We start from the raw sequence: 72,089 nt of genomic DNA on the forward strand, positions 1-72,089 counted from the left end.
ACCAAGTTATTATCAAGGGTATTAAGACTCCAATGAACAAGCTAATGTGATCTTCCCAAATAAGAAAAGACGGTATGATCCCTACTCCAACACTTACAATCCGGGATGGAGATATCACCCCAATTTTAGCTATGCGAATAAGCAAGAAGCGGTTCAACAACCTAAATTCAACCATACGAGTGGATTTCAACCTCAACAACAACAATTCCAGCCGCGTCAACATTTTCATCAACCACAACAACAACAACCTCAAAATCAGGGGTCAAGTATGTAAGAGTTGCTGAAATATTTTATGCAAAGGACGGAGAGCACGGTTAAGGAGTTGCAAACTCAAGTTGGTTCTATGACTATTGAATTGAATCAATTAAAGGCACAAAATAGTGGGAAACCCCCTTCTTAACCTATTAACCCAAAAGGGGATGTGACTGCTATTACGTTGAGAAGTGGTACACAACTTGTGCAACCCGAAGTTACTGATTCAGGAAAGGTGGAAACACCAAAGGAACATGTTTTAGAGGAGAAAAATGTGGAGTCTCCCCAAACTTCCGAGGTACCTATTTCTAACTCTAAAACTCCGGTTTCTACTTATGTTCCTCCTTTACCTTCCCCTCGCAGATTCGCAAAGTCCAAGATGGAGAAACTAGAAAAGGAGATTTTAGACGTTCTAAGAAAGATTCATGTGAACATACCGCTCGTAGATGCTATAAAGCAGATGCCAAAGTATGCAAAGGTGTTGAAGGACTTGTGTACCAACAAGAAAAGGCTCAAAGACAATGAAGTGCTAAGTGTGGGGGAGAATGTTTTGGCAATCTTACAACACAAACTCCCACTGAAATGCAAGGATCCGGGTAGGTTTGACATTCCCGTCGCAATTGGTAACACTACATTTAACAAAGCTATGTTGGATTTAGGTGCATCCGTTAATGTTATGCATGCGTCCATGTATAATTCACTCGAGTTAGATCCTCTTAAAAAGTCTGGAATTGTGTTGCAATTAGCCGATCGCTCTAATGTTTACCTAATTGGTATTGTTGAGGATGTTCTTGTGCAGGTTAATCAACTTGTATTTCCAGCTGACTTTTGCGTGTTAGAGATGAATGAACGTTCGCCAGACTCGTCTCTTCCATTGCTACTTGGGCGTCCCTTCATGAAAACGGCAAAAACCGTTATTGATGTGGATAAGGGAACTCTAACTATGGAGTTTGATGGAGAAATAATACGTTTCAACATTTTTGAGACGATGAGATACCCTAGTGATGTCCACTCTTGTTTCTCCATTGATTTTATGGGTACATTAGCACAACAAGTGTTTGAATTGAATGGCGGCGATGCTTTGGAAACCGTTTTAACTACATCCATGGATAATGGTGTAGAGTGTGGTAATGAAGTCAAGGAAGCCCTTGGTGATCGTAATTCACTAAAAGGATGCCCGGAAACTCATAATATCTCTTTTATTTCTTTACCATGCAGCGATGAAAAACTTTTACCATTTATTGTTAAATCTTCAAAATTAGAATTGAAACCTCTCCCAAGTTACTTAAAGTAATTGTACTTGGGTGACAAGGAAGAGTTACCTGTGATTGTTTCTAACGAGCTTAGTGAATTACAGGAGCAAAAACTTCTACGGCTGCTAAGTAAGTACAAGACGGCCATTGGATGGACAATCGCTGATATCAAGGGTATAAGCCCTGCCATTTGTATGCATAAGATTTGTTTGGAGGACGATGCAAAGCCTACAAGGGAAGCGCAATGTCGTTTGAATCCTCCCATGATGGAAGTTGTGAAAAAGGAGATACTCAAGCTTTTGGAAGTGGGTGTTATATAACCCATATCCGATAGCAAGTGGGTAAGCCCGGTGCAAGTGGTACCAAAGAAATCAGGTGTGACGGCTTTGGAGAATGATAAGAATGAACTTGTCCCAACTCGTGTGCAAACCGGTTGGAGGGTTTGTATTGATTATAGAAATTGAATGCCACCACTAGAAAAGATCATTTTTCATTAACTTTTATTGATCAAATGCTTGAACGTTTAGCTGAAAACTCTTACTATTGCTTCCTTGATGGCTATTCAGGTTATAATCAGATTGTGATAGCACCGGAGGACTAATAGAAAACCACTTTCACTTGTCCTTTTGGTATTTTTTCTTATACAAAATGCCTTTTGGCTTGTGCAATGCTCCAGCTACCTTTCAAAGGTGTATGGTAAGTATATTTTCAGAATATGTTGAAAACATAATCGAAGTGTTCATGGATGACTTTAGTGTCTTTGGTGATTCATTCGACCTTTGCTTGAACAACTTATCTTTAATCCTTGAACATTGTGTTGAAACAAACCTTGTGCTGAATTGGGAGAAGTGCCATTTTATGGTAACTCATGGCATAGTTTTAGGCCATATAATATCTTCTAAAGGCTTGGAAGTTGATAAATCTAAGATTGACCTTATTCGTGCTCTAACCCCTCCCACTACGGTGAGGGAGATACGTTTTTTTCTTGGACACACAGGTTTTTATCGTAGGTTTATCAAGGACTTTTCCAAGATAGCGTCACCACTTTGTAATTTATTGTGAAAAGATGTGTTTTTTAACTTTGATGAAAAGTGTGTGGAGGCATTCAATCGCTTGAAAAAGCTTTTGATTTCAGCCCCTATCATTAAACCATCGGATTGGAGCAAGCCTTTTGAGCTTATGTGTGATGCTAGTGATTATGCGGTTGGTGCGGTGCTTGGGAAACGTGTGGGGAAGATCCCTCATGCTATTTATTATGCTTCTAGAACGTTAAATGAGGCCCAACAAAACTACACAACCACTGAAAAAGAGTTGTCAGCCATTGTTTTTGCTTTGGAAAAGTTTCGCTCTTATCTAATTGGTACAAAAGTTGTTGTCTTTTCTGATCATGCAGCACTTAGGTACTTGCTAATGAAGAAAGAAGCGAAACCGAGGCTCATACGATGGATTTTACTCTTGCAAGAGTTTGATCTTGAAATCAAAGACAAGAAAGGAATTGAGAACACCGTTGTGGATCACTTGAGCCGTCTTGCTGTGGACAAGGAAGTTATCCTATTGCGTGAAAGCTTCCCGGATGAGCAACTATTCTCAATTGCCTTTGGAGAACCATGGTATGTTGATATTGTCAATTACTTGGTGTCTAAAAAAATTACAAAGAACTTGTCTCGTGCTGAGAGGGAAAAACTTAAGAAGTTGGGAAACCAATACATATGGGATGATCCATACTTGTGGAAACATTGCAGCGACCAAGTAATAAGAAGGTACGTTCCCGAATGTGAATTTAATTATATATTGTCTTTTTGTCACTCTTATGCTTGCGGAGGACATTTTGGGAGTAAGAGAACCGCTCACAAGGTGCTTGAAAGCGGTTTCTATTGGCCAACCTTGTTTAAGGATGCATATATATTTTTTACAACTTGTGATAGGTGCCAAAGAACATGCAATCTAGGTGCTTGAAATCAAATGCCACAAACTTTTATTCAATTTATTGAAGTTTTCGATGTATAGGGTATTCATTTTATGGGTCATTTTGTCAACTCCCATGGGAATTTTTATATCTTACTTGTTGTTGATTATGTCTCTAAATGGGTGGAAGCTAAGGCCACCCCAACTAATGATTCTAAAGTGGTTTCAGATTTTGTGCAAGATAATATTTTTGCAAGGTTTGGAATTCCAAGAGCCATAATTAGCGATGGGGGTTCTCACTTCAAAAACAGGTTCTTACAAAACTTGTTGAAGAAGTACAATGTGTCGCACAAGATTGCAACACCTTATCATCCCCAAACAAATGGACAATCCGAGGTTTCCAACCGAGAGGTGAAATCCATACTTGAGAAGACGGTGAATCCAACAAGGAAGGATTGGAGCATGCGACTTAATGATGCTTTGTGGGCTTATAGAACTGCATACAAGACACCTATTAGGATGTCTCCTTTTAGGCTTGTGTATGGTAAACCTTGTCACTTACCCGTGGAGATTGAGCATAAGGCGTTTTGGGCTATTAATCAATGCAATATGGAGATGGATGGTGCTGGAAAGCAAAGGAAGTTACAACTCCAAGAGCTAGAGGAGCTTCGCAATGATGCATTTGAAAGCTCACGCATTTACAAGGAGAAAACGAAGGCATTTCATGATACTATGATTTCTAGAAAACAATTTTGTGTGGGAAGAAAGTGCTTTTGTTTAATTCTCGCTTGCAATTATTTCCGGGTAAATTAAGGTCCCGTTGGATTGGACCTTTCATTGTTACTAATGTGTTTTCTCATATGGCAGTCGAAATTCGTAGCATAGCTACAAGCAAAGAATTTAAATTTAATGGGCACCGGTTGAAACCATACTATGAGAACTTCTCTTCCGAAGTGGTGGAAGGAGTTAATTTTGTGGATGCAATCCCTCTGGAAGAGTCATAGAAAGCAAGGAGATAGTCGGGCTGATGACTTTAAACCAAGCGCTAAGTGGGAGGCAACCCACCGGTTTTGTATCTTTACCTTTATCTTTTTATTTTTTAAGTATTTTATCTTTGTTTTTGCATATTATTTGCGTAATTTCCCACCTTGAACTTCACTTTGGATGAGTTAATTTACATTGAGGACAATGTAAAGTTTAAGTGTGGGGGAGCATTTATATGTTTTTAGAGTTTGATGCTTTTTAATAAAAATAAAAATAAAACAAAAAAACTGAAAAATGAAAAAAAAAACAAAAATAATACTCCAAAGCATAGAAATATGTGCCTTTGGGATGACACTACCAATTTATGTGGATGAAACCGTTTTGGTTGCGGGAGTTGAGGAACCCATTAACTACAAGGGACAAAATTATTCAAGTGTTAGAAATAATATGAAAGTTGTTATCATAGCTCGGAATATCACCATATCACTTTATGTTTTTACTTTTGCAACCTTTATGTTATATCTATGTGATTTGGTGGGTCATTAACATCGACTTGTTATTGCTGTTAGGATGAAATAGTGTGATTGAGTTACTACAAAAAGAGAAAAAAAAAAGAGACCGACCAATTGACCAAACGGAATAAATTTGACACTTGGATAAAGCAATATGTGTGTGTTCTCCCTGTCTCCGTCGCCTAAGCAAGCGTGGAGTGCAGGATCTAAGGGAACTATCATGTAATCTGCTAACAAGAAACATGCGCTTGGATCCACAAGATCCAATCATGATGTCAAAAAAAAAATGTTATGGTGCAATAAAATCGACTCATGGTTCCCTTGTATATGCCAGTGAGTCGATCCAGATTTAAGTTTATTGACTGCTGGTTCCCTTGTATATGCCAGTGTGTTGATATTAGAATTCAGACCAGTAGCTCAATCCAATAGGAGTCATAGGTTCATCATTGGTAGCGACCTTCAGACAGATATGGGAAACATCGATCACTTTAGTAAACATCGCAACCATCTATATCTATTTCCATCTTCTTTATCTATTCATTTGTAATTGTGGTTTGTTAGTTTCCGAGATTGTGGCTTGTTCAACTTTCTTAACAGAGCTTAATTTATATATATTAATTTGGATTCATAAAAAGGTACCTCCTTTTGCAACCATTTTGGATTCATTCATGGATTTTTCACAGGTAGATGGAGTTTGAAAAATAGGTTTTGCAGGGAAACCTCTTGTAAACCTTCATGAGACTATAACTCGTCTACTAGGGACACCTAGGGGTTTAAAGGCTTGTTATTCATGCTAAGAGTAACCGTAGCCTCGACGAGACGGAGTTGTATGTATTTTTTATAATTATTTTGTTTGATTTGCTCGAGGACTAGCAAAGTCTAAGTGTGGGGGAATTTGATATGTGTCTAAAACACCTTAATATTTATCTATTGTTTATGCTTTCTTTGCTAAGTTTTCTTGTAAATTATGTATCTTATGTTCGTTTTTGAGTATTTAGGTACTTTGGAGTCATTTGGAATAAAATCATGTCGGCTTTAGTGATGCAATTATTGTCTGAAAAGCATGAAAATTCTAGTGATGAAAAGACATTGAAGAGCAGAAGTGAACCTGAGAAATAAGAGACGGATGTTGTTGGTGAAAGAATTCAAAGAAGAGCAAAAGCGTCATTTCTGGAACAAATGCTATCGGGAGTTCGGCCAAAGATAAAAGGGCTACTATGGAGTCACTAAATGTTGTCATTTTGGTGGCCTGTATTTTTTGGGTGCCTATAGCACTTCGTATCATTACTACACCCTAGAACTCAGATGAGCATTCATTTCTCAATCATTTGGGTTCTAACACACAGAGAAGAGATGGCGACACTAGTGATATGAGAGGAAGAGAAATCGAGAGAATTCAAGGAGAGATTGAGAAAATGAAGAACTGAATTTGATGTTGTTCAATGATGGAGAACCAAAAGGGGTTTGTTGTTAATTACAGATTCAGTGAAGAACACAAAGAAATGGGATCTGAAGCAGAGTTAGTGTTTCTAAAGCTCAAATTAATGAGATGGAATCGAGAATGGGTTTGTTTCTGCGATTCAGATGAAGCTGAGCAGTTAATTAAGAGAATGGTGATTTGGGTTAGCTCCAAAGATGAATTTACAAAAGAAGGAAGTTAGGGAATTGTTGTATTGAAATTCAGGGGAAATTGAAGAAAATCTGGTGAGATTGTTGTTGAGTTTCAGATGAAGAAATTGGTAAATGGGTCTGGAGGTAATGGTAGCAGTGGCAGTGAAGTTACAGGGATTGGTGCTGCTATTGTGTACAACATGAAGAGATATTTGGACAGAATGGAACTGTGGTATGCATAGCCATGATGGATGGATTGCACTTGTGAAGCGTAATGATGGTGCAACACAATCTCAAGACAGTGCAAATGGCTCAGGCCTAGGCCAAGACCATTCAGCCCAGTTAGCCGAGTCAGTAGCTGGCTCTGACATTGACTCGGTCTGACTTTCTGAGTTAGTCAAGTTGACCCGAGTCGACTCAGTTGACTTGACTGAGTTGAGTTTTGACCGGTGACCGTGTGGATTTTGCCGGTCACCTGAGCTGTTTTCCGATCACTTTGCCGGCCAATTTCCGGCGCTGGTACCAGCTTTCCGGTGACATGTTTTTGGCAGAATTTCTACATGAGTTTTTCTCACATATTGGCTTGGTGAATATTTATCTAATGGACTTTGAAGACTAAACCTAATTTTGGGAAGCAAAGGATTATAAAAGAAATACTTCTACAACTTGGATATCACGTATTATTTTCTACTTGGAGCTTTGGAGAGAACTTCTTCTAGGGTTTGCTTTCGTTTGTTTTCATCTTCTTTATTTTATTGATTATGATTATGATGAACTCCATTGTTATGAGTAACTAAATACTACTATTGGTTATGGGATAAAAGTTGATTTCTCAAATATGTTATTTGAATCTATGGATTAGTTTTGTCTCAATATTTTATTGTTTATGGTCCATGGTCTATATTGTTATAGGATTTGATTGTTTGATTGGTTGAGTCCGGAATCAATCCGATTTGCATTCATATCTAAAGCTATACTAGGGTTTTCAATACGAAAAAGTTGTTTCTCCCTGATTTTAAGTAGCATAATTGTGGGTAGTGCTTGTAGCGATATATCCTACTAGTCACATATGAATCATAAGCTTGGTTAAATCGAATTAGTGATTTTACACGTTTGATTGCTTTGATTAGGCTTATTCCATAAATCTTAAAGCTTTTAGAGAGTTAAACTTAATTGTGCTTTTACACTTTGGGTTACTTTCTAAGAAGAATTCGCATATGCATCTTTTAATGCGGTTCTGATGAAATTAGGGAATTAGCGGGATATTCTTGCGATCAAGGTATCCTAGGGCTTTTAATAGATGAGAGATTAAAATATCAATTCTAGTCATTGATGAAAATACATGTTTGTGAATGATACTATCCCGTGACGAATATGTTCTCCTTATTGATTATTCCAACTATTTGCTTTGCTTTACTTTATTTTATTTGCTAAAACAAAAATCCCCCTTGGTTATCTTAGAAACTGAAAATTACATAACAAAAGCCTCTATGTGGATACGAACTCTTTCCTACCACTTACTATATTATTGTAGTTAAGTAAGAAAGTGAAATTATATTCGACGGTTGATAACCGATCACCCCGCCCCAATTCATGTGGGTAACAGGGCGGGTATGGGTATTTTTTTTTTTACGAACGGGGCCCTAACTGGGATAGGCATACCCGCCCAATGACCATCCCTACATACCTTCCATATTCCTTAACGCTCAGAAACCCTACAATGTCTTTCCATTTCCTCTTCAACAATATAAGGTATTCCCAATGCAATTACTCCCATTCGAGAGTAAATTCTTGGCGACTTTACATAAGTAAAACGCTGATTCTCTCTATAAAATATCTCATCCCATTCGAGAACAACATCCGATCCACCTGTTGAACATGTAAGTTTCATCTCTTTTCTTGCTTCCTTCTTTGTTTTTTCTACTTATTTTGTTGATTACTTCATTAGCATTCTACATTGTGGACTCAATTCTTATTTTGTATTTGTTTTAGCAAATTTAGTTAAATTTTCAATTAAGTATAATAGTTTAGCACATTGATCCAGTTAGATCGAAATCTGAAATCTGGGCTTTGTTAATTACGTGATTTTGATTGTGGGTTTGTTTGATTCAAGACAGCGCCCCGACTGCAAGGAGAGGAGTTTGGCTATCAGCATTTCGTGCCTCTTATATCTTACAAATTGAATTGCCAATTTTCCAGCAGATTCGTTTACATGCTAATGGGTAGATATATTGGATATCAGCATAGTCCTTCATGTTAGAAAATTTAATTCATTAGAAATGTGTTCTCTGCTGCTCCTGCTTGAAGCCTTGAACCCATTCTATGCCTCTGTAGCATATGGTTATCAACTTATCATGTATGCCCATTCCATGATTGAGAATATATAACCCGTCGTTCTTTGTTAATGATTTGATGGAAGACAAAATAAAACTCAATAGGCTTTGAACAAGGTATGTTTCTATAAGAATTAATGCTACTGTATTATGTGTTTAATTTGATTGTTATTTTCAATGTGGATGTTAATGGAGTTTCATTAGGCAATCTTGGGTTTGGATAGAAAGAATATGAGAATCAGGTTAGAATCAAACGGTAATAGTGGGGTAATACCATATTATGTCGTGGAGCTTTTTTGTCAATCCTATTTTGTTTTTTCCTGTTCTGTTTATTAATTTGTTAGAATGGATCCGTTTATTTTTTGCCTCTTGAATTTGCAGTCTTTAGTAAAGCCACAGTTTCCGAAACTTCTCACAACAAATTGAAAAATCTGTATACACATAGGACCACAACTAATATGGATATCGTGTGTAGTCTTAAGAATAGTATGGTGATCCATTCCCCGTATTTTTTCCCTTTGCTCATTTTGTAGGACAATGTAGTTGTATACTAAATCACTACCTTTTAATTTGAATAAGTAGATTCTGTTTTGATTTACATATATGCTTATGCCTACGTTATTGTCGTTTATAGGTGGTGGCAGAATCTTGGAGTTGTGACTGAAAGGAACTTTGCTAGAGACAACCCGGATTGGATCTTTTTATGCAGCTTGGGGATTTTTGTATTAGTACCGAACTATAACGATGCAGAGAATGGCTTTAAATACTCGCGGTATATTGTTCATAGTTCGTTAGAAGAACTTGATGTCAGTAAAGGTAATTATTGATAACCTGGGTAATTATAAAAAGTCTTAATAGCTAAGCCAGTAAAAGGTACGTTTTGGAGGACTGAAAGTAGTTGTTTAGTCAACTTATAACTCAAATTTGAACTAGGTTATTCATGTGCCTAAATGTAATTTCAGTTTACATTATAGGCGGAATACAAAGTTTAGAAAGCTATCGTATTATATGAAGATATGTTTATTACCAGTTTACAATACAACTAATTAATGAAATTTTTACCTTTAGATATTAATTTGGTTGCTTTATAGATTTTTTTCTTTTAGCTTTTACCTGAGGCGGTATATTGCAAATGAAGTCAATCATTTCTAATGAGTCTATACGTAATGGAGATCTGGAAATGTATTACATGTGCTTACTTAAATTCAAGGTTTGTGTGAGAATCCGTCATTGATCCTGTATGTCTGCCATCCTGGTGGAATAGCTGAATATTTGGATCATGTTATATATGGTGTTCTTTCATTAAAGGTGTGATTGCAGGCTTATACTGTTTGACAGTTTTAACTATACTTGCCATCATTCCACCCGTGGTCCTGCTCTAACTCGCGCCACAACATTTGCGCTAGAGGTGGCTTCTTTCCGTATTATCTACAGTTCCACGTATACTAATAAGTTGCCTATGAGAAAATAATTCATTCACTTGCATACTCTGCGACAACTGCCACATGATGTGCACGGTGAGAAGGGAATGACTAGGTCGCGGTAGGTAGTTGTGTGTCCAATATTTGTAGTTGTGCATCTAATCTTTTTTGCAACTTTATAATCTTTTCTTTTTAGTTGTGAGTTTTTTTCTTTTTCCATTGTTTATATATGTTTCTTACTTTTAATAAATGGTCCTCTTTTGTATGTTTTCATTTCTTTCAAGCACTAAGTTTCAATTGTGGTGTTCTTTGTCTCCTGGAGTAGAATTGAACAAGCTAAAGGTATATTGTACTATTGTTGTTTGTGATATAAATATGCTAATCCTATAACACATTTGTATTGCACTTCATGCAGACCTGGGTAATTGGTACGCAGAAGAGGTTTTCACTGAGTCATCTTTATGCTGTTATGAGCATGGGTGGTTGATGATGGCGGCGATGGGGAGGTTAAGAGAGTAAGATCCATTTCAAATTTAAAATCAAAGTTGATGGCAGCGGCATGCAATATTAGTTTGCAAACACAAGACTGAAGACCTATTGTGGTGTTCTTTGTTGTCCGTTAGAGTACTGTTAATTGTGGTGTTCTTTGTTGCATGGGGTAGAATTGACCAAGCAAAGATATGTTGGTCCTTTAGAGAACTATTTGTTGTTTGTATACCCTAGACAGAACTCTTCCTCCATCAAATCTCTCATCAGTGGAGTGGGGGCGATCAATAAGCACATTAATGGGTTTCCGCCTGATTTGAGCTGCCAGTAATGGAACAATAAGCACATTAATGGGTTTGATCAATTTTTCTCATGAGGTTTATGTATTACTCTTGTTTCAAAAGCGTAGATGGCCTGCATCGTTTTACTGATCATGTTTCGATGTAGCTTTTAATCTAGAAGATGTAAATATGAACGTCATAAAGTGAGACGATTTCGCTGTCAACTTCTATCGATTGTTGAAGTAATACTGCATTTTTTGTGACCTACTTTGACCTTTACTAACACATGGATCTAATAAGAACTTTAATTTCAGTTTCAATTTGTTGAAACTATAAAAGTTTTGTACTTAATATTCATTTTACCTTTGTTTATTACCATCGTAATCACCCCTTCATGTACCCGAAACCGAGAATCTTTAGATATAGTCAGGATGCACGCAACGTCTTCTCTTCAAATATTTTATTGTCCGTGTAATAATTTAGAACATCAAAATTAGGTTCTAGCAATGGCAAAACACGTATACATGTACAATTTGAAAATTTACAAATGACCAAAGATTGGATCATTTCATTTTCTCCATAGCTTCATACCACTACTACACTCGAATATTGAATTCTCTCCATATGATTCATACCACTAATGCAGGAATCAAATTCAAGATTATAACCAATCAAAATATATCTTCTGATGCCTTCTGCCGGACTCGGCTGAAAAACCGTATCTCCGAATTAGTGTTTAGAGAATATTTGATGTCCCAGCTAACACTCACTGTGAAGTATGCTTATATCCAAATATGGTACATTATCAACTCTATATTCAAATCATTGAAACATTTTTCAGTAATGATAATAACCGTTTTCACACACTATTAGCATCAAAGCAATTTTCAAGTTATTGAAATGTCAACATGACTTTCGTCACGAGTAAAGATGAATATGGCTAAAGTGAAAGCTTGCCAACACATATTCCGAGAAATATGTAAGCGAGATATCCTCAGCTCGAATCTCAAATGTGTATAGTAGAAAACTATATCGTAAAACGACTTATGTCTCAATATAGGAGATATAGAAGAAATAGACTTTCCAAGTGATAGATGAGTTTAAGTCTCCACATAGCTTTTTTCGATGAAGTTCCACAAGCTCTCCTTAGTAGTTCTTCGTCTTCAAGTGATAAACGCCGTGAAGTCTAAGCTCAACTACACTATCTATGTCCTAGTCCGAGACATCTATAAATAGGCTAGAAATCAAGACTTATATTTTTTATCACTAAAATTGACAAACATGCTTGATATAGAAACGCATGCGAGTTCGACCGATCAATGCTCTAACAATCTCCCCCTTTGTCAATTTTAGCGACAAAACTATCAATAATATGGAATATAAAATAAATAAAATTGTAGCTTCTCATCCACATGCTTGATCTCCTTGGCATCTTCAACATGACTCGAAATCTTCGTCACTTCCAAGTACTCCAATAATTCCAAAGGTTGTAAGTTTAGCACCATCGTTAGTTGAAGATCCGTAGCTATAACAACGAGAAAACAAATGCTCTCAATCATTGTTATACAGTGTCATAGTATTATTACACAACATCAAAGTTCAATTGTATCACAACTTTGACAATAACACTATGGTGATATGTATCACTCCCTCTTAGTCAATGCTACATCTCAACATGAAAACCATTTCCCCTTACATAATGATCTGTAAACCATATGTATTTGTAGTGTGAACTACACATTAATTCTCCCCCTTTTTGTCAATAAAATTGGTAAAGGTACGAAAATTAGTGGGATCCTAATGAAATTTCCACGGAGATACTTCATGACCAAAGGTGCATTAACATACCAACAAATTTAGATGCCATCATAAAGCCGAAGATAAATGCATTCATCAAGGAATTTGTAAAGATACAGGATAACCCATATAATATTCCACATCCGCACTATCCACAAAGATATGGAAATTAAGCACAATCTCAAAAGAACTCTCCCCCATAAAATGTCATTCCCGAAAGAACAACAAAGGCGACCTTCCTTTCACAAAAAAAGAAGGATTTCTTTGGATATAACCAAATCACATGAGAACATGAATTTGTATCCAAAATATTCAATTGAATTATCCACAAGAGAACCCATGATTAATTCAATCGAAATATACAACCAAATTGACCACAAGAAACTGATCAATTCAATTGGTCATGCTCGTCATAAGAGAACTTACGGAGCAACAACTAAATTAACCACAAGAGAATGATCAATTCAGTTATTTATGCTCAAACATAAGAAACCTTACTGAGCAACACAGTATATGCACAAAAATGTGGATCGGATATCGACCAATACTTCGGAATAGACAAGGATTCATTATATTCTTCATCACTATTTGCACAATGACATATAATAGACTTAATCCTTGTAAACAAAAGTTTTATCCTTTCTTTTTATTAATATAATGACATAAAACGCTTTAACTTTTTTAATGTCAAAAGTTCTTTCTATCTTTTATCAACAAATTCATATTGACATAATAGAGATAACTTTTGAACAAGTATGGGACAGTGAAGGTTCACGGACGTAAACTACATATCCCATAACAATTTGTAATATACCAAATCATAAATATTAAAATTGCAAACATCATCTTCCAAAATACTTTAGAATTTAACCAAATAAATCTAAAAACATGAAGATGAAAACGTTGGACATAGCTATGTGTACTCACAATAATGGCTATTCCAAACCCTAGTTATTTTTCTAAAAACATGAAAAAAGAATATTTACTAGACATTGAATCAAAAACAACTCTAAAAACGAAGAGCAATCACAAGAAATAATCAGAGTTCCGGTACGGAAGCTTCACTGGTTCCAAGACCTTCAAGCTTGTGACTAACTGTATCAACTGCGTCTTCGGAGAAGATATCCTCATTGAGAAGATCCTTAACTTGTGACTTCATGAGAACAAGATCAGAGTCAACCTTTTTAAACTCAGCAAACAAGTTAAGATCCTTTACAGAGTTCCCGAGCTTCAGTTGAGTCTTCCCAAGATCAGTGAGAAAACCATGAATTACTTCAGCAGAGACCATCTCAGCATTTTCTCGATCTTGGTGAGAAAACATATAGTAGCATGAGGCACATGATTCGAGTTCGTCAGATTTGAAAAGGGTTCTTTTCTTCTTCAAAAAAAACTCCAAATAAACCAAATCATCAATTGAACCGGCTGGTAAATCCCAAGAACTTGGAGTAGACCCCATCCTCAAAAGAGCACAACAAAGGTTTGCGTACTCTGTAAAAGGTTTGGTATTTATAGGTTTCACAAGAACCAGTAATTTAGGGTTTTCAAGATTGGTTCGTGACAATGTGAAGAGGTACACACACGTACACACAGCTGCCGTTATACCAAAAAGGTTGTGAAGAATCTTTAACTATTATTTGCTTGGTGAGTAAATAAAAACTCAGCTCTTAAATAAATTGTGTTCTCACAAGAGAAAAATTTAGAGCACGACAATTTGACACTCTTTTGACAAAGTAAAAACAACATAATTGAATACATATAAAATACTCATGCAACAACAAATGTTTGTAAGTGATAAACCTACTAAAAACGATAAGAACATAGTTGGAGAATCAAAATCGTTTGTCATAGACCTGATTATATCTCACTCAGCAAGGATTTTTGTGAGTGAGAATTCAACCTTGTGATTAATTAACACAAGTATGATCCTTGAGATCAATAAATGAACGTTAATTATGGTTAAGCCTCCTTTTCATGATCTTTGAAGGAAAACCATTATGATGTGAAAATTTATCATAAAACTTACTATCATCAAAATATGACGCATAATGAAAATTCTTACCTGGAGAATTTTGGCAAGAGGGAGTTGTCAGCATGTTGATAATTTCTTTATATCCTTCAATTATCCTTTTTAGGTTGATTTCCTTTTTTTCATTGCTTCCTTCTTCTGGTATCTTTCTCACATGGTGAACAACGTAATCTCCCTTATTGACAGAAGAATTTCCACAATTTTTTCTTCGTCGAAATGGTTTAGGAAGACTGCTATGTGTTTGAACATTTGAGGAACAAATTGAACTGACTTTCCTGGTGGGGTACACATGGTGTTTTAGACATACGAATGTCAGTTACACCTTTTAGAATTAAATATAAGGTGTGTTGAAGACGAATAATAGAATTGTCATTCAACCTAGGATTCCTATTTTGTTTACATGGCTCTTTTGAATCACAAAAGAGACACACTTTCTGATCACCTGAGTGATTAGACAGAACAGTCTTAACACCATTGTTGGAAGAATTCTTCCTTCTGTGTGATGTGGGTTTTCCTTGATTAGAAGGTAGAGACACATCTTTTTCAACATAAAGGGTTTTTGGTTTTTCGTCTGAACCAAAAAGTTTTCCAGTTAAATCAGAAGCAGTTGGTATGGCATACTCTTTTGAGCACTCTTGAACAGAGAGTTTATTTAGATGTTCAATTTTCAAAGCATTCTTTTTGAGATTTTTCTCTTGAAGAATCTTTAAACGAGAGTCGCGCTTACTTATCATACCAACTAGAACATTGACTTTGTGTTTCAACCGGTTGACATTATCATCCTGGATTCTAACAAGTTTTAGGATCATATCACTCTCTTTGGTTGCATTCCTTTCAACTTCAGAGACAAACTTGTCGGTAAGGTAGTCAGGAAAACACTTGTCAATGTACGTTTGTTTCCTTTGAAAATAAGGTTCTTCTATATTCGAGATTGACAAATCTTTCTCTTTAATAGACTTTAAGGAAACAAAACTTTTATTTCTGGTGATGCGTTTATCAGAGACAATATCATCCATCCTCTGATCGCTACAAACACAGACTTGTAAGGTCTTTAATGTGTTTGCCTGCTCTGATACCAATTGAAAATGTGGGGGGTCTAACAACCACACCCAACAATTCATTTGTCAATCTGAGAGGACTTACTCCAATACACTTTCTATAGAATCAACTAGATAGTCAGACTCAATATAGAATAAAGTATATCAAAGAGTTTTGATATCTCTGTTTCACAATGTAATCAACAAATCAAACAGATAGAAATCCGCGAGCATGATTATTATGTGAAACAACTTGAACGGTACCAAAGACCAATGTACAAGTGTCAATCAATGCAAATCAACAACCAAAGATTGGATATTCTAATTAATTGATCTTAACGCACAACCTGTGATATTTCAATTATATAACAAAATATAATGCGGAAAATAAATAACACAGACATCAGAATTTTGTTAACAAGAAAACCGTAAACGTAGAAAACCCCCGGGACCTAGTCCAGTTTGAACACCACACTGTATTAAGCCGCTACAGGCACTAGACTACTACAAATTAACTTCGGACTGGACTGTAGTTGAACCCTAATCAAATTCACACTGATTCAAGGTGCAGTTGCGCTTCTTACGTCTCTGATCCCAGCAGGATACTACATACTTGATTCCCTTAGCTGATCTCACCCACAACTAAGAGTTACTACGAACCAAAGTCGAAGACTTAATAAACAAATCTGTCTCACACAGAAAAGTCTATAGGATTGAATAAATCTGTCTCCCACATAAATACCCAAGAGTTTTTGTTCCGTCTTTTGATAAATCAAGGTGAACAAGAACCAATTGATAAACCGGACTTATATACCCGAAGAACAACCTAGTATTATCAATCACCTCACAATAAACTTAATCGACTAGCGAAACAAGTTATTGTGGAATCACAAACGATGAGATGAAGGTATTTGTGATTACTTTTCTATCTTGCCTATCATAGATATAAATATCAAGTAAATTATTTCAATTGTACTCAATACGATACAAACAACAAGATCAGATCACGCAACTACAAAGAGAAAAGTTGGGCCTGGCTTCACAATCCCAGTGAAGTCTGCAAGTCGTTAACCTACAGGGTCTCGAGAAGAAACCTAAGGTTAAAGGAGAATCAATTCTATTTACGCAACTAGTAGCACACATGAAGTGTGGGGATTATGTTTCCCAGTTGCTAGAGTTATCCCTTATATAATTTTCAAATCAGGGTTTGCAATCCAAGTTACCTTGGTAACAAAGCATTCAATAATCACCATTAGATTAAAAACCTGTTTCAACCAAGCTAATATCTTTCAACCGTTAGACCGAACTTAGCTTGTTACACGCAAATGAAATGTACCCTCATTTAGGTTTATGTAACCATACCTAAACGTGTACACCATGTAGGTTAGCCATATGATTACTCTCATATCATCCTTATTCATCTTAACCATAACTTGTTCAAATGACTTAGATGAAACTAGTTAACTAGTTGTTTAATTGTTATATCTCAAGAACACAATTGAAGCAAAATCGGTTTGATTCACTTGAATCAATCATGAACATTGTAGCCATGGTTTGCAAAGATTGCATTCCTTATGAATTAAATGTTTAAGTTCATGAACATACCGATTTGATAAAAATAACCAGCTTAAGTATGCGTACGGGTATGCGTACTTAAGTAACCGGATTTTGAGTTTGTTAAGTTTCCAAACTCAGCAGAAATTCTCGGTTCGAAAACTTCCGCCTGTATGCGCATGGGTATGCATACTCAAGGTGACTAGTTTAGGAGTTTGTAATTCCTAAACCCAACAGATATATTCGGTTCAAACTTCCGCCAGTATGCGTACGGGTACGCATACTTAAGGTCACTAGTTTAGGAGTTTGTAATTCCTAAACCCAACAGATATTTTCGATTCGAAAACCTTTACCAGTATGCGTATGTGTACGCACACTTATCTTGTCTCCTTCACCAAAATCGTATACACACATATGCATACACTTGGCTCCCGGTTTATGGATTTATACAATAATGTGCGAACACACTATATATATGCTTATATCCAAAGATGGTTACATTATCAACTCTACATTCCAATCATTGAAACATTCTTCTATAATGATAATAGCCGTTTTCACACATTATTAGCATTAAAGCAATTTTCAAGTTATTGAAATGTCAACATGACTTTCGTCACGAGTAAAGATGAATATGGTTAAAGCGAAAGCTTGCCAACACATATTCTGAGAAATATGTAAGCGAGATATACTCAGCTCGAAATCTCAAATGTGTATAATAGAAAACTATATTGTAAAACGACTTATGTCTCAATATAGGAGAAAGAGTTGAAATAGACTTTCCAAGTGATAAATGAGTTTAAGTCTCAACATACTTTTTGTCGATGAAGTTCCAAAAGCTATCCTTAGTAGTTCTTCGTCTTCAAGTGATAAACGCCGTGAAGTCTAAGTTCAACTACGCTATCTATGTCCTATTCCGAGACATATATAAATAGGCTAGAAATTAAGACTTATAGTTTTCATTACTAACATTGACAAACATGCTTGAGATAAAAATGAATGCGATTTCGACCGAGCAATGCTCTAACAATATGCATTTAATTGCTGGTAATTAAAGCATATAAAATTAACAACCTTAATTAAAAGATTCTTAATTTATTTCAGACCGGGATCTTCTTGAGTAATTAAGGAATATCTTTGAAAAATAAAAGAAAAGAGTTATTGTTCGTGTTCAAAGTATGTTGACATCTTTTGTAAATCCTCTTTCACATTTACAATCTTGCAATCGATTATACCAAACTTCCAAACAAATTTAGAATTGGTTCATCTGTATTCCAAGACAACTATGTGATTGATCAAATATCAAATCACAATCATGAGTTCAATTTGTTCTGCCAATCACTAGGATCGGTTCTACCTCAATATGGATTACTTGCGATCGAACACACAAGTTACTAGGACCGGTTACATCAGTTACCATGATCGGTTACGTCAATTACCAAGACCGGTTACCATATACTAATGGTATTGCTTGTGATCGGTTACACAAGTCACTAGGATAGGTTACACCAATCACCAGGATCGGTTACACCAATTACTAGGACCGGTTACACCAATTACAAGGATCGATTACACAATTCTTTTGTGATCGGTGACACCAATTACTAGGGTCGGTCACCCCATCACAAATATCAATCATACCATCTCAAGTGATTACTTAGGATCGGTTACACTAATTAATAAAAGCCAGTCATACCAAATCATAAGTCAGGCATTGTGATTAGTTATACCAAGATACATAACAAGTTATGAACGGTTCTACTAACTCACACATATTGGTAATCCAAATAAATGCAATGAATAACAATACCAATAAGCCTAGAGATTTCCCTTTCGATTCATAAAACAGGTTCATGAGTGTACTTCCTTTAAACAAATGTAAACATTGTTTCCTAGAATGAAATCTTCACCTTTACTCATACACATAATCACAATAGCATTCATATGATTATGTCAATGTCATATATACGAAGTTCAAAAGATAAGCGTTATACTTCATATCTTAATTCCTTAACACTATGATCATGTGATCATGTCTCACTACTAGAGTATAATCATTCACAACTTCACAATTATGTTTCCAATATAGCACGACTTGAAAGATACATTAGGAATGAAACATTTCAAGTCCATATTACTAACCTCAAGAGGAAGGATGATGTCGTCGTTTTAGCTTGTTACTTCTTCACATTCTTCAGGTCTTCAAGTAATACTTGTATGTCTCATAATCTTATACTTTCTAGTCTAATCTATACGAAGTTGTCTCTCGTACATAATCAAGCGACTCTTAGATGAGTTTTGATTCACTAAAATATGACAACCAAACTTAACATACCAGCGCTTAGTGGGCTCAACCGAACTATGCGCTAACAATCTCCCCCTTTGTAAATTTTAGTGACAAAACTCTTAATACATATGGATAAACGAATTACAAGAATTCATTAAGCATACGCTTGATTCCAAGTTTCAACAGCACAATAACCTGCATATATTCAATTAATAAATGTCGTTGTTGACATTTGAATAACAAAGCTTATACTCCCCCTAAAGGTAAGATAGGTAGATTTTCAATCCAAACATCTTTGTTATTCTCCTTTTGTAGTCCAAATAACTACAATAGCAATATGATATGTTGCCCCCCCCCCCCCCCCCCTCTTAGTCAATGCTTTACTCTTTCGTTAGATTTAACGTTTAAGCACAATTTTCTTTTCCTTAGTGATTATAAATCACTTGTTTACTCCATATATTTCTCCCTCTTTTGTCACAAAATGAAAAAGGTTCGATCAAATAAAGGTCAAACCGGAAGGATCTTACAAATCTAAAAGACTTGTACAACCTATAAGAGTTAAGCACGAAGGTTTCACATACCACTTTTGATAACCAATATCAAAACCGAAACTACAAGTAATTTGGTTTTACTATGTTATCAAGGAAACAATTTCTCGAAGCAATTTTCCCTAATGGTTTAACAAATTGACTAAGAAACTTAGTTCCCTTGCTAAACCGATTGTACACATACAATCGCTTATTTCGATAAGATCAAAATAAAGATCAGAATTAACTTTTTTTTCTCATCAGGTTATAATTATTTAAGACAATAACTTAGACCTTTCACTTTAGACAAGACAAGTACTAGGTTAGTTAACTAGTATTTCTTGTCAAGGCATTCGATTACACTTGAATAACCGAATCCTTCAATTTGATAAGTCTAACTAAGATCAGAATTAACTTAGTTTCTCTTATTTGGAATCAAATTTGACTAAACAAATGATCTCGTATTTCGTTAATCCATAAAAAATACATACAAACCAAATAAATTGACTTGCATAATTATTTCGCTTAATCGGGAGCAATTGAAACAAACATAGACATTATAGCACCGCAATTGCACCGAAATTTCGTTAAGCAAGAACACTTGATACCAAAAAGATATCAAACAATAAGAAAAATAAACTGACACAATTTTTCTTAACCGGAAACAATTGAATCACACACACACACACACATACACACATAATGTAATATATATCAATTGTACCAAAATTTTGTTAAGCAAAAGCAAAATATATGCAATATAAGCAGGCTTTTCTTAAACAGGAAAATGACCAACTAACAAATTCGTTACCTCAGATTCCGCATCCTCTTCTCCCCAGAAAGATATATCATTAAGCACGAACTTGAACTCTCCCCCATTATGTTGTCATCCTCTCGCAAGAACAAAAAAACAACAACAAGAACAACCTTTACCAGAGAAAGGTTGAAACGGTTTTAAATAATGCGTGCCAATAGAAAAAGTTGGAAACCCAAAATACATATGTTTACCGATCAAACGATTCAGTACCCACTTTTTCTCTTGATTTTTGTGTGCTTTTCTCATCCAGGGTTACAAGTACAAAAAGGATGAGTTAGCACAGTCTCCTTACAACTAGGTTGTAAAGGAGTAAGCCTTTTCTGGCTTATATTGAATATCAGAAACATAGTTCATGTTTTTCCTTGGGAGTTTCTGCCCAAAATATATTTTCCTGGAATGATTATTTCTAACTCTTGAGATGTGATCATATGAGAAGATGTACTGATGTGAGAATTTTCAGGGATAACTAAATCTCTCTTAATTCTATCAATAAGATTTTCATATGATTTTCTCATTCTAAGGACTTCCTTATGATCCACACCATTGTGATTATCTAAAAAAATTATCGGAAATTCTTGATTGTTTCTTTTGGCAGAGATTCTCTCATTCCCTTTCTTCTGGAGTTGTTCTTCATCAAAACAAGGATTGTTTCGATATGGGTGAGGAGGAACCTTTTTCCAGAAGCGATTATCAACTCTTTCCTCTGAATCTTTTGAGTTGATCTTATCGGGTAGTGGTATGATTTTTCTTTCTACTGAGGAATGGTCTTTCAATTTTTTAAAAGAAGAAACTCTTTTCAAAATTTTTACCACAGTATGTTGAAGAAGTATAATTTTCTTGTTAAGTGACTGAAGGTTGTATTTCTTAAGATCACGTTCACAGAATCGGTTCAAAGTTTCCTTTGGACAAGATTTCGTTTGATCATTAGTAAACTTAGAAGATGGTATCCTATCCTCTTCTGACTTGATGTAGTTAGGTAAACTACAATCATCTTGATCTATTTCAGATGTGACTAAACCGGTTTTATCAAAATCTGTAAAAGTCGAGCAAGGAATTTTATTTTCCTTAATATCAGAAGAAATCACAACAACATCATTAGTCAGAGTCATAGGACGTGTCTCTTTATCCAAAGTAAGAGATTTACCAAGAGCTTCTAGTTTGATGGTGAGATTTATATTCTCTTTGGCCAGACTATTCAGTTGAATGTCTTTATCTCCGATCTCCTGTTTAAGAAGATTTGACTCTGTCTTTAATATCAACATTTTAAAATACATGGATATTATAGGCTTTAGGAGTTTTATCAACTCTTTATCAGCATCTTCTCTTTCATCAGAGATAGACATAGATTTTTTTGCAACCCCTGGATCATGAGTCAACGAAGTAGTAACATCTTCAACTTTTGAGTATTTATACTCTTGCATAACGTTAACTGAAGAAGACATGGATTCAATTTCTTATAGGATGGATCGCACCAAACACAGATTGTTAGATCTTTTAGTGTTTTCCTGCTCTGATACCAATTGAAAAGACGAGGGTTCCCAAATATACCTCAAGTTAAAACTTTTCCACCTATAAATCCTTTCTCCGAAAGAGATTGTCTATGAACTTAGTCGAGACAATACTACAAATTGGTTCACACTTCGTGTGATCGTCTATGGATACGAGATCGAGACAATACAACAACGAAATATGTTTACTTGTTAAATGTTCGGTCTTAACCAAACACCATAGGATTACTATCAAGTATATAGGAATTAACGTTATTGTAGTTTACTTTAAATTATAATAACAATAATTATAATTGCGGAAGATAAAAGTAAAATACACGGAAAGATTTTGTTAACAAGGAAACTGCAAATGCAGAAAAACCTCGGTACCTTGTACAGAACTGAATACTCTCAGGATTAAGCCGCAATACAAAATCAAACCTAACTTCGTATAGTTGAGACCAAGCAACTAAACCTATAGTTCACCTAGTTCCGTCTGTATTCCCACGTAATTGTTAAGATTTTGCAATCAATACTTTTAATCACAAAGAATCATATTGATGCCAATCTACACAACTAATCAATCTAATCTACCACAAGGATAAACCGATTATAGTTGGATCCTTTTTTACCGAAACAAGTATTATGCACACCAAAGATTATAAACCCAAATCAGAAATCTTCAATGTCTTCTTTGTCTTCAAATCTTCTTAGATCTTTAATAAACACCTGCACACAACAACTTGAATCTCTTGTGATCAATCACACACAGAACGGAGTCTGTTAACAATGGATTATCACAAGACGTCTTTAGAACTAAAAACAGTCTAAAGATCCCTGTCGAAACTTCGATCTAGTTTGAGTGAATCTTATATCAGAAGATAAGATTCTCAAGCATAAACAAACTAGGTGCAATCAAAGTTTAACCACTGTTAGTCAATCAAATCAATCAAAAACAAAAGATAAACCGCAATTATATAGTTTCCCACCAACGGTACTAATAGAGCTTCTCAATCCCAAAGAAGTTTTTAAACTGAGCGGCCGTAAGATATTTCTCCTAATTAGGTTACTCTCCTCTCCGAATAGGCGGTTTTACCAGTAGCAACACAACGAGGAAGTTTGTTGTTACGAAGGATTAGTTTCCTCAAAATGCAAACTTCAAGTATTCATAGACAAGGAAGTTTGGAAACAAAGGAATTTCCAAAATAGAAAATATTCTCAAGATATGCAATATATTCCAAATTCGGTTTCCATAATTCCTGGAAATACTCTATCCAAATACTGACCGAAAATCTCTTAGAAAATCTCCAACTAGAAAATGCACATTACTAATTTTCATTTTCCATATATAAAATTAAGAACCTTAAATAAAAGATTCTTAATTTATTTATTTCGATCTAGGATTTTCTTCCTTTAGCTATTAATGAATAACTTTGAACAATTAAAGATAAGCGTACTGCACATGTTCAAAGTATGTATACATCCTTACTTAGTGAGTCCTCTTTCATACTTACCATTTGGAAACCGATTTGCCACACTTCCAAACAAGTTTAGAATTGGTTCACCTGACTTTCAAGAACTATGTGATTGATCAAGAACACACAATCACCAATCATGGGTTTCATGGTTCTACCAAAACAAGTTTCGGTTCTACCTCCATGTGAGTACTGTGCATAGTCACACTAGCTTTCCAAAATTCGGTTGACTAGGTACTAGGATCGGTTCCCCACATATATATGGTATCTAACTCGTACGTGTTGGACATGTCCATAGGATCGGTTCCCCTTCGCCTAAAAACGTGTTGCACATATCCATAGGACCGGTTCCCTTTTCTGCTATAAACTTGCTGCACCTCATACAAGGATCGATTCCCCTTTAGGATCGGTTCCCATTTACCAAGATCATACCATCTCAGGTGATTACTTAAGATCGGTTTCACTAATAAAATTCATACCAATACAAAAGTCGGGCCTTTGTGAATAGTTTTACCAAGAACATAAACAAGTCATGAGCGGTTATACTAATCACACATATTGGTTGTTCAAAAAATATGCAATGAATAACAATACCAATAATGCCTGGCGATTTCCTTTTCGATTCACAAAACAAGTTCATGAACTTACTTCCTTAAAACACATGTAAAACATTGTTTCCTAGGATGAAATCCTCACATCATACCCATACATAATCACAATATCATTCAAACGATTATGTCGATGTCTTATATACAAAGTTTAATGGTTAAGAAATAAACCTCGTATTGTATTCCTTAATACTATGTCTATCTAGAGTGTTCATGCTTTGCAGTTTTGTTTTCAATATGCACGACTTGAAAGATACGTTAAGGAATGAAACAGTTCAAGTCAAATATCACTAACCTCAAGTGGAAGGATGATATTGTCATTGTAGCTTCTTACTTCTTCACTTCTTCAAGTCTTCGCAATACTTGTAATGTCTCGTATCCTAATACTATCAAGCTAACCTATACGAAGTTGACTCTAATACATAATCAAGCGACTCTTAAATGATTTTTGGTTCACTAAAATATGACAACCAAACTTGACATACCAACGCTTGGTGGGTCCAACAAAGCTATGTTCTACACAAATGTAAACATTGTTTCCTAGGATGAAATCTTCACCTTTACCCATACACATAATCACAATAGCATTCGTAGGATTATGTCGACGTTATATATACGAAGTTCAAAAGATAAGCGTTATACTTCGTATCTTAATTCCTTAACACTGTGATCATGTCTCACTGCTAGAGTATAATCATTCACAGCCTCAAAGTTATGTTTTTAATATAACACGACTTGAAAGATACGTTAGGAATGAAACAATTCAAGTCAATATTACTAACCTCAAGAGGAAGGATGATGTCGTCGTTTTAGCTTGTTACTTCTTCTTATTCTTCAGGTCTTCGATTAATACTTGTATGTCTCATAATCCTAGACTTTCTAGTCTAACCTATACGAAGTTGTCTCTAATACATAATCAAGCGACTCTTAGATGAGTTTTAATTCACTAAAATATGAAAACAAAACTTGACATACCAACGCTTGGTGAGCTCAACCGAGCTGTGCTCTAACACCTTCTTTGTGCAAGGATTTAGTACTTTCAAAAACTATTCATTTTTTCCTAGTTGCAATAACCATAATAAAGAGTGTATCCGTTAGCAGAACATAGCAAAATATAAAAACTTTCAAAAAATCTTCATTTTCTCCCAGCTGCAATAACCATAATAAAGAGTATATCCATTAGCACAACATAGTAAAATATAAAAACCTATTTAAAAACACATAATGTACATGCATATATGTATACCTTCTTCTTTGTGATGAGATAGTCCAGGCCGACTAACGACAGATTTACAAGCTCGTCCGTTTCAGCTAGCCATGTTAGCTTCAGTTTGGTGGACTTAACCGAGCCGTCAAGGTTTAGAACTCCCGTCATGTGTGTGACAATCCCATCTTGGTCCTTTTCTACTTCTTTTATAATTGCATTCCCCCAATCCATCAGTGTGATTTCCCCACCTGCTGCAATAAGGGATGCATCAGCATTGTCCAGCCAATCTCTTTGCTACGTGATGGATTTCGTACCAGCACCTTCAAACTTTTTATGCCGGGGTAATACACAGACAAATAATTTGTCAGGTCCATCAATCAGGGTCCGCATCACCCAACGCTCCTTAAGGACAACAGTGTGTCTAGCAGAAACATGATCAATAATTTTCTTGTTAATAGTTCACAGTTTGTCCCACTCCATGAGATTGAGCTTTTTCGATGTTCCCTGCTCAACAATGAACTGCGTCAACGCCTCGATAGTCAAGCCTTGACATACTATTCCCTGCACAATAGGGATATGGGGATCGTCCCATCCGTCAACCTTACCATTCTCAACAAACCAAAGAAGTTTACGCTGCTTAGAAACATATACACCATATTCAACCTGCTAAACTCATAAATTTGAACCCGCCGTAGTCCCATGTCCTAAAGAACCCTCTCATAATGCGCATTGAGATCATGATACTTGCTGGAGCGGAGCGCGTGCATGACACCTTCCCTCGCATCAACAAACGGACATGCGAAATCAAAAGTTGGGTATACCTTATACTTGTCGCCAACACGATTATGAGGAACTTGATTGCAGAGGTAATAAACGGGATCTGCAAGCGACTTATTTGTATCCTGCATATCCAACTTACCACGAAAACAACATTCCAGACCCTGCGACCATCTCCATCCATAATTCCATATTTTCCTCTTTGAGTATTATTCATGCATTTTGACTCAATGCCATTCCTCCTTTCTTTCTTCATGAACTCCCACGCAGTATTATCAACGTAAGCTTTACCTTCACCAATCAGCCTCTCAGCCATGGCCATCAACTGTGGGAAGTAATTAGATGTCAATGTAACAACATCATATTCGACGCCTAGGGTCTTGATATCAATCAGCAGATTGTGCACAAACTCGTTCTTCTCCTTGGAAGGATTTGTATCATCAAAACAGATAATCAGTCGACCGTCGTAGTCTTTGGCCAGTTTATAGTTGGCGAGTGGTGATTTTACGTGCCCTATATGCAGAAACCCGCTGGGTTCTGAAGCAAATCTCAAACATACTTGTCCAACTTGAGCATCCGGAAGCTCAATTTCAAAAGTTGCAGCAGCTTTCCCTTTCTCCTTAGTCTCCGTCGTCATCTTCATCACTCTGGTCTTCCAAAATTTCAGCTTCTCTGCAAGTTTTTTCTATTAAGCTTAAAGTTTTCACCTTTTTATATATATATATATATATAGAGAGAGAGAGATTATAGGTAAAGGTTTGCTAATAGAGTCCGACTTTGTGCACCCTGCCTATAACCGGGGTGCACATTCCTCCACTCCTTATTTGTTGGATTCTCTTCAGCCGTCTGTTACTAATTTTATTTATGAAAAAAAAGAATCAATTGTTTCGGTAAAAAATAAAATGCATCGGAACTGGCAAAATTTGCTCTTTCTTTTGTGTTTCTCTCTCGTTGCTTTCTGCATCATGGATTCATGGTGAATCAGCAAAAATACGTTGATCTTGATTATGCTCAACATATCTGTAATTATTTTCTTAATTAATCTCCATTCATCTGAAACACCATGAGGGGTTTTCACCGAGGAAACAAACCCATTGAAGCTTCGTCTTGATTCTGGCCTTTTACCCATTATAATCTCTTCAGTTTTAAGCTACTGAATTGAGCGATTATCACCATGGTCATTAAGTTCATTAGCAGAGTAATCCGATTCCGTTAATTATACACATAAATTGCTTGACACAGTTTGCATAAGTGATTATCCCCTGTCTTTGCATAAGTTCATTAACATAGTACTAAACTTGAATGAAAATCTTGTGTTTCGAACAAAATGGGTTGATTATATGTATGTGAATTGTAATTCCGTTGATTATGCACATAAATTGCCTCGTTTAATTGGGGGCTCCTAAAAAACAATTAGGAGCCCTGACTAGTTTATACCCACATCAAAATTTTAGGAGGGTTCCAAAAGATTGGTGAAAATATTATTTTACCCTTACTGCTACTTAAAAATCTATCCTATCCTCCCTCCTTTCCTCTCCCATCCGAGTTTTCCCATCTCCTCCATTAACGATACAAAAAAAGAAATCATCGTCGTAATCGTCGATACGAAAAACTTTAATCCGGGAAGAGAATTAGAAGAAGAAATGGCGCCGATTAGAAAATAAGTGAACGAAGACTCTCCTTTGTTTTGATTTTTTCTTGAGTTTTGATCGTGAAATTGAGGTCCAGCTAAAGAACTTGCATTTAAGCAAGAGCTCAAACGAGCTGAGGTGATTAACACCTCACTTTTTATTCATCACCTTGGTTCCCAAGAGTTGACTCCTAGTTGACTGGGCTTTCTTTTCTTAGTTAACAAACACCTCTTCTTGATTTTTATTTATATTCTCTCAATTTTTATTGTAGGAACGTATGACATTGAAACACAAAAACAACTCCAAGTGGGCAAAACGAGCCATACAGCGTGGTTTGGCTAACCAGGACGAAGGAACTAGAGCTACTATCTCTAATCAGCTTAATCAACATGCAATTTTGACCAGAAAAATGAAGAGTATGAACGACAGTAGTAGTAGTGACGACAGTAGTGATTTTGATGACGATGACGATCTTGAAGCTGTCGCAGACCATGACGAGCCTGTGAAATTAGTAAACAAGGCAAAAGAGAAGACCCTCAAAATTATAGAAGATGAGGATGAAGCTCCAAAATCAGGAGTTCTTGCCTTACCTTTCATGGTATGCTTTTAATGTGTTAGCGTGCTGATATCTGAAGTTTCCTCATACATGCATCTTAGTTGTTTCTTTGTTTGCTTCCCACACTGTCTACATTAGCAAATCATGTGACTGGGATACTATCTGATACCTCAGTCATCATCTGCGGGACTGAGTCCTACTTAAGAACCAGCAGTGCATTTAAAATGTTTAACAATCTTAACTTTGATCTTCTAGGTTCGGGGAAATGAAAGGAGAAAAAAAGCAGTTGATGAAGAAGCTAGGCTTGCACTTAAAGAGTATGACTCATCTTTGAGGGAGCTGGAAGAGAATTCAGATGAAGCAGAACGTTCGAAGAAAGCAACGTCAAGTGGTAGACGCGTTTTCGGTTCGGCAGCTAAAAATCAGTCTGACGATAAATCAAATAAGGTGGATAGGGATAGAAATAGTGACAGTGAAGATGAATTTGCAACTGAAGATTTTGGTGGTGCTGTATCCGGCAGAAATATGTTGGTTTCACAGAAAAATATTCACATTGATCCTAAGGTACCAACATTTGACATAATCACTTTCTTTTGCTTACTATTTTTCTTTGGATGTGGAGTTCTTATTTTCTTGCTTATAACAGAGTTTTAATGATATTGTTGAAGAGCCTGGCCTGAAGACGACGTATGATGTTGCTATTTTTGCGTCGAACTCCTTCAAGAAGGTTAGTTTTGCTCTATATCAATTATTTTAACTGATGAACCATTCAGTATTACTTAATCATTTGTAACTCATATGTGTAGATGAAAAGTGAAAATAAAAAATCCAGTACCAATAAAAAGAACTCAAAGGCAGTAGACCCTGCTTTGCCGCTTAAAGAGACCAAGGTTTGGCTTCCCCAGTTATTTAACTTGGATGTGTTTTTTGTTCTGTTCTTTGGAGTCTTATTAATTTATTGTTATTTTCTTTTAAAAAATTTTTTTAAAGGAGGAAGACGAGGATAGTGGTAGTGAGAGCGGAGAAGAGATGGTTGATGGAATTCTTACTTCTGGTACCAAGCAAGAATATAAACTTCCGTCTCAGGCAGATCTTATACGCAATGCTTTTGCTGGTGATGATGTGGAGGAAGAGTTTGAGAAGGAAAAATTAGAAACTCTGAATGAGGAAAATCCTGAACCTGAGAAGCCAACTCTAGTTCCAGGCTGGGGCCAGTGGACTCATATCCAAAAGAAGAAAGGTTTACCTTCTTGGATGGTTGAAGAGCATGCAATTGCACAAAAGAAAAGGGAAGATGCGCTAAAAGAGAGAAAAGATTCGCATCTCAAGCACGTAATTATTTCTGAGAGGCTTGACAAGAAGGTGAGTAATACTACTTATTGACTTATATGTCTGGTATGTTTAGTTGTAAGTGATTCTGCATCTGAGTTGTAACTAATTCCCGACATTCTAATCTGAATGTCTTAATGTGCGTGGGCAGGCTGAGACGCTACATACAGCGACAGTGCCGCATCCATACACATCCAAAGAACAGTATGAAGCAACACTTCGTGTGCCTCTTGGACCCGAGTTCAACCCAGCCACAAAAGTTGGAGCACTTATCCGTCCTGAAGTAAGTCTCGTGAATAATACTGTAAACAATTAGTGGTCATACAAAATTTTATGCACTGAATTCCGTGTCTCCTTTTTTCCTGCTAAATTAATGTTATTAACATAAAGAATTGTTGAAACTCTAAAATCCTTGAGTAAATTAGAACAAGGAGAACATATAGGAAAGAAAATTTGGAATCTTTCGTGCACTGAATGCCGAATCATTCAGCGTTTCCACCTTTCGCTGAACTATTCCGCGCTTGACCAGTCAACACGGTCAAAGCGTTGAACTATTCCGTGCCTGGCGCTTCACCGTTCACCGTTACAGAAATCGATCTAACCCAACAGAAGATCGATCTTCTTCTTCTTTCTTCCTCACCCAAAACTCTCGGAAAATGCATGTTGCAGAGCAAGATTTTCAGGGATTTTCGTCTCAAATCGCATCGTGGGTTTGAACATCAACACGATTGGAATCATTTGACATTGGTTTGGAGAGAATCCGTCCACGAAATCGATTTGCGTTAGATTTTGAAACTTTAGTTTTTTTTTTCGATGATCATGATTTTTTGATGAAATTGATATGTTTAGATGATTGGTATTTGTTATTTAGATGATATTTTTAGTATTAAATAATTTAATTTGAATTTTTGTGATGAAATTTGTTCTTGGGATTAATTTGATTATTTGTGATGAAGATAAATGATAATTTGTATGAGAGATTACATGATTATGATGAAAATGATACTTGTAGTATTTTTGATGGAGTTAAATTTGTATGAATATGAATTTGTATGATTAAATGATAAACTGTGGTTGACAAAATTATGAATTATGAATTTGTATGATTAAATGGTAAAATGTGGTTGATAAAATTATGAATTTGTATAATTTGTATGAATTATGGATTTATATGATTGTATGAATTATGCTGAAAATGATAAAATGTGGTTGATTCTTTTTTTTCTTTTGTTATTGATTGTAGTATGAATATGGAAGAACATTTAGATGCTTTGGATATAGTATTAGCAAAGGGAGATAGGCATGTATTTAATAATTTGATTGATAGTTGGACTATAAACTTTAGAGGCAGTTTCAATGAGGTTGAAATGTTATACCAAATTGTAGTGAAAGATAATCTAATGACACAACGATATTATGATAACTGTGGGTTTTCTTCCTGTAGTTGGTATATGAGCTTGGCATCCTTCATGCAGATTGGTATATGTTAACTGGAATTCCCATTGGTGATCCTACAAAACATCAAGTAGTTATGCCGCAATTGGGTGAGCTAACATATGCATCTTTGGATGATTTGTATTTTCAAGATTTCAAAGGATTTGAAAAATGGAACACTAAGCAAAGTACAATATCCCTCAATATCTTGAGAACCTACATTAAAAGTAGAGAAAATACCAACAATATTGAATGTGTAAATATATTGACGAGAGCATTATTTCTTTGGGTTTTTGGTCATTTTCTTATTGCGGGTTCTAGTGGAAGAGTAGATAAACGTTGGGTTTTATTGTTGGATAATTTGGATAAAGTTGAGGAATATGATTGGGGTTTAGCTTCCTTAGGTAATACCTATAAATTTCTTGATGGATGGTCAGAGAATGGGAAGGATTTATCTGGCATGGTTATGGTACTTGAGTATTGGTACTATTATTACTTCTGCAACATGCAACCCTTGCTTTGTTAGAAGTTCAAGAAGAGATAAAGCAAAGAAAAAGGCTCGTGAGGAAGAGCACAAAGGGTTGCAAAGTATGAAACTGAGGAAGAGTTCCTTAAGAAAAAATATGGAAAACACTGCAATCTTGGCACAAACCCAACAAAGAGAATCGAACATGAAGATCCTATGCCAAAATTTGAATGAAGTACAAAAATGGGAGAGATACCCCTTTACAAGAAATGGAGGAACGAGATTTTGGTTCGTAATGGCTTAGAACCAATCCCCTAAATTACAGTGATTTATGAATAATAATTTAAGTTATTAGGATGAGTCTGATCGTGGTGCAAGATTCAACTTTCTTGTTGAATCCACGTCACCAAAAACCAATGCCCAACTGCAGTGAGGATCCAAAATTCTACGTCCATACGCGGTTTGAAACTGCGCAGCAAGCAATTGGAAACAACACATCATTTATCAACCATTAGATATCCAATAAGACTAGGAATCCAACGGCCTATATGGTACTGATAATTGAGTTTCTATAAAGTAGTGACAATACGCATTTAGGAACTGCGTTTGAGGCTTTTTTGATACGCAGTTTCTAACCGCGTGCCCAAATTACTTCCATCTTGGATCCAAGCAAATCGCTGCACTCTCTGGAAATCAAGAGAACATTGCTCGAATAAACGACACATCAAAAATCCCAATCTTGAACAAATTGTCAAACTTTTCAAAATTAAAAATTTGAAACATACCTGTCTGGTGGTATAACATGAGTGTCAAACTTTTCAAAATTAAAAATTTGAAACATACCTGTCTGGTGGTGTAACATGAGTGTGAGAAAACAAAGAATGAAAACAGTATAAAATTTAATTACTGAACTACTGATGGAGTAAAATAGTAAAAAAAAGGTGAAGCGCTGAATGATATAGCGCTAACGTGGGGCGCGTTTCCATTCAGCGCTAAACCTTGGCGCTGTATCATTCAGCGCAGATGCTTGGAATATTCTTGCTGGCGCTGTTTCGTTCGGCGAAAAGGTAGTTTTCTCAGCGCTGAGTCATTATGCAAAAATATCGAGATGCTAGTTCACATGCTAGCAACCGGTAGGAGAGAGAACTAGTGTTAACTTTTTTGCCACACTTTTTTTTTTTTGAATTGCAACCTATATTTTCATTAACTCCATAATCTTCATCAGTAATACCACGACGAAAAATAAGCAAATCGATCACCATTTATATCCATTTATTTGCTGATCCATTTTTTTTTAATTTATTATTTGTTTCAATTGGCCCGGTGATATCTTAAATCCAGCTGCTAACTATGTTGATGATATCTTACCATCCCCGTTTGTGTCAAATATACTTCTTCCATGTTTTCTGATATTACTGCATATTTCTTACTTCTAATCATTCATATTCCATTAATTGGTTATGGGTTTCATATTGTTTCACAAGTGCAGATTGATAGGTTAACTAAGAAGGGAAAATCCGTAACTCCACTCTAGGCTATTGTTTGAGGGTGAAAACGATTTCTGCTGATTTTGGTAATTTCAAGTGTGTGGGTGAAAAACGAGTTTAAACCCTAAACAATGTACTGCAAGGGAGTACTTTAGATTCGAGATATCAATCTGTACAAATCCGTCCTAAACCAATAAATGGCCGTTCCAGACTTGCTTCGGTCACAAAGTGAAGGAGAAGGGTTGGTTTTGGGAGGGAAGTAGGGCTGTTCATGGTCGGTTTTGGTTCGGTTTCTAGCGACCAAAACCGAAACCAATACAACTGGTTTTTTAAAATCTAAACCAAACCAATCCATTAATCATTGGTTCGGTTTCCAAATGGTTCCAGTTGGTTTCGGTTTGTCCCAGTGGTTTTTGGTTAACCAATAATTATGTCAACCAAAAAAATATACACAAATTTACAGATAAAAAAATCGTAGTTGCCGATAGTATTGGTTTACACAAATTTACAGACAAAAACAACAAAATAAAAAAAATATCAAGAATAGTTAAAGCTTACTCTAATTCTAGAGATCAAAAAATATATATAATATATCTTAGTTTAGTTATTGACAAATAAAAAAGAAGGAAGACGGGAAGAAAAAAGTCAAGTAACAGCAGCTGTAGTTGGGGGTGGAGAAAGGAGGCGACTAAGAGAAGGAGAAAGAGAAAGAGGGAGTGTATCATAACGACATTAGATTTAGGGTTTCTATTTATCCTCTAAATCAATGGGTAGAACCTAATACTCGGTAGAAACTAAGTTTAAAAATTAATCGGTTTTCCAATGGCTTTTGGTTCGGTTTTAGAGGTCAAACCAAACCAAAACCAACACTATCGGTTTTCCACTTTCTACACCGTAACCAATCCATTAGTAAATGGTTCGGTTTGGTTTCTTCCTAATTGGTCTGGTTTGGTCCGATTCCAGCGGAAAACCGAAACCATGTTCAGCCCTAGAGGGAAGCGAAGAGAGTGTTGAGACCAGAATAGTTGATTCTGGAAGAGTAGTTGTTTCACGACTTGTATCAGAAAGTGGGAAGCTAACAGATGGAAAGCTAGCAAATATTTTCTGAGTGTTGTATCCTCCGACCTGAACCTGTTGTTCGGTGGAAATAGGTAAGACCTATTTATACAAGTCGAAGTGAAACGTACTCTGGTCTCATTAAGAAATGGAAAACGGATGAGTAAATGGGAGGAGGTGGTAACCGGTAACGCCTGGAATTGATGTTCCATAAAAGAAAGCGTTTCACCATTACCCCCTGTATTTACTAACCGCCTCATCCTTATGACACTGTCTTATAACGGGCGTAGTGTACGCCGCACTCTATAGACCGAAAAACCAATGCCCCATGAGCATCCCCCAGTTTGTGACATGTGTTGATGTCTCGAGTGTTTTCGTGGAAAACATGTAGCATGTTGTTGTTGTCTGAAAAGTTGAGATTGGGAGACTTGTCGGCTCGGTGGTGGCCTTCGACGGTCGAGATTATGCATCTTAAGAGGAAAGGTAGCCGTTGATTAATGCAACCCTTCGTTTGGTAGCCAGTGGCATGAAAGCATGCTCGGTATGGCTTTAATATGTCCTGGCTTAGGCGCGGCCAAAAGTTAGGGTTTTGGCTTTGTTTAGACGCGACCAAATTAGGGACAAAAGTTGCCATGCGATAGCTGGTAACCTTGGACGACTAAGATTTGCATCTAAGGTGGAAGGGTGGTCGTTGGTCGTCGCACGCCTTCGTTTTGGTAGTCGCATAGGAAAGGCCGGCATGGTATGGTGCGGCAAGGTGGTTGGCATGCCATTGGCACATGTGGCATGGCATGCCTTGGTGCGGTTTAGCAAGGCCAAAACTAGGGTTTTGGGCCAAAGGTTACCATGCGTTGGTTGGCGACCTTGGGCGGCTAAGATTTGCCTCTAAGGTGGAAGGGTGGCCGTTGATCGTCGCACGCCTTCGTTTTGGTAGCCGCATAGGGAAGGCCGTCATGGTATGGTGCGGCAAGGTGGTGAGCATCCATTATGTGGCATGGCATACCTTGGCGCGGTTTGGCGTGGCCAAAACTAGGGTTTTGGGCCAAAGTTTACCATGCGTTGGTTGGCGACCTTGGACGGCTAAGATTTGCATCTAAGGTAAAAGGGTGGTCGTTGATCGTCGCATGCCTTCGTTTTGGTAGCCGCATAGGGAAGGTCGACATGGTATGGCGCGGCGAGGTGGTTGGCATGCCATTGGCACATGTGGCATGGCATGCCTTGGCACGGTTTGGCGTGGACAAAACTAGGGAAGGTTACCATGCGTTGGTTGGCGACCTTGGATGGCTAAGATTTGCATCTAAGGTGGAAGGGTGGTCGTTGATCATCTCACTCCTTCATTTTGGTAGCCGCATAGGGAAGGCCGGCATGGTATGGTGCGGCAAGGTGGTTGAAGTGCCATTGGCACATGTGGCATGGCATGCCTTGACGCGGTTTGGCGTGGCCAAAACTAGGGTTTTGGGGCAAAGGTTACCATGCGTTGGTTGGAGACCTTGAGCGGCTAAGATTTGCCTCTAAGGTGGAAGGGTGGCCGTTGATCGTCGCACGCCTTCGTTTAGGTAGGCGCATAGGGAAGGACGGCATGGTATGGTGCGGCAAGGTGGTTGCCATGCCATTGGCACATGTGGCATGGCATGCCTTGGCGCGGTTTGGCGCGTCCAAAACTAGGATTTTGGGCCAAATGTTACCATGCGTTGGTTGGGCGGCTAAGATTTGCATCTAAGGTGGAACGGTGGTCGTTGATCGTCGCACACCTTCGTTTTGGTAGCCGCATAGGGAAGGCCGGCATGGTATGGTGCGGCAAGGTGGTTGGCATGCCATTGACACATGTGGCGTGGCATGGCATGGCCAAAACTAGGGTTTTGGGTCAAAGGTTACCATGTGTCAGTTGGCGACCTCGGACGGCTAAGATTTGTATCTAATGTGGAAGGGTGGTCGTTGATCGTCGCACGCCTTCGTTTTGTTAGCCGCATAGGGAAGGCCGGCATGGTATGGCGCGACGAGGCGGTTGGCATGTCATTGGCACGTTTTGGCGTGGCCAAAACTAGGGTTTTGGGCCAAAGGTTACCATGCGTTGGTTGGCGATCTTGGACGGCTAAGATTTGCATTTAAAGTGGAATGGTGGCCGTTGATCGTCGCACGCCTTCGTTATTTTACCACATAGGGAAGGCCGGCATGGTATGGTGCGGCAAGGTGGTTGGCATGCCATTGGCACATGTGGCATGGCATACCTTGGCGTGGTTTGGCATGGCCAAAACTAGGGTTTTGGGCCAAAGGTTACCATGTGTTGGTTTGCGACCTCGGACGGCTAAGATTTGCATCTAAGGTGGAAGGGTGGCCTTCGTTTTGGTAGCCGCATAGGGAAAGCCGGCATGGTATGGTGCGGCAAGGTGGTTGGCATGCCATTGGCACATGTGTCATGGCATGCCTTGGCGTGGTTTGGCATGGACAAAACTAGGTTTTTGGGCCAAAGGTTACCATGTGTTGGTTGGCGACCTCAGACGGCTAAGATTTGCATCTAAGGTGGAATGGTGGTCGTTGATCGTCGCACGCCTTCGTTTTGGTAGCCGCATAGGGAAGGCCGGCATGGCATGGTGCGACGAGGTGGTTGGCATGCCATTGGCACATGTGGCATGGCATGCCTTGGCACGGTTTGGCGTGGCCAAAACTAGGGTTTTGGGCCAAAGGTTACCATGCGTTGGTTGGCGACCTTGGACGGCTAAGATTTGCATTTAAGGTGGAAGGGTGGTCGTTGATCGTCGTTTTATTAGCCGCAGAGAGAAGGCCGCCATGGTATGGTGCGGCAAGGTGGTTGGTATGTCATTGGCACATGTGGCATGGCATGCCTTGGCACGGTTTGGCATGGTCAAAACTAGGATTTTGGGCCAAAGGTTACCATGCGTTGGTTGGCGACCTTGGACGGCTAAGATTTGCATCTAAGGTGGAAGGGTGGCCATTGATCGTCGCAAGCCTTCGTTTTGGTAGCCGTATAGGGAAGGCCGACATGTTATGGTGCGGCGTGGCTGGCATAGCATTCCATTGGCACAGTAGTGCGGCTGGCATGGTTAGCATGCCTTGGCGCGGTAGACGTGGCTGGCATGGCATTCCATTGGCACAGTGGTGCAGATGGCATGGTTGACATGCCTTGGCGCGATAGACGTGGTTGGCATGGCATGCCATTGGCACAGTGGTGCGGCTGGCATGGTTGGCATGCCTTGGCGTGGTAGACGTGGCTTGCATGGCATGCCATTGGCACAGTGGTGCGGCTGACATGGTTGGCATGCCTTGGCGCGGTAGACGTGGCTGGCATGGCATGCTATTGACACAGTGGTGCGGCTGGCATGGTTGGCATGACTTGGCGCGGTAAACGTGTCTGGCATGGCATGCCATTGGCACATTGGGCGGCTGACATGGTTGGCATCCCTTGGCGTGGTAGACGTGGCTGGCATGGCATGCCATTGGCACAGTGGTGCGGCTGATATGTTTGGCATGCCTTGGCGCGGTAGCATGAGAATTAGAGTTTGGCATAGATGATGTCAGTCAATGTTAAGGGTTCTGTCGTGGAACATGACACATAAAAAAAAAAGGTACCATGGTAATTCTTACGTAGGCATGTTGATCGATTCAATAAATGTGCTAATGGTCATAGTGACGTCATGTCAGATGTGCGGTTTTACGATTTTAACCCTAAGCTAAAAACCACCATCAACAGCTATTTATTCAATTTGAGTTCAAATGCTGGGGGTAGATTTGTAAAAAATATCATATTTGGTAAGATAAAAATCTAGTAATCGATTTTTAACTACTTTTCAAATAAAAAGGGGTAACGTTAGCTTTTCATAGGGGTATATAAAGGAACACCCTTATGGAAAGCCAAATGTAATCATATTTTTGGGAACCTAAAGCCATGTTTTTTCTGAAAATGATCTCTTGTAACATTTCTCCAACCTTTTATCCCGAGAAAAATCCTCGTCAACTATTAATCTCGTTACCAATTTTCAGGGTTCAAAGTTAAATCACCAAAATTGCTTTGTTCTCAAATTCATCAAATAAAAAACACCTCAGATTAATACTGTGAGAGAAATCTTACAAAAACTCTGGATAACCAACCATCCATATTATGTCTCAGTCTTTACTGATGAGACCTTCCTAATCAAGTTTGAAGAATCTCAAGCAGACTCGGTGATGATTTTAGAAGGTACCCCTTGGATCATCAAAGATGAACTCTATGCTTTAGAAAGATGCTTGCCTGAGAAGCTTCCATCGGATTACAAGTTTGAATGGATGGAATTTGGGTTACAAACCCATGGATTTGCGGTTGAAAATCTCTCATCTATGTTTGTTTTCGAATTTGTTTCTCAGTTGGGTAAGACGCGACCAATAAGGGGATATGGAGCTACCACTTGGGGAAAATTTAATCAAACCAAAACTCACATCAATATCAATCATCCACTACCACAAGCAATTGTTTTTCCTCTACCAAACAACCGAAAATATGTTGTCACAATTAAATATGATAGGTTGCCAAAATTATGTCTTTTTGTGGTCGCATAAGACACTTGATGAAGGTTTGTCCTAAGATTAATGATTTGAAAGATTATATCTTTGCTAACTATCCTGTGGAATTGCATGAACAAGCAATTGAAATGATACAACCTAATTTCTCTCCCTCGATTAATGCTTCTGCAAAGCCACTGGTAAGTGAAATACCAACTTTAAGGATATATATGTGGTTGAAGAATACGAAAACTCAGTACCAACGCCCAATACTTCTTCTTCTCACAAGCCTACTCAAGTTCCTGCGGTGTTTCCTTCTATATCGGCACCCCATACACCAGAACTATTAGAGGCAAGAAAATGTATCCTCATTAGGAAGGTATTCTTCTCCTAGATTGAGATCTACAATTGTTATTCCAGATAATTTTAGAGTTGAACGTAACTCTACGGAGGTTTTCAATTTTGAAAGTGGCCCATCAAGAAGTAATTTCGTATTTAGTACCACCGAACATCAGAGTTTATCTTTGAACAAGGGAAAACTGGTTATTCAGGCAAGTGAATCTTCGGTCATAATTTTTTCAAGTTTTATTCCTTCATGGCCTTCAAGTTATAACCCAGCATCGGTTTTATCTGTCACTGAAATTCAGACTGTCTTAACCCAATATTGGCGTATTCTAGTTTTTCTGGTACAAATAAAGAGAAAAAAGCAGTAATTGGTTCGTCTGGAAGTTCTTCTGCAAAGAAATGCTACTTACTGGCGAATCCTCAAGGCCAAAAATCAAAATTTTCCTTGAAAAATGATATATCTTCCAAAAATGAGATGGTAGCATATTCAAATATATATGGGACGGATAAAGTGAAGAAAGTGGTGCCCCAACAATTCGATCATTGAAATCTTTCCTCAGAGGTACAAACCCTTCAATTTTATTTCTTTTCGAAAATAAAATGTCTAAGCATTACAAAGAGTTCATCAATTTGGATTTCAAAGTCATTGCATAGTCTCTTCTATGGGAAGAAGTGGTGGACTGTGGTTACTTTGGAAAGAAGATATCAATATTGAAGTTATCTCTCAATCCTGTAACATGATTCATGTGATGGTTAATCAATATGTTTGTGGGAATCAATGGAATTTATTCTTCATGTATGGACCTCCTTTTACTTCTCAAAGGGCTAATTTCTGGCATGACATGTCAATTTATACTCAAAATTTTGTTGTATGTAAGTGCTTCATTGGAGACTTTAATGCAATTTGTTATGGTGAGGAAAAGTTTGGTGGTGTTCCTATTTGAACTCAAACATATCTTTCTTCACTAACTTCATCCAGAAAAATCATCTTATTGATTTGGGATACAAAGGCCCGGCATACACCTGGACTAATGGTCGTGGTTTTGAAGATCTTATTCGTCAATGTCTGGATAGAGTGCTAGCAAACCCGGAGTGGTGCATTGCTTTTCACAATTCAGCAGTGCTGCATTTACCAACAATTGCCAGTGACCATGCCCCAATTATTTTAAACACCTGCAGAAATATGGCTATATCTCCTCCTACCTATAAATTTGAAGCATTATGGCTTTCTCATCCAAAATTCTTGGAAAAAGTTAATGAATGCTGGTCTCTCTAGATGATGAAGAAGATATTCAATCTAAGTTGATGAAACTAGGTTCTTTTCTCACAGAGTGGAGTCGCAGAAGGGTTGGTTGTATTAAGCACAAGATTACAATTCTAAAAGCTAAACTTCTCAGAGTTCAATCTTGGAGGCCTTCTCCGGATAATATTCATAGGGAAAAGTTGGTTGCTGCTCAACTCAATGAATACGTCATTATGGAAGCTACGTATTGGGATCAGCGAATGAAACAACAATATGTGAGATGTGGTGACCGGAATACTAGGCATTTCCACTTATCTGGTCAACAAAGAAGAGGGAAGAATACTATTAGTCATCTTTTATCTGATGATCAAACTTGGATAACAGATCAAAGTGAAATTACTAGACAATTTGTTCATCATTTTCAGTCTCTTTTTCAAGAACAATCTCAGATTAATCCTCCTCAGTTCTCTATTCAAGGCCAGGCTGTGTCTAATTTGGATAATGCAGCTTTGTGTAAAGTTCCTTCAATGAAGGAAATATAGGCAGTGGTTGTTAAGATGGGTTCCTATACATCTCCTTGGTCGGATCGATATCCACTGGTGTTTTACAAGAAGTGTTGGTATTTGTACTGATGTTTTAAGATCAATAAAGAAGATATTTGAATGTGATGTTTTCCCTGATTTACTCAACCATACCAATGTCTTACTAATCCCAAAAATAAAAAATCCTGCTACACCATCGGATTTTTGGCCTATATCTCTGTGTAACGTCTTATATAAGATTGTCACAAAGATTCATTCAAACAGAACTAAGACTTATTTAGAGGAGTTTATCTGCTGGTCTCAGAATGCTTTTGTCCTTGGAAGATAAATTCTCGATAATATCATCATTGCAAAGTTCTTGGGAAATATGTTGAGGGTTATGGGAATTGCAGGAAATGCTCATTCTCTCATCATGTCTTGTGTTTCTTATGCTTCTTTCTCAATTAACATCAATGGAGCTCCTCAAGGTTTTTTCAAGAATTAAAAATGAATTCGTCAAGGCTGCCCACTCTCTCCTACATTAATCATTATTTGTTCTCAAGGGTTAGCTCTTTTGATGAAACAATATGAACATCAAGGTCTCTATCAAGGTTATCCAATCAATAGATGGGCTCCTTTAATTTCACACTTTATGTTTGCAGATAAATTATTCTTTTTTTGTGAGAATACTAGAGTTAATGTTAGGAATATAATGAATATTTTGGAGGAGTATGCTGGTTTGTCAGGGATGATGATTAACTATGATAAATCCTCTATATACTTCAGTAAAAATATTCCTCTTCTAAGAAAACAAACAACAATGCAGGATTTAGATGTCAGGAAGATGACAGTGGAGGAAAAATATTCGGGTATATATCCTTTAAAATCAGACTATAGAATCTCAAGTTTTGGTTTTCTATCAGAAAAGTGTTTGAGCAAGCTTTCAGCTTGGAGATTCCATTTAGTCAATTCCGTGGGAAGATCAATCTTAGTGAAAACTTCATTATCAACGATTCTTGTGCATTTTATGGGGGTACTGTCTGCTTCCTAAAGGTGTTACTAATGACTTGGAGAATATAATACGGTCATTCTGGTGGGGTCACGGCTCTGATGAGAGAAAATTGCACTTCATAAACTGAGAAAAATTGGAACTCAGAAAAGAATGTGGTGGTCTTGGGATAAAGAACATGGAGTTGATGAATTTAGATTTAATCTGTAAGCTTTCTTGGAGATACCTGAAGGATAGAGAAGCAATGAGGGTGCAGTTGCTAGATGCAAAATACATAATGGATGCTTCGTTTTGGACCGTAAATAAACCTGAAAAATGCTCAGCTATTTGGGGTAGTATGCTTCAGGTTATATAACATCTGGAGAACAAGGTTTTCAGGAAGATATATAATGGTGTGAAGGTTCATATTTTAAAGGATCCATGGCTAGTTCAACAATTAGATCACTTAATCAGCACTCATTCTTCTATGCCGGGTGATATTCAACATGTCTACGACTTAATGATTCCTCATTCAAGGTCTTGGAATGTTCCTCTTTTACGTGAATTATTTCCTCCTGAAACTGTTAACTGTATTACTGCAATTTATTTAAGTTATGATGTCGACTCGGAGGATAAATTAGTCTAGACAGGTAATGCTTCAGGGAATTTCACTACTATTTGTACCAAAAATTAAATTTAGGCACAAAACACAATTGATTTGATGATGATGATGATGATGATGATGAAGTAAGACAACTATAAAAATAAATAATGAATACAAAAACTTTACGTGGTTCGGCAAGTAATGTCTACGTCCAAAGGTGAATCCCCCTGGGGAGAGAAGTTTTATTGATATAAGTATTACAATGGTTTTTCTCTTGGTTAGAAAACAAATCTAAGCAGATGAAATGTGGTGAAAATGGTAGCTCCCTTCTCCTCCCGTTGAGATTTTTTCCCTCGTTTGAGTTGAGATTTAGCCTATATTTATAGGCAGAAAGTATATCTAGCTTTAGGATTTCATAGTTATCTTCATAACTTCCTTTCCCTGTATAAATCCAAGAAAACAACCAGATTCATGATAAGGTTTGTTATTCCTCTGATATTTATCATAATCCTTAATTATCTTAAATAATTATTATCTTGAATAATAATCATAACCACTTAAGATAATTATCCTCTTTCTGTTAGGATTTTGCAATTATCTTAAATAATTATTATCTTTAATAATAATTATTTCCACCAAACATAATTATCCTCTTCCTGCTAGGATTTATCTGGGCTTCCATATGAAGCAAAAATGGGTTTCCATAATAAACCAAACAGGCTTCAACATTAAGCCAACTGGGCTTCCAAAATAAGCCAGTTATGTTTCCATAATAAACAAAATGGGCTTCAATAATAAGCCATCTGGGCTTTCAAAATAAGCCAACTGGGCTTCTTTAATAAGCCTTGGATTTCTTTAACAAACCGACTGGGCTTCCAAAATAAGCCAACTGGGCTTTTATAATAAGCCATGTGGGTTTCTTTAATAAACCGACGGGTTTCTCCAATAAACCATGTTTCACCGATATTGAATAGCTTGTGCGGTACGCAAGTGTACCATTTTAATGGGGTACAAACATCGCTTCTTAATTCTCAACTTGTTGATGGATTATGAACAAAAAAATATTAACTTTATCACACAAGATAAAACCAAGGCTGTCTTGCATAAATATCCACGTACCAAAATATTTCACATTTGAAATATTATGCACGTCTTTTTAGTGCTCCACGTTCATTTTACGTGAGAGATCAAATTTTCCTAAAATGCTTTGCTGAGTGACGTTTGTATATCGAAGTACACATACCATAGTGGGATCATTAACTTCTTCCCATCAAACTAACTCGTCAATAATATGTTGGTTGTTCTCCTTATAACGAAACTTTACGAGAAAATGCATAGTTTGAAAACACATTCATTGTCATAGTCGCACATGTATATATAATAACTTTTAATTTAAGAGAATATGCAGACTCACTTGACATGTCGTATGAATCCTTGAAAAATTATAACTCCAAAATCTTTTTGTACGCGGCGCTTTTAGTTTTCCGTCGACTGTCCCATAACGAGGTAGGATGCTCTTATCGACGAAAATACTAACTTTTCCACAATCAAGTATGTCATTACATATCACGATAGCACTCTTGATGTATATCTTTTCTTGGAATGCAAGAAGAACCGCCATATCACGTCATGCATTGACTCTCTCAATTTGATTTTTGTAATTTGAGACTTTAATTCCCAAAGAAACACCAATTATATGAGTTTGTTTCTTGCACGTAGATCTTGAGTCTGTCTAACGTAAGTGGGCGTACCATTCTCCTTCCTTTACTCTACTAATGGAACTTGAGTGACATAGGGTAACTTTAATTCTTGTCTTTTTCTCACTCGAATGCAAGTTGCTTGCGTCTCTTATTAGGAACATTGATCGTCCATATGCTCCGTTACTGGTCTCGAAGTTGCTGACTCAACGCTCTTGTGTTTGCGAATAATGAATGTACGATAATCTCCGGTGTACAGGTTGAATGTCATTAGATTTTTGTCATACATTTTCTTTCTTTCGCTCCTTTCCCTCCATTTTTGCTTCAGCTTAATTATATATTAACACCTTGTTTCCACCGTTCTCTTTATTAGAAAGACATCGCAACAATTTCCTTAATAACAAAATTATTTCGTATTTGTATTTCTCTTTTATAGAAAAGCATTGCAACTATTTCCTTAATAATTAAATTACTTCGCCTTTGTCTTTCTCTTTTGTAGAAAAGTATTGCAACTATTTTCTATACAATAAAAGAGTTTTTTTGGAGCGTTCTCATTCACCGGAGCTCCATGTTAATTCTGACTTCTAGTTGATTCTCGCTTCTGGTTGATTCTGTCCGCACCATTTTTTTTTTGGTAATAGAATATTAAATTTTAACTAATAAAATTTTTCTAAATCTAAAATAACTAAATCTTAAAAATCTTTTTCTTGCCTACCGTAACAAAATCTTTAAAATCTCATAACATGCCAATAATATATCAAATCACGATTCCATCATGATAATCAAAAAGATAAATCCAATGATCATCACGTAATGAGAAAATGGATCGAATGACATCACGTGATAAAAAAAATTGATCGAATGATCATCAAGTGTCCAGTGTCCATTTTCCGTTTACATACACAAAAAACGTTATTTTCCTAATTACATCCCAAACTATCAATTAAATCGAGAAAAAAATAAAATTTCAAAAAAAAACTGATTAGCCCGGTCATAGATCTCTATTCTGCAAAACTTGATTGCCCAGCTCATGAATCTCTTTCCCGCAAATATTTGTTGGTGGTCCTGCACATCAATTAAACTTTTTTAATAATCTATATGAATGATTTGGAACAAAAATTATTGTTTGAATAAAGCTAATACAAAAAAAAATATGCGCCAATACAAAAGAAACTATGATTTCCAAAAATCGTTTTTTTAATTTTTTTTTTATAATTGAAAAAACTTAAAATATGTAAACAAAATCCTTACGGATTATTTTCCTTATTAAAAAAAATATTGTTTCATGGTTAGTAATTGATAATTAATTAAAAACAAATAAAATGTAAACAAAATCTTGAAAATATTATTTTACTTATTTAAAAAATATTATTTAATGATTAATAATATCTTGTCAAAAAGATATTGCAAGTACATTGGTAATTTTTTTATATTGTTCATTCAAAAATATTAATTTTCTTAAAACAAATATTTTCAAGTAAATACGATTGGTAAAAAATAATACAATAAGCAAAATCCGCGACCTTATCTTGCCAAAAATATTAGTTATTCTAGATATATGTTGATACTGATTAATATTATTTTAAAAAAAATCATTTTATTTATGGAATTGGTGTCTCTATATAAATCATTGGACAAAAAGCTAACCTCGGCCATTTTCTCCATGGTGCTTCTCTCTTGCTTTGAGTTTTTTTATTTTCATTAATTGTTGATTGACGGGCGTTGTTTGATGTGCAGGTATCTTCGAAATCGTGATGATTGACATTGCAAATGCTATCGTAACAGGAGTCATATGGAAGAAATTGATAATTTTCTTTTGTTTCTTTTGAATTATGCTGTTAAAATTATTTGATTTGCATGTCCCATGAGGGTGCCACGGTTGCTGCTGATTGGTGCGACAATCGATATTGGTTTTTTTTCGAGCTTTGAGATGATGATATAATAAATTCAAGCGAAGGTATGTAATTTTTTTTTTATTGGGAGTTTTTTTTTATTTTGTGTATTGCATTTGTTGATGGTGAATCTGTTGATTTTGTTGGTTGAAGGGCCCTAATCGACTTAAATTTTTTGATACTCTTAATAAAGCTTACGAGAATTATAGGTTAATTAAGGTACATATCCACTCCACTACTTTTTAATTCGCTGATCACGGTTAATCCAATTTTAAGTTTCTTTGAAGTCTCATTCAGAGTCTTTTAAATTACTCTAGCTTGGAAGTCTAAGTTTGGTGATTATATCCGGTGTGGTTCCAAAGACTGTTATTCGGGTAAGTAAATCTGCTAATTTAGAATTTAGGATAGATATATTGATAAATGAAGGCCTGAATTTCTTATGTGTTTGCCTCGCTCAAACCCTACTTCATCATCCTCTTCCGAAATTCGAGATTCTGAAACAGAAATTCCGTGTTTCAAACCCTACTTCATTATAACACCCTATGTGTGTTTAGTTTCTCCTTCTACGTGTTTCTCTAATTCTATTCGAATCTCTTTATTAAGAAATCGAAAGTCTGGAATTCGAATTGGTATACTATCTCTTTCAGACGTAGATCTAATTTGGGTTTTGCGCATATGGATAGTTACAAAAGATTGATTTTGATTTTGTGTAACTCGGTTTCAAAGGTTTGTGAAGATTTGGAGTTTCTGCTGCCATAGAGAAGAAGGTAAACCCTAAAGCAGATATTTTTGACTATTCGTTCTAAGGTGTTTTCCACAAGTTTTGGATTTAACACATCCATGATGTCATGTTTCAGATGTACAGAGAGAACTTGATTTACCAGCTCGGGGTGATTTTTTTTATTGTGCTCGAGGATTGCTTGGGCGGGGGGAAGAACGAATCGAAAGAGATGCACATGTAAGGAAAAATAACTATGAACTTTAGAATTAATAGTAATTGCCTTACTTCTTAACCAATATGCTTTAATTATTGGTATTTTTCTTTGATCCAATTAGTGCTGGTTCTGCTTCCTTTCTCATGTATTAAATAGCTATAAGATGGTGAATTTTTGAAATATGGCAGGTTAAGAAGATAATGTTGCTGCCATAGTATTTATTCGCATTTCCATTGTATTTCAGTAGTTAATAATTTTATTCGCACTTACACCATTCTCACTGGACCCAAGTACCTGATTGGAGATTAACTTTGGAGATACCACATCGGCATTACTTTGATGTTCATGCTCATGAAATGAAAATGTGAAGAAAGGTGAGACCCTACTTTTATGATCAGGAACTATCTTAATTGGGATGTTTTTGCAGTATTGCAACTATCTGTATTTTAAGGATTCTTCTTTGTAGAAAATGCTCACGGATGGCATGGCAGAAGCGCCGTGTTTGAAATAAAATGAAGTGGCAAGCTCCAAATACATGTTAAGATCCTCCAGAGACAAAAAAAAAAATGCAAGGCTTGAGCGTAGTAATCATTTTCAAGGTACAGGACATGCAAAAAATGACTGCAAAAATTATTATTGATTATCAAGAGTAGTCAATTTATGATATTCCCTTCCTTTTAACATTATTCTTTTGTCATGTGCATGTATTGACTGCACTAGCTGATAAACTTGGCATATAATTCTTAATTTTGTGAGTTATCGTTGCTGGGCACACATTTCGTGATCCATATTATCATTGCAATTGTACGAGTGAGTTCATGGGTCTAATAAATGGGAAATATGAGGTGAAGTGCTACTTGAGAAGATGAGATGATTTTAATATAGGGACCACCTTTTCCTCTAGAATTTCAATCCACCGTTGGGCAGTAGGTGCCTAATTTGACCCGATTATCAAAACATGCTGAGATTACTTCCACGGCTAACGGTAACTTATAAATGATGTAATAGGAACACAGCAACTCCAAGTTGCACCATGACCTATACGGTAGCATTTGAATTTTGTTGATCTCTATCTCACTCGCGATATACACCTATGGCTATGATGTAACATTTCACATCCCGAATATCCCTTAGTCATTACTAGGTACTGGCAGCAAGGAATGTGGTTTTCTTAATAAGTGTACTATTGACATCTATACATATTAGTGTTATTAAATTGTTGGAGGATGACGTTCAATTTTATAACCTAACATAATTTAGCTTAGCTATATTAGAATTATGTTACGGGAGAAAACTAACCCTAGCCTGCCATATCACTAAACATGGTTAATCTTGAATTTGCCGATGAATAAGTTTCTTATATCATTAGATGACCAGTCCACATTTTTATTTGTAGGAAAAAACTTTTGGACAAGCTGGACACATGTGAACTGAATGTTCATCTCAGAGAACCATGCTGTGGTTGTGCCTCACAACCATGGTTGATGGAAGCTAAATATCACAACTCAATGAGGTGATCTTGATTGGAAAAATGGGGTTTATGAACGTGCTAACCAACAAGTAATTTTTATTCCATTTTTGCAGTTGAGTTACCTACTTGCTGCTTTACAGTTATCCACTACTACTTTAATCGATAGCTCAATGTCATTTTGCAGGTTGCGCAATTATTTCGTAATTCCCACCCTGCCCAAACGTTAAGTTAATTGAGAAAATAGTTTAAATGTAACTACCATTTCATAATTTTAAGAAATAGAGTTTTTATAGATACCTCTTACAATGAAGATGCAATCTAACTTATAAAATGGCTAACATTAATGCCAAATATTAATTTTTAAAATAATAGACAGCCCGAGTGGACCAGCAAAACTCTTTAATGCACCGGCCAGAGCTACTATGACACGATTACCTAATCGTTATAGGACCAATGTGTAGATGCATTTTTCGGCTATCATGATTCAACTAATGAAACACGCTACTATGACCCGACTAACTAACACACTATAATATGACACGACCAACTAAATATTTGGCCCGTTCTGCTATGACCCGACTATTATAGACAAGACCAACTAACACACTAATTTAAATGTGGGCATTATATTTGTTGGTCGTGCTAATTGTATCTCAATGTTTTTGAAACAGAATAGGACAAAAGGAAGGTTTGTAACTTTAGATCATAGGAAGGAAGAGTTCTAGAGAAGTGTCCTTACTATTAGGAATTGCTTGCCGCAATTTAACGAATGTTGTCACTAATGGTCACGTGATCGTACACTTAAAAAGAATAATCTAGCCTATGACGAATCGATGATTATTAACAGTTCCTTCTCTAATTTCATTTGCTGGCGGTCATCCCCGACGAGTGTGATTAGACAGTCCAACTAACCCTCATCTACGAATATCCGTGTAAGACATATTTTTTGCATATTCCATTTAACGGTCTAAGAGTGTCACTCTATCATTCTCTACTGTTACAAAAAATAATGAATTTGGATAGTGCTTCTGCAATATTTGCTTGCTATTCCTTAGTCCAAGATTATTCTTCCGCGTTACATATAGGCTATTGTCAATGTTCCTACTTAACTGTATCAATTTCCATGTTTTAGGAATCTAACTAGGTAGTAAAAAGATAGCTTTGGCAGGTGTTAACAAATTGTCGAGTGAATTAGGTGTTGTATGTTATAGTCCTCTACTTGGATGTTATCATCTATTAATCTTCGTGAGCAATAATTTTTGGGTTCAGTGACTGTTGATGTAAATCAGAGGTAATAAAGTAGTATATGGAGGAAACTGCCAACGTGTTGCTGAAGAAAAATGAGTCAAGAAACGAACTGCCTTGGTTTTTAACACGCATGAGAAGGAATGTAAATTACTTATGTAAATTTTCATAGACTTTGTTGCATGAAAAGGTATGAACTAGATGGTTGTCCAAATTCTGCACACTATGTCAAGTATCACCATATATGGTTTTAAAATCTAGGCAGTATGATTCTAATTCAATTTTGTTACTCATTTTTATTTTCCTGTCATATGTTGGCATTATACAGATGCAAGATAAAATTTCACATCGCTGTTGTCATATATTCGCATTATTTTTATGTGACAACTTAATGTTTGTAAACAATTTTCCTTTAGGTTAGCATTTTTCTTTAGGGCTGTCAATGGATATCCAATATCCTACCTTTAGATAATTTCGGGGTTCAGTCTATACTTAAAAGCTATATATATACTCTAGATCCCTGCATAATCACTTAATTTGAATCTTGATTTTTATTGCGCCGAAATAAAACATATGACTAAACGTACGATGATTATGTAAATAATTAACATGAACGCAATATTCACGAGTTTAACTTACACATGATGATATAATTCGCAAATTTACATATATGCTATATTTATAATTAGAGATTTATATATGTTATTTTTAATTTATTTTAATTTTGGTGATTCCCTAGTGAAAATGTATTTTATGTTAATGTAGTCGATTGAGCGAAAGGAAACCAAAAGAAGGTCATTTACTAAAGAAATTCATTACTCAGTATCCATTTTGACTTTTAATAAAACATTAACAAAATCACATGAATTAATTTTGATAAAGATTTTATTTTTGAAAGATGTATTGTATCAATATCATGATCTCGATAATGCTTTTGTTCACGAAGTAAAACCACATAATACTTAGTTAAGATCAAGAAAAACAAGAATACATAAACGAACAAAAGCATGACCTTATAAATAATATGATTATCGAAATTTGGAAATGGATTTAGGACATAACTTTTGGCCAATCAATTATCGCACGAATAAATGTTGTAGTCCTTTATGATGTTAATCTCAAACTTATATTATTTTAATAATCTTTCTCAGTTACATTTTTATTAGTTTCCAGGATCATTAACTTCTTGAATGAAAGATTATAATCGAAAGCGATGCGTAAGAAGTAATTCAGAAGATAAACAAAAGAGACTTTTGTGAAAATTATCGAACTCAATCGATTTTATCGGATATTGCATATCTAAACACCAAATTTAGGAGAATAAAATTTGCATATGTTAACCGCACCTGCAATACGGTTGCCTATAATGTAGCCCAATGGGCAAAAAATAACAAAAATTGTATGGCATGGTCTTCTCCGCCAGTTTGGCTAACGCCATATCTTAGTGCTGACTACAGTCCCCCATATTTGAGTGTGGAAGTTTAATGTATTTTTGATCTTTATGACTTTGCGTGTGTATATATATATATATATATAAACTTCTTGAATGACTTATTAGTTTTTAATAATAGTGTTTTGTTGTGAAAGAGAATGAGACATAAAATAAGGAGAAAAAGTAAAAAGAATTTTTTTTTTGTTGAATGTGTGCGTAGAATACAATGTTTAAGTCTCTATTATATAGATAGAAGACTTGGCGTCCAAGATATGTAAACCCTAATCTTAGACACGAAGGGCATCTTAGTAAAGTTTATAATACATATATTTTTTTTAAACATGACTTAATATTCTGCAAGTGAGAAACATACATGTGCGTACGGGTGAAAAACTAGTTTCCTTAATAATCAAATTACTTCGCCTTTGTCTTTCTCTTTTATAGAAAAACATTGCAACTATTTCCTTTAATAACCAAAATATTTCGGCTTTATCTTGCTTTTTTATAGAAAGACATTGCAACTATTTCCTTTAATAACCAAAATTTATGTCTTTATCTTTCTTTTTTATAGAAAGACATTGCACGTATTTCTTTAATAAATATATGCAAAAAAATGTTTTCATTTATGATTATAAATTCGATTTAAAATATAACAACCAGTGAGGACTTACGTCCTCTGGCGTTGGTTACTTCCATCTTGTAGCCAACTTGAGGAACTCTAAAAAATTTGTATCGCGTCGAACTCCCCCACAATTTTATCTTGTACGGCAGTAAATATTTCCTTATAAAAGTGGTGCTCCATTCACCGTATTCTTCATAATCGGCGATCATCATCTTTATTCTTCTTCTCTCAAGTAAATACTCTGCCTTCAATACTTTTATTACTGAAGTTTTATTTTCTCAGAAAAAAACCAACTTTCGTTTTTCTATATCTTGAATCACACAGATCAAAACTCAAAGCTTACCGTAACTTTGGTACGGGGTGCTTTTATTAATGCAAATACCTCTTTTGCAGTATGTCATCTTGCGCCTCCAATTCCAACGACATTACGAAAGAAACAAACTGCTAGATAAGGACTGGGGGTTACCCATACGGTACAGGTCGCCAGTTTGCTTTCCGCAGCTGCCCGTATTCCTTTCCTAGATGTGAGGGCGTTCACACGCAGGTGTCGCTCGTCTTTGTTTTCTTTATTTGCTTTCCCAAGTAAGCACCTGTTCGGAGAAAAACATTTCCCTCAACGCGAGTATGCGGTCACGTGAAACAAGTCTGTGATTTATTCCCCAACTGATCAACTTGGAATCATAGCCGCCAAAAAATTCACCGGCTTGAAGTCGTGTATCCATTCCTTGTACAACACTAACTTCCCATATAAATGGCGTGCACCAATGTTCACCATCTTCGTAGGTGTGAAGGTACACAACTGTCTGTTTTTCTGCTCTGAATGTCGTGCAAGGAAAACTCGATCGTGCTCGTACCCGTATTTATTGTCCATCTCACTTAGTAGGCATACATATCAACTGATCATCGTTAAATGGGCAGTTGGATGCCGCAACGACAGAAGATTGATCGACGTTACAGGGATAGCTACAGTGCAGGGTGATCAGCAGTAAAGGAATCACTCGAAGGAGCTACTGTGGCAGAGTGATCGGCATTAAAAGATATCTCGAGAAAGGGGTGACGGAATTTGGGGCGGAGCTCATGGATTATATTGAAGCGAACGAAGGCTTTCTTCAGATTCATCGTTGCTTATAACGATGGGAAAAGGATTTCCATCTCATCTGATGCATTACCAACGGAAGGATTGGCCGCCCACGCGCATCCTTGGATCACACCCCAAAGGACCAACACTTTTTTATGTGCCAGAAAAAAAGATGCGTCCTATTGTTTGACTTTCTTAACCATGTCGGTTTTGATTGTATGTTAGGCGTCACTTTAGCCGCCCCTAATTTCTGTAGAGATATTCCCAAATAGAAAATACGTCCCCATGTGAAGCAGTAACTAGTATATCCGATTCTCACTTGCTAGATAGATCTGGGCTTATGGTATCTTTTTTAACTTTGCTTTTAACAACCTTTTCTTATGCGACGATTCTGAAACTGATATTATACAACTTTCTGGATCGCGATGTTCAGAACTTTCTGCAACTTTTCTGGATTGCGACGTTCAGAACTTTCTGTAACTTTTGTGGAAACGCAACTGTTGATGGTGGTTTTTAGCTTAGAGTCAAAATCGTAAAACTATACATCTGACATGACGTCACTATGACCATTAGCATATTTATTGAATCAATCAGCATGCCTAGGTAAGAATTACCAGGGTACTTTTTTTTTTACATGTGTCATGTTCCACGACAGAACCCTTAGTATCGATCGACATCACCTTCGTACACCAAACCCTAAATTCTTACACCACCGTGCCAATGGCAAACCATGCCAGTCACGTCTCCGTGCCAAGTCATGCCCACCATGCCAGCCGCACCACCGTGCCAATGGCAAACCATGCCAGCCGCACCATCGTGCCAATGGCAAACCATGCCAGCAACGTCTCCACGCCAAGGCATGCCAACCATGCCAGCCGCACCACCGTGCTAATGGAAAACCATGCCAGCCACGTCTCCGCGCCAAGGCATGCCAGCCGCATGTGCCAATGGCATGCCGTGCCAGCCACATCTCCGCGCCAAGGTATGCCAACCATGTCAGCCGCACCACCGTGCCAATGGCAAACCATGCAAGCCACATCTCCGCGCCAAGGCGTACCAACCGTGCCAGTCGCATGTGCCAATGACATGTTGTGTCGGCCACATATCCGCGCCAAGGCATGCCAGCCATACTACCGTGCCAATGGCAAACCATGCCAGCCGCATGCGCCAATGGCATGTCGTTCCAGCCACATCTCCGCACCAAGGCATGACAACCATGCCAGCCACGTCTCTGCGCCAAGGCATGCCAACCATGCCAGTCGCACCACTGTGCCAGTGGCATTCCATGCCAGCCACATCTCCGCGCCAAAGGCATACCAACCATGCCAGCCGCACCATAGTGCCAATGACATACCATGCCAGCTACATCTCCGCGCCAAAGGCATGCCAACCTTGCCATCCGCACCGCTGTGCCAATGGCATATCATGCCAGCCACATCTCCGCGCCAAAAGCATACCAACCATGCTAGCCGCACCATAGTGCAAATGGCAAACCATGCCATCCACGTCTCGACACCAAGGCATGCCGACCATGCCACATGTTCCAATGGCATGCCGCGCCAGCCACCTTGCCGCGCCTAAGCCATGCCATGCTGGCCTTCCCTTCACGGCTACCAAAACGAAGGCATGCGACAATCAACGGCCACATTTCCATCTTAGATGCAAATCTCAGCCGTCCAAGGTCACCAACCAACGCATGGTAACATTTGTCCCAATGCCAAAACCCTAGTTTGGCCGTGCCTAAACCACGCCAAGGCATGCCGACCATGCCATATGTGCCAATGGCATGCCGCTCCATCCACCTTGCCGCGCCTAAGCCATGCCATGCCGACCTTCCCTTCACGACTGCTAAAACGAAGGCGTGCGACAATCAACGACCACCCTTCCATCTTAGATGCAAATCTCAGCCGTCCAAGGTTACCAACCAACGCATGGTAACCTTTGGCCCAACGCCAAAACCCTAGTTTGGCCGCGCCTAAACCACGCCAAGGCATGCCGACCATGCCACATGTGCCAATGGCATGCCGCGCCAGCCACCTTGCCGCGCTTAAGCCATGCCATGACGGCCTTCCCTTCATGGCTGCCAAAACGAAGGCGTGCAACAATCAACGACCACCCTTCCATCTTAGATGCAAATCTCAACCGTCCAAGGACACCAACCAACACATGGTAACCTTTGGCCCAACGCCAAAACCCTAGTTTTGGTCATGTCCAAACCGCGCCAAGGCATGCCGGCCATGCCACATGTGCCAATGGCATGCCAGCCACCTTTCCGCGCCATACCATGGCGGCCTTCCCTATGCGTTTACCAAAACAAAGGCTTGCGATGATCAACGACCATCCTTCCATCTAAGATGCAAATCTTAGCCGTCCAAGGTCGCCAACCAACGCATGGTAACCTTTGTCCCAAAACTCTAGTTTTGGTCACGCCCAAACCGCGCCAAGGCATGCCGTCCATGCCACATGTGCCAATGGAATGCCATCCACCTTGCCGCACCGGCCTTCCCTATGCGGTTATTGAAACAAAGGATGACGACAATCAACGTCCAACATTCTATCAAATATGCAAATCTTAGCCGTCTAAGGTCGCCAACCAACACATGGTAACCTTTGGCCCAACGCCAAAACCGCGCCAAGGCATGCCAGCCATGCCACATGTGCCAATGGCATGCCAACCACCTTGCCGCGCCATACCATGTCGGCCTTCCCTATGCGGCTACCAAAACAAAGGCTTGCGACGATCAACGACCACTTTTTTTATCTAATATGCAGATCTTAGCCGTCCAAGGTTACCATCCAACACATGACAACCTTTGGCCTGACGCCAAGCCCTAGTTTGGTCGCGCCCAAACAAAGTTAAAACCCTAACTTTTGGCCACGCCTAAACTAGGCCATATTAAAGACGTACCAGCCATGCTTTCATGCCACTGGATACCAAACGAAGGGTTGCAATAATCAACAGTTACCCTTCCTCTCAAGATGCAAAATCTCGACCGTCGAAGGTCACCACCGAGCCGGAAAGTCTCCCAAGCTCAACTTTCCGAACAACAACATGCTACATGTTTTCCACGAAAACACTCGAGACATCAACACATGTCACAAACTGGGGTATGCTCATTGGGTATTGGTTTGGCGGTTTACAGCGTGCGGCGTACACTATGCCCGTTATAAGATAGTGTCATAAGGATGATGCGGTTAGTAAATACAGGGAGTAATGGTGAAACGCTTTCTTTTATGGAACATCAATTCCAGGCGTTACAGGTTACCACCTCCTCCCATTTACTCATCCATTTTCCATTTCTTACGAGACCAGAGTACATTTCACTTCGACTTGTAGAAATAGGTCTTACCTATTTCCACCGAACAGGAAGTTGAGGTCAGGAGGATACAACACTCAGAAAATATTTGCTAGCTTCCATCTGTTAGCTTCCCACTTTCTGATACAAGTCGTGAAACAACTACTCTTCCAGAATCAACTATTCTGGTCTCAACACTCTCTTCGCGTCCCTCCCCAAAGCCAACCCTTCTCCTTCAATTTGTGACCGAAGCAAGTCTGGAACGACTATTTCTTGGTTTAGGCCGGATTTGTACAGATTGATCTCTCGAATATAAAGTACTCCCTTGCAGTACATTGTTTAAAGTTTAAAATCGTTTCTCACCCACATACCCGAAATTACCAAAATCAGCAGAAATCATTTTCACCCTCAAACAATTGGCGACCACAGTGGGTGATTGATATTTCAGTTATAATGTCAACTTTCAATCCTCGATCTCATATTTTGACTCAGACGTTAGGATGGTAGAATCAAACGATCCGCTCAGGGATCGACGACTCAGCTACCAGACAGCCCGGTTACCAGTCATGATGGGACTTCCCAGAGGTTAAAAGCAAATGATCTGCCCATAGATCGACGACTCGATTGTCAAGTGACTCAGGGACGACTGGGGACTTTCCACAATCACGGTGATTCCCACAAAACCTGGACTTGCACCTGACTCATTTTTCGTTAGCAGATCTAAAAAACCGAGTAAGTCCTGCCTAGACAAAATACATGGTTTACTATTTCAAATTTTCACGGGAATGATAAAACCGATAGACATGTTATGTTTCATCCCATGTCATCTACGGACACGCAACGTTCACGTTTCCATATCTTTCCTGGGATGTTTGTGTCACTTACAATCATAACCAAAAACGATATCATCCTAAAACAGTTCATCCCAAATAATAATCCAAAACCCTCATAGGTAACACTTGTCTATCAACCCAAAAATCCAGAAAGTCAAAACCATAAGCCAGGTGTTTCATCTGCCTTTCAAAAACAAAAAAAATTAAAACAAGAATTTCAGAATACAGAAGTGCATTCAAAGGAAGCCATTCAACGGTGTTTTGATCTTCTCCAAGAAGGCGTCCTTCGTCATTTGGAGGACCGCCTGTTTCAACTCCAACTCTTTGGACAACCTTTCGACCTATGCTTCTTGTTGTTTGACCACGTCCACAGAAGGACCTTCGATCACCTTGGCCTGCAACTTTTGGATCTCAGAGAAACTCTAACGCCCAGTTCTTCGTGGAATCAGTCACCTACCCGTACGTACCTACTTTGCGTAATAACGATTACCAGTCACTATTCATGAGGTAGTTGATACGGTGATATTCGAAGGCAAAAACAATATTTCTACAGATTTATGGAAGGCATACCTATGGATAGGGTTTCCACTAAAAAAAGAAAACAAATTGAAAGAGAAACGCTGGAGTACATACCTGGAATATGCTTTCCCACCTTATTGCTACCGCTCCCACGCCAAGCTAGCTCCCACGCCAGGCCAGGGCCCACGCCAAGCCAGCGCCCATGCCAAGCCAGCGACATGCCAAGCCAACATCCACGCCAATCCAGCGCCCATTCCGAGCCGATCCAGATCTAACAACTTGCATCTTCCCAACACCAGCAGCTTGCATCCTTCCAGCGTTGATCTTGAACGCTCAGTGGAAGGGAACCAGCAATCCAATTTCATCACACGTAGAGATCAAGAACGACTTCTTCAAAATCGAGGCAAGGAGATCAGCAACCCCCTGAGTTCACAAAGACCCTCTTCCTGTCAGGAGATGAATGATTTCTGGGGACTTCGCCCACAAAATCATGCAGTCTATGATGAAACATTTATGAGAGACTCTATATTTTACCAAGGCGCAACGTCAAGACATATTTGCATCCCTCAACCGCGCTGTGTCAGGAAAGCAGCTATTTCCATCCAGGAAGCCGTTCCCAAACCCCTACCTCTCTTGGAAAGAACGATAGATAGAACTGGGGACTCCTAACCACTGTTCACTTGAAGGGTTTCCAGTTTGACAGAACACTGATTGATGCAGCCTCTCCGCTTCAACGTCCTCCAGCAGCGGCTCCGCTTCAACTTTCGCTTCAACAGCCGTTCCTCTTTAACGCTCGTTCCAGCAGCCGCTCCGCTTCAGCATTCTATCCATAAGTTGCTTCAGGATTTGAAGACGAAGCTTCAGCGTTTTTGCTCCATAAGTTTCAATGTACTCTCCAAGAACCGAAGCCGCTTCAACGTCTCCTTCCTGACAAGTTTGCTCACTTACACATCCAGCCAATCCTTTTACTTCCATGGATTCCCATACAATGCCAACCAACCTACTTTGTTCCCACGATAATGTAGTCTCTTCTGATTACATCTGCTACCAAGAACTGTTGTCGCTCATTTGTTGATACCAGCCAGAGATTCACCTCAACAACAATCAATACAAAGATGGAAACATGTAAATCATACTTGGGGACTGAGTATCTACACGGAATCTTAAAACTCAGAAGACACAGTCAACCAAAAGTCCATAGCCACAACAAGTTCATCTACTCTTAAAGGGTGTAACGCAAGAATATCATCACCTCTCCGTCTAAAAGACGCCTTCAACACTTTACGAGTCCACGGTGTATCCCAAGCCTGCTCAGAGGAAAACAACTTCTGAAACTAAATAAAAATGTGACTGGGGACTGCTCATCGCAATCCATACCGACGACCATCAAAGACTCGTGAGATAACTCCAGAGACGCGGCTGAAACATATTCTTGAAGAAACATAGGGAGCCACTCTAAACAACATAACTCTATCATTCTTACATCTTCGCTATCCAGAATATTTCGTCCATGCGATATCCTGAGCATCCCAGCGTCACATCCAGAAGAGTATGATAATCTTGTATCAAATCACGTGGACGTGGATTCAAGGCGATGCAATGAAAATAGGCTACACATGGGGACTACTAGCATGAGACGCTTTCACTCCCCTCAACCAGGTTATTTATGATTTCAACATCATCATTGTCGAAGTTTCATGAGCCGCAAGAATTTCTCAACACGAAGCCGTACATGTACACCGAAGACTTCAAGAGCACGCCACAAATATACATTCACATATTCATCCATGCCATCGGATCAAACCGAAGTATAACTGGGGACTTCTTACCACATCTCATTCCATACGATAGTCCAAGATTCAGAAGATGGTTCGAAGGATGTCGCTTGGAACAAAGTCCTGGAAGACTTGATAGCAGCACATCAGCAACGGAACGTCTCCCTATTTCATCCGGGGGCGCCAGAAGTTTTCGACCATACAAGCATTCATAGCACATCATCATCACGATCAGAAGGTCCAGGCACTGAACAACCTAAACCCGAGGATGGACCGACAACGCAACCACAATATCCAAGATTAACCCTGAAACGATCATTGCCTAGCATATATTCCATCCATCCATCCCAAGAATGCAATGAAGTTTGGTAAATTTTGGAATCCACAGGAGAGACACTGCAGACGAAAGCGCGGATACAGACGAGCAACAGAAAACAGAAGAAGGTCAATACCTCTTTTCATACGGACGGAGTTTCTAGAGTTTTGCACAGAATAAAGTTCCCTTCTTGCTCCATGAACGGGAACAGATGACTCGGCGCGACTATGCTACCCCAGGGCCCACAACATCCCTCCTGAATTCTTCCTGAGTTTCACTGTCAGGCAGTTTTCACCTCCTAAAAGAGATCAAAACCTAAATATTCCCTCGTACGGAGATAGGAAATTCTTTTTCGGTCAGATGGAGGTGCGGACCGTCAAAATCCGAGTTCGTACGAGAGTTCTACAACGATTCTAGTAAGGGGCGCTAATTAGGGTTTCGGCATGCCAAACCCTAATTTAGACAAAGTTGCGCCATTGATGAGTGCTAAAAAGTGCATATTTCTATATATTTTTCTTGGCATTTAACTCATCTTTTGTGCATTAATTCTACATTTTATCCCATATTCTGTATTTTCATTGTTTTCAAGAATAAATATTTTTCTTAATTAATTTTGCATTTTTAGGTACCAAATAAAGTCTGGATGATTTGCGGAGCAGAAAAGTAGTGAAAAGCCGGGAGGAATTACGCAAGGAAGCCGCAAAGAATGGAGCGCACGTCCAAAAAGCTAGGAATGGGATCAAGAAGGAAGAATTGTTCTTGAAGAAGATATGGGCTTGGCATACCCAAGGCCCAAAACCCTTACCCAAACCCATTTTATATATCCATACCCGCCTCCATTCCCGACCGTCAGATTGGAGCGCATCTGCATCCTACGGTCGCTTCTTTACTTGCGCATCAAACCTCGATACTTCCGCTTAACACTACAACACCTAACTCCATCTGGTGTCGTTAATTTTTTTGTATTGTATAATCCAACGGTCGCTGCAGGATCCACTTCATCTCACCGTCAGATTGATCTTTCATCTCCATATCCCACGGTCGAGATTCGCCAAACATCGAACTCGATGATCCCGCTACACACCATAACGACCGAACCCTATACCCTAAACCAAACAGCACCTAATCTCTTCTCCATCGACTCCATCTTCCCTCACCTCCGTCTGCAGAGAAAATTCTGCCACCACCTGCTCCACCACCAACTTCCTGCCGCCTCAACCACCACCACTCGAGCTCTCAAATCACTAACCCATCACTACCCCCATCATTATTACCACTTTCACCAACTCTATGGCCTCCTAATCTCTCAATTTCACGCTTCACCCATGTCAGAAACCCTAGAGGTGAAATTGATAAATTAGGTCGGAATAGAGTTGTAATCACAGCATGGGAAAAGAAGGAGAAGACGAGGAGGAAGCATGGGTCAAAGCTGTCAAGTGTTTTCAGTGATTAGGTAAAACTTAATTTCAATTTTTGGTAAACCCTAATTTCACTGTTTTAGGGGTTTTTGGGGTAAAGTTGTTATATGTATAAATTGACGTCTTGGGTGTGAAATTGGGCATGCCTGGACTAGCCAGTGCGTCTATAGGATAGTTTTAGGTTTTTACTTCTTTCCAATTTTAATTTTATCCAACAGTGTATGTTTATCCATTGATGTTCATCATGTTCTAATCCATCATGCTAGGGATTTGATAAAGCCTTGGTCTACTGTGTGTATTACATTGATCATATTGCTCTTGAAGGATAAACAAGTTTAGGAAAGAATTGAACTTAGTATGTCATCATCTTACTTTCACATTGTATGCCATGTATGCATTGTAGTTAGATGTATAAGATGTTGATAAACTGCAACTCCATGCTGAATTCATATGCCTTTGACTAGTTGTACCTTAGAAAGACAACTAGTACTTTGGAAAAGACCATAGTTGTGTTTAACATCCTAATAGAAGACTGCATAGCTAAGCCAAGGTGAATTCAAACCCCTAGTTCTCACCTATTCCATCCATAACATCTTCACTCATCCACCTTCACTGTCCACTTTTATTTTTCTGTTTTCCTTAATTTTTTTCTCTTGTTCCATTGCTGTCTTTACAGCCCATCAATTGTCCACTGTGGTGTTAATAACACCACACAACCTCATTGTTCACTTCCCCTAAGAACAAGTTAGCAAAAGAAGCAAGAAACCAAAAATAGCAAATATATGCCCACCTTGTCTCTGTGGTTCGACCCTGCTTGCCCTGTTCTATACACTAGACCCTGTGCACTTGCAGGTATAGTTTGTGACTCTTTTAGAGAGCCACCAAGTTTTTGGCGCCGCTGCCGACTCGGTAGCGGCGAAATTGCTTTTTCTTTCTTTGCTTTTGCTCTTGCTTGTTGATTCTTCTCTTCTGAAACCAACAGGTGCACTGCCTTGCTGCTTGCTGAAACTCCTGTTGGGCTGTTACTGTTAGGCATTGTTGCTGCACTGAACTGGTGTTGTTTCTCTTGCTTGCAGGTGATGTTGGAGCTGGTGCTAGGAGAAGCTGCCTGACCGTGGTGCAGCTGCTGTTGCTGCTGAATTGCTCCTGTTGTTGAAGCTGTTGCCCCTGCTGTTGTTGATGTGACCTTGCTGTGAGGCTGAGAACAAACCTCTGGTGCTGATGTGCTGCTGTGAAGCCCAAATAGAGCTGAGCTGCTTCTCCTGCTGCTGCTCCTGATCCTGCTGCTGCTCCTGGTCCTGCTACTGTGCCTCAGCTGTTGCTGCTGTGCAAAGGCAAGCTGCTGCTACCCCCTGCTGGTCCTGATCCAAAGCCCAACTGGGCTGATTCCAAGCAGCTGAAAAAGAACAAAGCCCAACTGGGCTTTGCAACTGAAATACCCAACTGGGCCACAGAAAAGCCAAAGCTTAGGATGATCCAAAGCCCAACTGGGCTTTTGCAACCTAACTGAGCAGCTGGGCTGTGCTTAAGCAAGTAAGCCTAAACCCATTAAGAGAACCCAACCTGTGGGCTTCCATTTTTAATTTGTGGGCTTGTAATAATTTTTGTTTTTCTTTATTTTTTATTTGGGCTTGTAATAATTTTTCTTTTTCTTCTTTTTCTTTCTTTTATGGGTTTGTAATTATTATTGTTGTTTTTATTTTCTTTTATGGGTTGTGCTAATTTATGCTAGGATAAAAAAAAAAAAAAAATTACTTGCTCCCAGATTTTAAAACCAAATTTTATTTTGCTCCCACATTAACAACCAAATTTTTTTTTCTTTTATCCCACCAAAACCAAATTTTTCCCAAAAATCCAAACCCTTTAAAAACCAAATTTTGAGCTTTGTAAACTCTTTACTTAGCCTTTGAGCCCAATCATGTCTAGATCTTTTTCTACAGTTGGGGAATACAACAAATCCCTTAGAGAACTTGCGTGTGGACATACTTCACGTTATGAACCTCCCATAGACCATGATGTCAATAGTCATAGGAATTATTATGGACATTTTCAAAGTCCCGAGCCTCAATACATGAACCCTAATGACTATTCACACATGCATCATTCGCCACAACGTGAAAATGAACATTTTTCTAGTGCCTCACTCACACAATCATCTCTTGTGGATCAATTAGAAGCTCGAATCGCAGCTTTAGAAATGCAATCACATGAGAAATCTGTCACATCTAATTTTCTTAGGCAACCTGAAATCTATGCATGTCCCGCATGTGATGGCTTAGACCACACTATTGCGAATTGCTATATTTTCCATGAATTTAGGCGGACTGGAGAAATTCCAAGGTTTGTAGAACCTACAGATTATTATGATGGTGGTTATTGGGACCATAATCAACCTTTTCAAGGTTGCGATCAATCATTTATAGACCCTAACGACCATGCACCCATGTATCAATCACCACAAGGGGAGGACGAACAATTTCACATGAGCCCTTGTATGCAATCTATAATGGAAAACATCAATCTCCTCAAACAAAACACTGCTAGTTTAGAAATGCATACATTGAATGATCATAGCAGCATTTTTATCCCTAATGAAATTAATTATCAAAATAGTGTTTTTAACCCTACTCATGATAGTCATATTGAACATGAACCTAATCTAGAGGTAAATGAGTGGAATAGAAACACTATAGTTTTTAGGGAAGGACACTCTTGTTTTGTTGAGGATGATAATAATTATGATATTATATTAGAAGAACATGTCTATACTGATGATGTTATGGAACCTTTGGGTTCAAATACATTAGGCTTCTCTGCCCAGACCTTAATGAATGATATCTCTTCTAGTATTCCATATGATGTTTCCATTGAATTGCCGATGCATGAGGACAAATCTGTTGATGATGTTGATGATTCTGATTGTGAACTTGCTAATTTGATTGATGATTGTGAGCATGATGTGACATGTGTAGATGATTTAGGAGATTTTGATTTGATTGATAATGACGTGCCTATTCTCCTACATGAGTCACAATCTGATGGCCTTCCACCCAACCTAGATTTGGTTTGTACCAATTTTGTAAAACCAACTTTTCTGAGAGTCCCTAATCTAGGTTTGGAACAATGTGCTTCCCAAGTCCTCTTGGACCATTTTGCATCTAAGTATAATACATTTGAGGAACCACAGTTGGAATTAGCATGTTTTCCCGTCCCTAGCACAGTTCACTTTGAGTTAGACCTTGTACATGATGAACCCCCAAAACTGCGAGATTTTGTTTCCAAAATTTTATCCGTTGAAAAATCCAGGTTTGGGGGTAGCCCATTTTGTTTCACAGCTTCACTTGCATGCCTACCATATTATTATTGTATGAAGCTGTTGAAACCTCTACACTTTGTCTTTTGGGTTGATCCTCAACTCTTTAGATTGTTAGTGTATGGTGAATTTTTTTGTATATAATCCAGTAGATAAAATTTCTTAAAAACCCTTTTGTTCCTTTTGTATATATTTTGCTAATCCAATATGATCTCGGCTGACATATGATGGATTTTTTTTTTCCTTGAATAACGGAGTTTTAATCTTGCTTTCGCCGAAATCGGGTATTCTCTTTCCTTTTTTCTCTACTCAACATGATCCTCTTCATATGTTGTATTATAATTTTATTCATATTTTGAAACATTGAGGACAATTTTTAGTTTAGGTTTGGGGGTGAAAAGTAGATACCATGATAATATGCCATAATTGAAAACAAAACTTCCTCTTTTTGAAAAAATTTAAAAAAATTCCAAAAAAAAAAAAAAAAAATTAAAAAATGAAAAATCATAAAAATGGAGCTCATTTACCTTGAAATGTTGACTCTTGTGCAAATGTAAATTAGGAGTCTTAATCTAGATATTTAGGCACCCTGATTCTAGCACAATTCACATTGTGATATGAAATTTGCACGCGCACGATCTACCAATACATGTATGGCCTCGATCTTCAAGGTGTTTGATAGGAAGTTACGATTGCCAATCACTTTAGAATACTGAACGAAACTTGACTAGCTTGTTCTTTGGTTGGTTGGGATAGAAGGTGGATGTTACATTAAGAAAGACAACCATCGAATTTAACTGGGTGCATCAAAAAGGGCTACCTCTTGCAAAGTGTCATGTAATTTTTTGTTTCCTTTTGTTTATGTATCAAAAGTGTTTCCTTATTCAAAAAAAAAAAAAAAAAAAATCAGAAAAATACAAAAAAATCAAGTATTTATCAATTCCATTATCTCTTGTTCCAAAAATAAAAAGAGAATAGTCAATGTAAATAAGAGTCATGTAAATAGTCATTTTGTTGTTTTATTGTAATAAGCAAGGAAGGGTGTATGCCATTGATGTACAACGCGAGTAATTGTGAAATACCTCCAACTCATTCACAATTCTCGTAAAGTCCGTACAACTAGCTAGATTTCGACCTTGGTTCTTAGCCTGAGAAACTATCTCTTGGTGATTAGTAGTCATAACTTCAGATCTTTCTTTACACATGTGTAGATACACTTTACACTCTTATCACATGTCTTTTTTTTTGTTATCAGTGCTAGGATTGTGCCTTTGATAGCTAGATTGACATCTCCATTTTGCTGTGAGCTTAAACTGACTTGCACATGTCACATTTGATGGAATCTGAGCTTATATTTTGACCTAGAACTTTGTAGGTACGTTCTAAGCAAACCTTCACGAGACTTCACTCGTCCACTAGGGACACTTAGTGGTTTAAAAGGCTTAGTGCATACGCTAAATGCATTCTAGAGACCAGCGACAGTGGTATAGGTAGGATTTCCTTAGTTTTGTTTTACTTGAGGACAAGTAAAATTCAGTTTTGGGGGTATTTGATGAGTGCTAAAAAGTGCATATTTCTATATATTTTTCTTGGCATTTAACTCATCTTTTGTGCATTAATTCTACATTTTATCCCATATTCTGTATTTTCATTGTTTTCAAGAATAAATATTTTTCTTAATTAATTTTGCATTTTTAGGTACCAAATAAAGTCTGGATGATTTGCGGAGCAGAAAAGTAGTGAAAAGCCGGGAGGAATTACGCAAGGAAGCCGCAAAGAATGGAGCGCACGTCCAAAAAGCTAGGAATGGGCTCAAGAAGGAAGAATTGTTCTTGAAGAAGATATGGGCTTGGCATACCCAAGGCCCAAAACCCTTACCCAAACCCATTTTCTATATCCATACCCGCCTCCATTCCCGACCGTCAGATTGGAGCGCATCTGCATCCTACGGTCGCTTCTTTACTTGCGCATCAAACCTCGATACTTCCGCTTAACACTACAACACCTAACTCCATCTGGTGTCGTTAATTTTGTTGTATTGTATAATCCAACGGTCGCTGCAGGATCCACTTCATCTCACTGTCAGATTGATCTTTCATCTCCATATCCCACGGTCGAGATTCGCCAAACATCGAACTCGATGATCCCGCTACACACCATAGCGACCGAACCCTATACCCTAAACCAAACAGCACCTAATCTCTTCTCCATCGACTCCATCTTCCCTCACCTCCGTCTGCAGAGATGAAATTGATAAATTAGGTCGGAATAGAGTTGTAATCACAGCATGGGAAAAGAAGGAGAAGACGAGGAGGAAGCATGGGTCAAAGCTGTCAAGTGTTTTCAGTGATTAGGTAAAACTTAATTTCAATTTTTGGTAAACCCTAATTTCACTGTTTTAGGGGTTTTTGGGGTAAAGTTGTTATATGTATAAATTGACGTCTTGGGTGTGAAATTGGGCATGCCTGGACTAGCCAGTGCGTCTATAGGATAGTTTTAGGTTTTTACTTCTTTCCAATTTTAATTTTATCCAACAGTGTATGTTTATCCATTGATGTTCATCATGTTCTAATCCATCATGCTAGGGATTTGATAAAGCCTTGGTCTACTGTGTGTATTACATTGATCATATTGCTCTTGAAGGATAAACAAGTTTAGGAAAGAATTGAACTTAGTATGTCATCATCTTACTTTCACATTGTATGCCATGTATGCATTGTAGTTAGATGTATAAGATGTTGATAAACTGCAACTCCATGCTGAATTCATATGACTTTGACTAGTTGTACCTTAGAAAGACAACTAGTACTTTGGAAAAGACCATAGTTGTGTTTAACATCCTAATAGAAGACTGCATAGCTAAGCCAAGGTGAATTCAAACCCCTAGTTCTCACCTATTCCATCCATAACATCTTCACTCATCCACCTTCACTGTCCACTTTTATTTTTCTGTTTTCCTTAATTTTTTTCTCTTGTTCCATTGCTGTCTTTACAGCCCATCAATTGTCCACTGTGGTGTTAATAACACCACACAACCTCATTGTTCACTACCCCTAAGAACAAGTTAGCAAAAGAAGCAAGAAACCAAAAATAGCAAATATATGCCCACCTTGTCTCTGTGGTTCGACCCTGCTTGCCCTGTTCTATACACTAGACCCTGTGCACTTGCAGGTATAGTTTGTGACTCTTTTAGAGAGCCACCAGCCATCACTACCATTTGATAACCGAAGTTCCAGCGTCATCACCAATTTTTGGTAGCCGAAGTTCCGAAGCCAGTTTCCCCCATTCCAAGCCGACCAACGCCTGCTGCTCCCATTCCAAACCGACAATCTACATCTCACCATTTCACGGTCTAGCCAGCAACACCACAAGTAGAATCTGTGCAAGGCCGCCAACACGAGAATCACGAACTCTCCTTACCTCTCGAAAAAGGTTAGTCGGGTATTCTTGACCATCTTCCCACGCCTTATCATTTCGTTTTTTGTCCCTGCCCGTCACCATCTTATGCTTACCTCGCAACGAAGCTGCCGTTCCGAGATATGCAGGGGACTTAATGTTGATGGTGGTTTTTAGCTTAGGGTCAAAATCGTAAAACTATACAGCTGACATGACGTCACTATGACCATTAGCACATTTATTGAATCAATCAGCATGCCTACGTAAGAATTACCAGGGTACCTTTTTTTTACATGTGTCATGTTCCACGGCAGAATCCTTAGTATTGACCGACATCACCTTCGTACACCAAACCCTAAATTCTTACACCACCGTGCCAATGGAAAACCATACCAGCCACGTCTCCGCGCCAAGGCATGCCAACCATGCCATCCGCACCACCATGCCAATGGCAAACCATGCCAGCCACGTCTCCGTGCCAAGGCATGCCAACCATGCCAGCCGCACCACCGTTCCAATGGCAAACCATGCCAGCCGCACCACCGTGCCAATGGCAAACCATGCCAGCCACGTCTCCGCGCTAAGGAATGCCAACCATGCCAGTCGCATGTGCCAATGGCATGCCGTGCCGGACACATCTCCGCGCCAAGGCATGCCAACCATGCCAGCCGCACTACCATGCCAATGGCAAACCATGCCATCCACGTCTCCGTGCCAAGGCATGCCAACCATGTCAGCCGCACTACCGTGCCAATGGCAAACCATGCCATCCACGTCTCCATGCCAAGGCATTCCAACCATGCCATCCTCACCACCGAGCCAATGGAAAACCATGCCAGCCACGTCTCCACGCCAAGGCATGCCGACCATTCCACATATGCCAATGGCATGCCGCGCTAGCCACCTTGTCGCGCCTAAGTCATGCCATGCTGGCCTTCCCTTCACGGCTGCCAAAACGAAGGCGTGCGATAATCAACAGCCATCCTTCCATCTTAGATGCAAATCTCAGCCGTCCAAGGTCACCAACCAACACATGGTAACCTTTGGCCCAACGCTAAAACCCTAGTTTGGACGTGCCTAAACCACGCCAAGGTATGCCGACCATGCCACATGTGCCAATGACATGCCGCTCCATCCACCTTGTCCGCGTCTAATCCATGCCATGCCGGCCTTCCCTTCACGGCTGCCAAAACGAAGGCGTGCGACAATCAACGACCACCCTTCCATCTTAGATGCAAGTCTCAGCCGTCCAAGGTCACCAACCAACGCATGGGTCCAACGCCAAAACCCTAGTTTGGCCGCGCCTAAACCACGCCAAGGCATGCCGACCATGCCACATATGCCAATGGCATGCCGCGCCAACCACCTTGCCGCGCCTAAGCCATGCCATGCTGTCCTTCCCTTCACGGCTGCCAAAACGAAGGTGTGTGACAATCAACGACCACCCTTCCATCTTAGATGCAAATCTCAGCCGTACAAGGTCACCAACCAACGATGGTAACCTTTGGCCCAACGCCAAAACCCTAGTTTGGTCGCGCCTAAACCGCGCCAAGGCATGCCGCTCCATCCACCTTGCCGCGCCTAAGCCATGTCATGCCGTCCTTCCCTTCACGGCTGCCAAAACGAAGGCGTGCGAAAATCAACGACCACCCTTCCATCTTAGATGCAAATCTCAGCCGTCCAAGGTCACCAACCAACGCATGGTAACCTTTGGTCTAACGCCAAAACCCTAGTTTGGCCGCGCCTAAACCATGCCAAGGCATGCCGACCTTGCCACATGTGCCAATGGCATGCCGCGCCAGCCACCTTGCCGTGACTAAGCCATGACATGCCGGCCTTCCCTTCACGGCTGCCAAAACGAAGGCGTCCGAAAATCAATGGCCACCCTTCCATCTTAGATGCAAATCTCAGCCGTCCAAGGTCACCAACCAACACATGGTAACCTTTGGCCCAACGCTAGAACCCTAGTTTTGGTCACGCCCAAACCGCGCCAAGGCATGCCGTCCATGCCACATGTGCCAATGGCATGCCATCCACCTTGCCGCGCCATACCATGGCGACCTTCCCTATGAGGATACCAAAACAAAGGCTTGCGACGATCAACGACCATCATTCCATCGAAGATGCAAAACTTAGACGTCCAAGGTTGCCAACCAACGCATGGTAACCTTTGGCCCAAAATCCTAGTTTTGGTCACGCCCAAACCGCGCCAAGGCATGCCGGCCATGCCACATGTGCCAATGGCATGCCAGCCACCTTGCCGCTCCGGCCTTCCCTATGCGGTTACCAAAACAAAGGCTGGCGACGATCAACGGCCATCCTTCCATCTAAGATGAAAATCTTAGCCGTCCAAGGTCGCCAACCAACGCATGGTAACCTTTGGCCACACCCAAATCGCGCCAAGGCATGCCATCCATGCCACATGTACCAATGGCATGCCAACCACCTTGCCGCGCCATACCATGTTGACCTTCCCTATGAGGCTAGAAAAACAAAGGCTTGCGATGATCAAAGACCACTTTTCTATCTAAGATGCAGATCTTAGCCGTCCAAGGTTACCAGCTAACGCATGGCAACCTTTGGCCCGGCGCCAAGCCCTAGTTTGGTCGCGCCCAAACAAAGCCAAAACCCTAACTTTTGGCCGCACCTAACTAGGCCATATTAAAGCCATACCTTCCATGCTTTCGTGCCACTGGCTACCAAACGAAGGGTTGCAATAGTCAACGGCTACCCTTCCTCTCAAGATGCAAAATCTCGACCGTCAAAGGTCACCACCGAGCCACAAGTTTCCCAAGCTCAACTTGCCGAACAACAACATGCTACATATTTTCTACGAAAACACTCGAGACATCAACACATGTCACAAACTGGGGGATGCTCATTGGGTATTGGTTTGGCGGTTTACAGCATGCGGCGTACACTACGCCCGTCATAAGAGAGTGTCATAAGGATGAGGTGGTTAGTAAATACAGCGAGTAATGGTGAAACGCTTTCTTTTATGGAACATCAATTCCAGGCATTACCGGTTACCACCTCCTCCCATTTACGCATCCGTTTTCCATTTCTTAGGAGACCAAAGTACGTTTCACTTTGACTTGTATAAATATGTCTTACCTATTTCCACTGAACAGGAAGTTGAGGTCACGAGGATACAACATTCAGAAAAATATTTGCTAGCTTTCCATCTGTCAGCTTCCCACTTTCTGATACAAGTCGTGAAACAACTACTCTTCCAGAATCAACTATTCTGGTCTCAACACTCTCTTCGCTTCCCTCCCTAAAGCCAACCCTTCTCCTTCACTTTGTGATCGAAGCAAGTCTGGAACGACCATTTCTTGGTTTAGGCCGGATTTGTAAATATTGATCTCTTGAATCTAAAGTACTCCCTTGCAGTATATTGTTTAAGGTTTAAACTCGTTTCTTACCCAAATTACTAAAATCAGCAGAAATCGTTTTAACCCTCAAACAACAAAGTTATGGATCGCAACTTTCTGAAAACTTTTTGCAGCTTTTCTGGAAATTTTCTGCAACTTTTCTGGATCGCAACGTTCTGGATCACAACTTTCTGAAGACTTTCTGGAAATTTTCTACAACTTTTCTAGAAACATTGTGAACCTATTTTTTCCTTATTTCCCAAATCGTCTTGAAACCATAATTTTCAAGAACACTTGGGAAGAAAACTTATCTCAAAGGGGTAGCACGATATTTTGCTCGGGTCCCCTTAGTCGGCGCCAATGTTTGTACCAATAATTAAATTTAGGCACAAAACACAATTGATTTGATGATGATGATGAAGAAGAAGTAAGACAACCATAAAAAATAAATAATAAAGATAAGAATTTTACGTGGTTCGGCAAGTAATGCCTACGTTCACTGGTGAATCCCCTTGGGGAGAGAAGTTTTATTGATATAAGTATTACAACGGTCTTGGTTAGAAAACAAATATAAGCAGATGAAATGTGGTGAAAATGGTAGCTCCCTTCTCCTCCCGTTGAGATTTTTTCCCTCCTTTGAGTTGGGATTTAGCCTATATTTATAGGCAGAAAGTATATCTAGCTTT

The 72,089-nt window shown here is 38.6% G+C and overlaps 1 protein-coding gene, 2 long non-coding RNA genes and 1 pseudogene across 10 annotated transcripts; 3 read left to right on the forward strand and 1 right to left on the reverse strand.

Annotated features, from left to right (window-relative positions):
* Nucleotides 1–8,244: 8,244 nt before the first annotated feature.
* LOC113290024 lies at nucleotides 8,245–11,301 on the forward strand. Of its 2 annotated transcripts, none has more exons than XR_003331326.1 (3): nucleotides 8,245–8,397; nucleotides 8,631–8,967; nucleotides 9,485–11,301. It is a non-coding gene; the product is annotated as an uncharacterized LOC113290024 (long non-coding RNA). The 2 variants fall into 2 exon arrangements; XR_003331325.1 differs by having other exon boundaries at nucleotides 8,635–8,967.
* Nucleotides 11,302–25,703: 14,402 nt separating this feature from the next.
* On the reverse strand, nucleotides 25,704–27,274 carry LOC113291758 (annotated as a pseudogene).
* A 1,271-nt stretch (nucleotides 27,275–28,545) lies between these two features.
* On the forward strand, nucleotides 28,546–30,605 carry LOC113286382 (U3 small nucleolar RNA-associated protein 14-like). The gene is made up of 6 exons (XM_026535017.1): nucleotides 28,546–28,866; nucleotides 29,080–29,388; nucleotides 29,471–29,551; nucleotides 29,631–29,714; nucleotides 29,815–30,186; nucleotides 30,305–30,605. Exons 1-6 carry the CDS (start codon nucleotides 28,546–28,548, stop codon nucleotides 30,467–30,469), a joined length of 1,332 nt encoding a protein of 443 aa, XP_026390802.1. The 3' UTR covers nucleotides 30,470–30,605.
* Nucleotides 30,606–46,180: 15,575 nt separating this feature from the next.
* LOC113286383 lies at nucleotides 46,181–49,008 on the forward strand. Of its 7 annotated transcripts, none has more exons than XR_003329257.1 (6): nucleotides 46,181–47,147; nucleotides 47,238–47,338; nucleotides 47,504–47,689; nucleotides 47,782–47,914; nucleotides 48,712–48,875; nucleotides 48,971–49,008. It is a non-coding gene; the product is annotated as an uncharacterized LOC113286383 (long non-coding RNA). The 7 variants fall into 7 exon arrangements; XR_003329261.1 differs by lacking the exons at nucleotides 48,712–48,875; nucleotides 48,971–49,008 and having other exon boundaries at nucleotides 46,181–46,599; nucleotides 46,698–46,754; nucleotides 47,107–47,147; nucleotides 47,782–47,958; XR_003329260.1 differs by lacking the exons at nucleotides 48,712–48,875; nucleotides 48,971–49,008 and having other exon boundaries at nucleotides 46,181–46,445; nucleotides 46,534–46,599; nucleotides 46,698–47,147; nucleotides 47,782–47,958.
* The last annotated feature ends 23,081 nt before the right edge of the window (nucleotides 49,009–72,089 follow it).

This window comes from Papaver somniferum, chromosome 6 (assembly GCF_003573695.1).
Source record: "Papaver somniferum cultivar HN1 chromosome 6, ASM357369v1, whole genome shotgun sequence".
Taxonomy (NCBI): Eukaryota; Viridiplantae; Streptophyta; class Magnoliopsida; order Ranunculales; family Papaveraceae; genus Papaver; species Papaver somniferum.

What these genes read in the sequence shown, in the direction of transcription:
- LOC113286382 (XM_026535017.1), top strand. Translation starts at nt 28,546, where the DNA reads ATGACATTGAAACACAAAAACAACTCCAAGTGGGCAAAACGAGCCATA. An exon ending in ATATTCACATTGATCCTAAG is followed by an intron (nt 29,389 to 29,470) that starts GTACCAACATTT and finishes TGCTTATAACAG; the next exon opens with AGTTTTAATGATATTGTTGA. An exon ending in CTGAGAGGCTTGACAAGAAG is followed by an intron (nt 30,187 to 30,304) that starts GTGAGTAATACT and finishes GTGCGTGGGCAG; the next exon opens with GCTGAGACGCTACATACAGC.